This window comes from Eretmochelys imbricata, chromosome 5 (assembly GCF_965152235.1).
Source record: "Eretmochelys imbricata isolate rEreImb1 chromosome 5, rEreImb1.hap1, whole genome shotgun sequence".
NCBI lineage: Eukaryota > Metazoa > Chordata > Testudines > Cheloniidae > Eretmochelys > Eretmochelys imbricata.
The window spans coordinates 133,691,199-133,763,287 of record NC_135576.1 but is presented as its reverse complement, the minus strand read 5'-3'; positions in this window follow the sequence as shown (position 1 = coordinate 133,763,287).

The window sequence follows — 72,089 nt, the reverse complement described above, 5'->3', positions numbered from 1 at the left end:
AACCCACTTCTCCACCTTTGATACATGTTCCTCACTGTAAATTGCCTCATTCAGCAAGCACATAAAGAAAAATACTATGAATTTTGTAAAACAGCTGGGGATGTTCAAGAGCAGAGTATATATAAAATGTGGACATCATAAATGAAACTTGAACTCATATGTAATCGTAATTAATATTTTCATCCTTGTCTAGGGTGTTCAGTATGCATTGGAGTTCTGGTTAATTTGATCTGACTTACATGTTTCCTCTACCCACTATTCTTGCTTCAGGTATTGTCACTTCAGTTTTTTCTTTGCAACTGTATTGTCATAAATCGGGTGAAATAGAAGATAGCCAGCCCATCCTGTTGTGGGGTGTATCCATATTTTGTTGCTGGAATGGCAGAATGTCTAGTTGTCTGAAAGGCTCCCTGAGAGACAAGGTGGGTGAGGTAATCTTTTACTGCACCAACTTTCTGCTGATGAGAGAAACAAGCTTTTGAGCTACACAGAGCTCTTCAGGTCTGAGTAGCTTTCCCAGTGTCACTGCTAAATACAAGATCACACAGTACTTGTTGTAACGGCTTATGCTAAACTAAGGGACCATTCAAGGGGAAGTGGTCTGTTACTACCTCTGTAATCATAGCACAAAAAGCGGATTAGTGGGGTATAAATTGCTGTAATAAACCATAAATCCACTGTCTCTATTCAGTCTATGATTTATTTATTTTTTTAGTGTCTAACAGAGGAATGAATTTAAGCTTCCAGGCTCATCTTTTGAAGGTGGCATGCAGGTTTTCTTTGAGGATGAAGACTGAGAGGTCAGATGTAAAGTGATCGCTTTGTGAACACTCTCCCAACAGTATCAACTTCCTAGACACCACAATCAGCTTCAACAGTAAACCCAGCAGAGAACTATGTACAAAAATCCATTATCACCACACCTATCTTCATAGATCCAGTAAACACAGCAACACCCCCAGGTAAGCACTCTGGGTATGTTGACACAGCAATTTTAAACCTCAGCTCAAGGCAAACCCCCATTGAATCCACCCAGCAATTGTGCTAACCCAGGTTCCCAGGACCCTGCAGGGCTGGAGGGTCCGAGCTTGGGTCAAGCCAGAACCTAGGGCCCAAGTCCTATTGCTTTGCAATGTAGATGTGGCCCTGGCTTGACTTAGGTCCCAGGAGTCAACAGGATGTATCCCAGAGCTCCTTAGGGCAACTTCCTTAGCGTTCTCTAGGCCAACAATCTGCAATGTGCTCTATTGCAAGTGGACCCCCCCCGCCCCCCGCTCCTTCCCTCTTTTGTGAATGGCAGCAGCTCAGATCAGCATTAATCCATTGTCTTCTGTTCACTGATCGGCAAGCACAGTATCAGAGAACCTCCAGGCTTTGCAAATGGAGACTGATCCAATCAAACTTTTTGCAAAGTCAGCTGCTTCCTGGTCACGCAGGCACACACAGATTTTGGTGACTCTGTAGTGTGAGGCTAGTAAAACTGGACTTCAGCAAAAGCACTAGGAATGATGACGAGTACCAGCAGATTGCAGAGCTGCCAGCTTTTTAGCTGACTTTCTGGATAGGTAGTCAGTTCAGGGATCAAATTAAGAGGCTAAAGTGTGAATACAGGAAGACCAGGGATAAAAGTCTCACCTTGGGCAACTCACCAATGACATTACTTTGACTGCCTCCTGTGCCCAGCACAGGGCCAACCATGCTTCATGATGACCTGGTGAGTGCGATGGAGCCCTGCTGGCTCCTGAATCCAGCATGGGGATTGATTTCAGCCAGCAGCAGTCTCGTAGCCTGGATCACGAAGTGACTTTTAATGGAACCAGTCCCAGAGCAGGCTGTGGACCAGGATCAACAGCCAATTCTTGGTCCCTAGTCAAAAGACAGATTTGAGCCCCTCACCCTTGAGGAACAGCCTGCTGCCAACCCTACAGAGAACCTGGTGGAGATAAAAGCTGCCCCAGAGTCTGGTAAGTGTATGATTCTAAATGAAAGTTTATTACAGTAATGGGAGGGATTTCTGCTTTAAGAAAGCAATCAAAAAATGGTAAGACCTGGCTGTATCCAGCATGTAGGTGTCCCCCTCCTACCACATGTCATTTAAAATGGCAACTTGGAATTTTCAAACTTTCATACACAGCCGTAAAGGTTATTTTAACTGTTAAGTCACCCATTTGCTATGGTCCTTTTCCTTTCAGTAATCAGAAATTTGCCACACTGCAATCATGCCTCCTGGGCCTTTGCCTGTAAACAGTAATCTGAATATGTGTTTGGGAAATCGTATTCTATATTTTCAAATCTAGTCCATTTCAGCTAGGGATAATCCATGCAGGGATGGAGTAAAGCAGCAGATTTCAGAGTTTTGCTTGCAGCAGTAACAAGGAAAGCCATGTGTGAGCTAACACAGCATCATGTTAATTCCCACATGGATTCTGACCCAATCCTGGCTGCTGATAGATGCAAACTTTTCCTGAAGCAGGAACTCCAGATCGTTTGTCACATTGCAGGGAAGATCGGATTTTCCAGGCCCCTCCCCCGTACCACTGCCTAGTCCTCTCCACTCGCACAGGTGCTATTTAGTCACTGTGTGTTTAAATACTCCTGCTGCATCCACTGCAGCTTTCCCTTTAGCTGTTTGGAATAACATCTTGCGCCAATCGGGCACCACAAGAATTATTATATCTTCCAAAACATGAAAGGCCTGAAATGACAGAAAAAGCCTTTTGCAGTGAAGGTAGAACACAATCCGTATGGCAATCTGTTATGATTTTTTTATGAAGCAGCGTTAAGGGTTTCATTTTAAATTTACCATTGCCTCTGCATTTCTGTAACTATGACTAACAAGGCTGTGGGGGGACTGAAGGCTCCTTTCACAGCATGTGTAGGTTCACTTCAGAGCCGTTACCCTTTGTCCTTGATATTCCACAGTTATTAATTCTGTGTTCCTCCACAGAGCTAATTTAAACAATGGCAGGTCTGTTCTTGTCCTGTTTCAGGACCCCTATGCCGCCTGGTGTTCTTCAGAGCCTTGGTCGGACCCTCGCAGACCATTCCAAAAGGAAGTGTTCCCATGATGAAGTTATGGTTGCTGCTCGTGAGAGGGCAGACCACCAGGTTCAGTATCAGAAGAGGGGTGACAGACTTGGACAATGGCAGGCTGACAGACAGGTGGAGAAGCTGAGGCTCATTGCCCAGGTGGAGGATAGGGATTCAGTGAGGGAGATGGCACTTGCAAAGCAGCTGCTGGAACGGTGGCTAAGGGAGGAGGGCAGAGCTCCCCAGAGAACTGTTCCAGCAACCGCTCTCTATCATGGCTGCAAGAGCACCAGCCTCTCCTGCCTCTCCCACACCATGGCATGATGCCCCAATAATGTACCCTCAGCCCAGCAGTAGCTTGGACAACTCCATGTCAGGGTGGCCCGTGCATTCCCAACTCATGGGCAGGGCAAGTAAAGGCTGCGCAGCTTGCCTTCTTCCACCCCTCTCTGGTGGAAACCTTTCCCCTCCCATCACTAAGGGCTAAAGAAGGGAAAGGAGAACGTGGGGACATGCAGTGACTGGAGGATTGTGTTGGGTATTATAGCAGGAAATAGTTCTCTTTGGTGGGAGGTGTGGTTTTCTACAGGCAGCTGGCTTACCCAAGGCTGAGAGTGGCTTACTGTTTTAAGACCTGCTTACAAATACAGCATGCTATCTTTTCAAGAAAGCTTAGTGCTATCAGTGCATTGCATCATACAATCCTGGTTTGAGATAATAAAGCTAAAACATGTTAAGGAGTAAATTGAGCATTACAAAGCAAAGACCATTCCTCTCTTTACCTAGCTATAGCCCCCTAACCACAACAAAACTCACTTTTCATCATATCCTCACTTACTGTGCATGGCGATCAAGACCACCCCATCCCAGTACTGCCCCCTCCCAAAATGTTTCCCCCAGCACATTCATACAGTGGCTATTCCCCCTCTTCCATTGGGCCATGCAAGCACCTATTGTGAGAGAACAAAGCATCCCTTATTTCTGCTGTAACCACTTCCCATGGTGGTAGCTGCACGCTCTGGCTTAGGGTACTGATCCAGCCTCCCCTCACTGTCACAGGGCCAGTCAGGGGATAATGGCTCACCTCTGTCTTCACAAAGGGTGTGAAGAGCACAGCAAGCCCCAGTAACGTGGACAGCATTGACCTTGGCCTCCAAATGGGTTTGTAGACAACAATGTATTTCAATCTGCCAAAAGCACATCGAACAACCATTCTACACCAGCTGAGAGTGTAATTAAACTTTTTTGTTTTTGCCGGGGCCCTTGAAATCAGAATACAGTTTCATAAGCCAAGGCTCTGTGTACCATAGGGTTCCCCAGAATAACTGGGGACAGTAACACTGTTCATGTCTGTCATTTGGTGGGAATAGTGTCCGAGCCTGTTCATGAATGTAGCTTGCTGAGTGGTGGAAAACGCTTGCATCATGAACTTGTCCTGTGCAGCCCCCTTTAATGTCCATAAATTTGCCTCTGTGGTCCCCTGGTGCTTGCACAACAATGGCGTAGTGCCCTTTGCAGTTTATATACACGTGTGCTCTTGGAGGAGGGTGAACTAAGGGCACACGAATCCCATCAGTAGCACTCCTGCAGTTAGGAAACCCCATTCTTTTAAAGCCAGCAATCACCTCTGGAATATCTTTAATACCCGCCACCTGAGGGTAACCCACAATCCTGATTTCCTTGGTTACCTCTGCCACCCCTCTACCCACAGTCAACTTTCCAATCCCAAACTGGCAGCAGACCTGTGGCAGTCTGTGGTAGTCAAGTCCAGACAGTTACAGCAACCAGCTTCTGGATGGGCAAAGGTACCTCATGTCTTTATGCTGGAGGGTGGGGGAAAGCTGCTCACAAAGCTCCAAAAATGTTGCTCTCTATCCGTGAAAGCTCTGGACCCACTGCTGGTCACCCCAGGTCTGTGTGGTGATGTGGTCCCATCACTCTGTGCTTGTGGCCCTGTGTCACTCAGCAGTTATGCCAGCTATACTGAGCAGCATCTGTCAGTGAGAATCTGCAACGCCAGAGTATTCAGCCTGAAGAAGAGCTCTGTGTGTCTCAAAACTTGTCTCTCTCACCACCAGAAGTTGGTCCAATGAAAGGTATTACCTCACCCACCTTGTCTCTCTAATATCCTGGGACTGACATGACTACACCACCACTGCATACAAGGCTGCCTGTGTCCTCAGGAGTTTTAAGATCCTGGTTAAAGAAAGCTGGCACACCATTCAAGGAGGAAAAGACACAATCAAAATCCAAATTGCGTCAAGACAGATTAGCGTTGGAGTTGCCCACGCATGATACTAATCAATATGATGAATGTTGAAAGATCATTGGCAATTGTTTATGTTCATGGTGTATGAGTCAAAGGATAAGGATTGAACCTCCACATAATTAATATACAAAGGTCCCAGTTTCCTTCTGTGATTTCTTACCAGTGAAATGTTGCCTCTGTAGGATAAGAATATAAGAATGGCCCTGCTAGGTATGACCAATGATATATCTAGCCCAGTATCTGCCTGCTGACCGCAGCTAGTGCCAGGTGTTTCAGAGGGAATGAACAGAATAGGGCAATTTATCAAGTGATCCATCCCCTGTAAACCAGTCCCAGCTTCTGGCAGTCAGAAGTTATGGGGCACCCAGAGCATGGGGTTGTGTCCCTGACAATCTTGGCTAATAGCCATGTATGGACCTATCCTCCATGAACTTATCTAATTCTTTTTTTAACCCAGTTGTACTTTTGGCCTTTTCAGCATCCCCTGGCAATGAGTTCCACAGATTAACTGTGCATTTATTTGTGTTTTTAAGCCTGCTGCTTTTTAATTTCACTGGGTGACCTCTGGTTCTTGTGTTATGTAAAGGGGTAAAAAACACTTTTTCTTCACATCATTCATGATTTTATAGATCTCCCCATCATATCCCCCCTTAGTCATTTCTTTTCCAAGATGAACAGCCCCAGTCTTTTAATCTTTCCTCATGTGGAAGCTGTTCCATACTTTTAATCATTCTTGCTGCCCTTCTTTGTACCTTTTCCAATTCTAATGTATCTTTTTGGAGAAATGGTGACCAGAACTGCACACAGTATTCAAGGTGTGGTGTACCATGGATTTATATGGTGGCATTCTGATATTTTCTGCCTTTTTTCTCCCTTTCCTAATGGGTCCTAATGTTCTGTTAGCTTTTTTGACTGCCCCTGCACACTGAGCAGATGTTTTCAGACAACTATCTATGCTGACTCCAAGATCTTGAGCGGTAACAGCTAATTTTAGATGTATAGTTGGGGTTTTGGTTTCCAACATGCCTTACTTTGCACTTTTGAACATTGAATTTCACCTGCCGTGTTGTTGCCCAGACACCCAGTTTTGTGAGATCCCTTTGTAACTCTTCGCAGTCTGCTTTGGACTTAACTATCTTGAGTAATCTTGTATCTTCTGCAAACTTTGCCACCGTCTGTTTACCCCTTTTTCCAGATCATTTTATGAATATGTTGAACAGCACTGGTCCCAGTGCAGATCCTTGGGAAACCCCGCTATTTACCTCTCTGCTGTGAAAACTGAGCATTTATTTCCTATCTTTTAACGAGTTACTGATCCATGAGAAGGACCTTCTCTCTTATCCATGACTGCTTACTTTGCTTAAGAGTCTTTGGTGAGGGACCTTGTCAAAAGCTTTCAGAAAAGTCCCAATACTTTATATGGACATGATTAATCTTGTCTATATGTTTGCTTGACCCCATCAAAGAATTAGATTGGTGAGGCATGATTTCCTTTTACAAAAGCCGTGTTGACTCTTTCCCAACAAATTGTGTTCATATATGTGTCTGATAATTCAGTTCTTTACTACAGTTTCAACCAATTTGCCTGGTGCTGAAATTAGGCTTAGAATCAGCCCATTGGTTTGCTCCCAGTAAAATAAGCCCAGTACTAATATAGCAATACACTTATATCACATCTTGCCTTTCATATAACGAGGCAAATATTGGATTTTTATTTGGAAAAAAATGAGCCACAGTCTTCAGTTAAAATATAGGCCCTGATCCTAACATCATTATTTTGCAAGGTGGTGTTTGAGTGTATCTGTATGAACACAGTTTGGGGCAGTTCTGTTAAGGCAAGTCTTAAAACAAGATGCAGAAACACAGCGTATCATATGCACTGTGACTCTCTTAGAAATGACAGCACAGCTCATGTTTGCGGGAGACCCAGATGGATGCAGGATCATTGGACTGTGCAGTCATAAGCACTATGGCACAGATTCTCAAGCATGTTTGGGTGCCTAACTCCCATTGCAATCAATAGGAGTTAGGCACCTAAATACCTTGTGAAGATCTGGGCCTGCGTACTAGTGTTTTCATCCTTCAGGTGGAGTTTTACAACGGCTGACTGGCCTGTGCCTCCCCAGCAGAGCCCACGGCTGAATCTAATCTAATGTTGTTTAAAGATTAGTGTAGACAGCTTCTCCATCAATAGGGAGGCTTTATCTTAGACTTCAGTTGTTTCTTGTTTTTGATATTTCGTTGCTGAATCTGATTGGAGAGTGGGGTGGGGAGTTGAAAGTTTTAGTCCTTCATGATATGCTGGAGTTGTTGGTTGCAGTGTCCCATTAAATCCTTTGATTTCGATAAGCACATATTACAGTTTCCCAGGAAGCAAACATCTACGCTTCTTTAAATCGACCTGCTGATTCAAAAATAGCATCAGAAAAAAACTGGTGTAACTTGGATGAACATTCCAGTTCTTCTGGGAATGACTTGGGCCCACCCCTGACTGCGTGACCTCCATCCGCTGGTGTGACCTTTCATGCTCAGTTTGTGCAAGATCATGCTCCTCAAACTCGCATCCTGCATGCATGATACCATGCACGAAAGCCATGTCTGGTTTTGTCTCAGTACTGGACAGGGGACAAACTATAGACAAAACAGGATGGTCTGGCTTGAAATCAAATGAATGGCATGCGTAGGTGTAACCCGTGCTCCTCGGCAACTTTCCAGCTGAAAGGATTGAAAAATTATGCTGTTAATCCTACGCCCACTGAAATCAATTCCCAAATCTCTATTATTGTCAGTGGGAAGCAGGGATGAGGCCATATGCTTGTGCAATCTGCACCATGGAGAAATGGCTTCTCAATGGCCTATTTGATTTCACACACTCTGGATGGTTGCACATTAAAGGTTCTTACACAACAGGTATTAATGCTAGAGCTGCTTGAACCCCAGTGGAAATGCCAGTGGAAACTGTTCACTGGTTCCACTGGGCCAACTTTTACTGTTGTAAAAATCTAGATCATTAAACACACAAACTAGACCAGTAGTTCTGTTGGGTGACTACTTCCTTTAGATCTGGCCACGAATTTTTCAACTTTTTCTTTTGATTAAAAAACTCTTGTCAGAAGCAATTGCTGGTCAAAAGCAGAAGTAGTAATTCCCCCGAATAGCCAGTAGAGTGGTGGCTGGAGGACTCACCTGGGAGATCCAGGTTCAAGTCCCTGCTTTTTCCTGATGGAGAACTGAGACGGGAAACTGATTTTCCCATATTCCAGGTGAGTGACCTTACCACAGACTTAGTAACCAACCCTGAGCTACTAGAAGCCTCAATAACATCTTTTTCCCGTTCCATCCCTGACATGTCTACTCATTTCACATGGAGCATTTCCTCTCGTTATTATGAAGAATTTATTCTTCTTGACAAAGCTTTGTTATAACATTTGGAAACATTATAATAGCCATGTGCTTGTCTGCCTGAGTACAACAGCTCTGTAACGCTGAAGGCCATTTCTTTGTTTCTTGAGATCAGACATTGAGATTTCAAGCCCATGATCTCCATCCTGTTGTCCGATTGGCAGTGATGGAGCACAGGATGGATGCTGGGGGTGCAGAAATCCTGCATGGAGTCTTGTTGAATCTGACAGAACTTCAAGCTGGTAAAGGACTCTGCTCAGATGATAACACTGTGGCTTTGGCTTTTATCTTTACAATTGGTAGTGGCCAATGTACTGGGGCAGAAATCAGTACCCTCCGCAATAGCTGAGTCTGAGTGGGTTTCACAAACAGTTAGTGCTGTGGGTGCTTGTAGTTTCAAACTTACATTACTCGTCCCATTTCCCACATACACACCCCCAAACTCCCATTGAAATCAAATAGACATTTTACTTGCTAGGGAAAGCAGGGTTAAGTCCCAGTTGTTAATATCTATGACTATTATGTTATGTGAGACTTATATGGATGTTACTTCCTACGTACATTTCATTAAGTGAGAGAATTTATTAACTTCACTGGTTTCTTGGCAAATAGTACGTAAAGTGTTTTAAAAGACTTGTTGTTTCTTTTAATTGGGGGAAAACTGAATTATTATTTTAAGAACATTGGCGCCGAGAGGCCCCAACTAAATATGTGGTCCCATTTGTGTTAGGTGCTGTAGAAACACTTAGTGAAAGAGTCCCCCACAGTCACTGCCCTGAAGAGCTTACAATCTAAATAGACAAACAGGCACAGAGAGGTAAAGTGACTTAGCCCAGTTCACATAGCAGGTCAGTGGCAGAGTGAGAAGAGAATGCAGGTCTACTGACTCCCCATCAGTCTGGGAATGGTCACATAGATTCATAGATATGTAGGTCAGAAGGGACCATTATGATCATCTAGTCTGACCTCCTGCACAACGCAGACCACAGAATTTCACCCTCCACTCCTGCAAAAAACCTCACACCTATATCTGTGCTATTGAAGTCTTCAAATCGTAGTTTAAAGACTTCAAGGAGCAGAGAATCCTCCAGCAAGTGACCCGTGCCCCATGCTACAGAGGAAGGCGAAAAACCTCCAGGCCCTCTTCCAATGTGCCCTGGAGGAAAATTCCTTCCTGACCCCAAATATGGCGATCAGCTAAACCCTGAGCATATGGGCAAGATTCATCAGCCAGATACTACAGAAAATTCTTTCCTGGGTAACTCGGATCCCACCCCATCTAATATCCCATCACAGGCCATTGGGCCTATTTACCATGAATATTTAATTACCAAAACCATGTTATCCCATCATACCATCTCCTCCATAAACTTATCGAGTTTAATCTTGCAGCCAGATAGATCTTTTGCCCCCACTGCTTCCCTTGGAAGGCTGTTCCAAAACTTTACTCCTCTGATGGTTAGAAACCTTCGTCTAATTTCTAGTCTAAATTTCCTGGTGGCCAGTTTATATCCATTTGTTCTTGTGTCCACATTGGTACTGAGCTTAAATAATTCCTCTCCCTCTCCGGTATTTATCCCTCTGATATATTTATAGAGAGCAATCATATCTCCCCTCAACCCTCTTTTAGTTAGGCTAAACAAGCCAAGCACATGTCAACACTGCAGCTGGGAACGAGCCTCCCAGCCCAGGTAGACAGACTGGCACTGGCTTTGCTTGAGCTAGCATACTAAACATAGCAGGGTGGACACTGCAGCACTGGGCACGGCTCATCAAGGTAGCCATCCAAACCCAAGCCCACCTGACTCTGAGCTCAGGTGAGTAGTCCCAGTCACCAGCTGTGCTGCAAAGGACACATTGCTATTGTTAGGGGCAGGGATAGCTCCGTGGTTTAAGTATTAGCCTGCTAAACCCAGGGTTGTGAGTTCAATCCTTGAGGGGGCTGTTTAGGGATATTGGGGAGTGGGCCTGCTTTGAGCAAGGGGTTGGACTAGATGACCTCCTGAGGTCCCTTCGAACCCTGAGATTCTATGACTCTGCTCCCCAGGCTGGGCAGCTCACTCCCAGCTGCAGTGTAGACATACCCAAAGAAGCTAAGTGACATGACCTAGGAAGACTGCAAGGACTTGGACCATATTTATCCAAGTCCTAGGGTAGTGCTTTAACCAATAGTTTATTCTTCCTCTTTGCTGGTGGCACACCATAGGTGGAGTCTTTGCATTCCCCTATACATATAGAATACAGTGCACTGAGTTCTTATCCAAGTAGACACATTCTCAGAAGTCTTTGCATTTCCATTAAAGCTCTTGGGGCCTGATGCAAAGTCCACCAAAGCCAAAGGGAATCTTTCCATTGACTTCAATGTGCTCAGATCAGGCTGCATGGATGCAAAATTTGAGAAACTTTCTCCTGGAGTTTCCGAGCTAAGAAGAGATTGGAAAAGATTTACAGTCTGTAAGTGAATAAGATAATGTTTTAAAAGCTGAACTGGAGTGCTCCCAAAATGCATGTTAAGATGATTGCAGAAAACATTTTTTTTCAAGTAACCCTAGAAGTTATGGTGAACCAACTCCCAATGAAAAGCCGCCTACTGCAAAGAGAACCATACAAGATGTCCCTTGCACCTGCCTTGACTTCAGTGGGGCTCCACCCGGGCACAGGGAAAAGTCTGCTCGTGTTGTTTCCATGAGCATCAGGGATAAGACAACATGGTATGTAAAGAGGGGGGTGAGACTTTCAGAACTGACTGAGTTTAGCCACACAAATCCCATTAAAGTGGCTAAATCCATAAGCCAGCTTTGAAAATGTCAATCAGGCCATTGAGGGTCTCTCAGAGGAGGTGGGATACAGGCCTTAGTGGAACTTTGGCTGGACTTTAAATCTGACTCACTCTTCCAGGCACAGCAACTTTGTCATTTTCGTGGTTTGAGTTTTTAAACACTCTGAGATTTTCTGCAGAAGGCAAATGAAGCTGACCAAAGCCATTAATTATCGTGTAATGTTTTGGGCCAATCCCTCTGCCCTTGCTTGTGTGAGTAGGCCCATCAAGGGCAAGAGGCCATTTGCATGAGTAAGGATTACTAGTGGAAGGAAGAGTTGCAAGAGTTGCAAGCTCAGCAGACTCCTAGCAGAGTCTCATAACCGTGGGGGTAGCAGCACTGGGAACCAAGTCAGTGTCTGTGTTTTGTCCTTTTACAAAATGTTTTTGAATCAATATTTTTAAAATATACTCATTTCAAATTAAGATCATATGAAGGATCTCTTTTTAACCTTTTGTGTGTAATTTTAAGTGAATGAACATTGCTCCATTTATTGCAGTCACTGTGGAAGAAAAGAGAAATAACAACAGCTTAAGTTAAAAAAAACAAAGTAAATAACGGTAAACAATTAAGTTCTAGATCACTTGGGCTCTGGGTAGACCAAGTTGTTGATGAGCATAGTCTGATGGCTGCCATCTTGGTTGACCCTGGGATTGAACTACTGATCTCCAGAACTACAATCAAGAGTCTCAACCGTTTGAGCTAAAGAATCAGCCTCTCATGTTGAGAACTGTAATAAACTCAAATCCTCTGTGACTCAGGCACTTAGGGGAACATAACGGCCCTGACAAGTGAGTTACACATAGCTCGGCCACAGGAAAATGCCTTTATGCATAGTGGGAATCTTGTTAATGCGAATGAATTGGACTGAAATCCTAAACTCATTGAAATAATTGATTTCAATGTGCCTTGGATCAAGCCTTTGGTTCCCTTAGAGGGTGTAAAAATAACTTGACACTACAGCTATGATACAGACTAATCAGCGTGCAATTTAAGTGTCATGCAGCAGCAACAAGGTGCCTTCCAGCATCTGCTTTCAGAGTGGATGGGTAAAGACCTGATTTAAATCCCAGTGAAATTAATGGGGTTGGACCAGGACCTAATAACTTAAGCTCTGATCCTGCAAAGATCTATTCACTTGCTTATCTTTGTGTATTGTGAGGAGTTTAAATGACTTCAAGGGGACTATTTAATGAGCAAAATTAAGCACATGATTAAGTCTCCCCGGGACTGGTTCTTGCAATTGTTAATATATACCCATAGGGCTTGTGGGGTAGGAAAGAGAGCATGGGGAGCTAAAAGTAAGCAATCTATGATTGTGCTATCTATGATTATTATTTATTACCATAGCAGGATTAAACACAGATGCCCACTCATGTTCATCATTCTTAGCCAGTAAGCTTTATGAATATTTCTGTAGCGGCATACAATAATCCCTCCCATCCAGCATTTCATCAATTAGTTTTTATTGAGTTTTACTCAAAGAACAGTGCCACATAACAGTTGAAATTCATTATCCCTAAAATATCCTGAGGGTTTTCAGTTTCATCTAAAAAGATAACACAGTGAGGGAATGATGATAGCACTGCTATAGCTATATTGGTGAGATCTAGCGAGTTACCCAAAGAGCCTCACACTATGAAAAAGCTGAGAGAGCCTCCCGATCTGTATTAAAGATACATGGACTTGTTCTGTGTCATTGCAAACCCATTAGGACATCTTGGCTTTGAGCTTTTCTTGAACTAAAACATTATTGGGTTTGAGTTCCACTTAGGCCAGACTATCACAAAAGCAGGGCTGAGAAGGTGAGAGAGACAAATTGGCCCTAATCCAGCAAAGCACTTAAGTATGTGTTTAAGCACAGGGACAATCCCTCATGAGTTAATGGGACTTCTCAGCTGCTTAAAGTTAGGCATGTGCTTAAATGCTTTGCTGAACTGGGGTCATAAACTTACATTATCCAAATATCACAAAACATCTGAATAACCTGAATATTGGAGAACTGAACATTTGTTTCTATGTGACTTTTGGATGAGAGGAAACGTATCTGAATTTCAGGTCATCTGAAATTTAGTTCATAGATCTGAAAGTGTGTGTCTGTCTGTCTCTCCATTCCATATACTCTATGTCTATTACAAACTGCTGGCAAAGATTTTTGCTTTTCTTTTGATATGGAAACCATCTATCTCTAATGCTTTCTTTCTGCAAGGAAAAAAAATCCCTTCTTTTTTGATTGAATGAACATTGACAAGGTTATTGGCCTAGTGCTGCTCCAGGCCAATGGGAGCTGCTGGAAGCAGCGCAGGCTGAGGGACATACTGGCCGCTGCTTCCAGCAGCCCCCATTGGCCTGGAGCGGCGAACCGCGGCCACTGGGAGCCGCGATCGGCCGAACCTGCGGATGCGGCAGGTAAACAAACCAGTCCGGCCCGCCAGGGGCTTTCCCTGCACAAGCGGCGGAACGAGTTTTGGGAACCAATGGCCTAGTGGATAAGAGGAAGCCGTAGGTGTGATATATCTTGATTTTAGAAAGGTTTCAGAGTGGTAGCCGTGTTAGTCTGTATTAGCAAAAACAACGAGGAGTCCTTGTGGCATCTTAGAGACTAACAAATTTATTTGGGCGTAAGCTTTCGTGGGCTACAGCCCACTTCATCAGATGCATGGAGTGGAAAATAGAGTAAGCAGGTATAAATACACAGCACATGAAAAGATGGGAGTTGCCTTACCAAGTTGGGGTCAGTGCTAACAAGGCCAATTCAGTTAGGGTGAATGTGGCCATTCCCAACAGTTTACAAGAAGGGGTGACTATCAAGACAGTGAAAATTACTTTTTGTAGTGCTAATGAGGCCAATTCAATCAAGGTAGATGTGGCCCATTCCCAGCAGTTGACAAGAAGGGATGAGTATCAACAGAGGGAAAATTATTTTTTGTAGTGACCCAGCAACTCCCAGTCTTTATTCAGGCCTAATTTGATGGTGTCAAGTTTGCAAATTAATTCCAGTATTGCAGTTTCTCATTGAAGTCTGTCTTTGAAGTTTTTTTGTTGAAGAATGGTGACTTTTAAGTCTGTTACTGAGTGTCCAGGGAGATTGAAGTGCTCTCCTAATAGTTTTTGAATGTTACTATTCTTGATGTTTGATTTGTGTCCATTTATTATTTTGTGTGGAGACTGTCTAGTTTGGCCAATGTACATGGCAGAGGGGCATTGCTGGCACATGATGGCATAGATCACATTGGTAGATGTGCAGGTGAACGAGCCCCTGATGGTGTGGCTGATGTGGTTAGGTCATATGATGGTGTCACTTGAACAGATATGCGGACAGAGTTGGCAACGGGGTTTGTTGCAGGGGTTGGTCCCTGGGTTAGTGTTTCTGTTGTGTGGTGTGTAGTTGCTGGTGAGTATTTGCTTCAGGTTCGGGGGCTGTCTGTAATAGAGGACTGGCCTGTCTCCCAAGGTCTGTGAGAGTGAGGGATCTTCCTTCAGGATAGGTTGTAGATCCTTGATGATACGCTGGAGAGGTTTTAGTTGGGGGCTGAAGGTGATGGCTAGTGGTGTTCTGTTATTTACTTTCTTGGGCATGTCCTGTAGTAGATGACATCTGGGTACCCTTATGGCCCTGTCAATCTGTTTTTTCACTTGCCCAGGTGGGTATTGTAGTTGTAAGAATGCCTGATAGAGATCTTGTGGGTGTTTGTCTCTGTCTGAGGGATTGGAGCAAATGGGCTTGGCTGTAGACTATGGATCGTGTGGTGTGGTCAGGGTGAAAGCTGGAGGCATGTAGGTAGGAATAGCGGTCAGTAGGTTTCCGGTATAGGGTGGTGTTTATGTGACCATCACTTATTTGTACTGTAATGTCCAGGAAGTGGATCTCTTGTGTGGACTGGTCCAGGCTGAGGTTGATAGTGGGGTGGAAATTGTTGAAATCCAGGTGGAATTCCTCAAGGGCCTCCTTCCCATGGGTCCAGATGATGAAGATGTCATCAATGTAGCGCAAGTAGAGGAGGGGCGCTAGGGGACGAGAGCTGAGGAAGCGTTGTTCTAAGTCGGCCATACACATGTTGGCGTCCTGTGGGGCCACGCGGGTACCCATCGCAGTGCCGCTGATAGCACTGACCCCCCGACTTGGCGAGGCAACTCCCATCTTTTCATGTGCTGTACATTTATACCTGCCTACTGTATTTTCCACTCCATGCATCTGATGAAGTGGGTTATAGCCCACGAAAGCTTGTGCCCAAATAAATGTGTTAGTCTCTAAGATGCCACAAGGACTCCTCATTGTTTTTACGGATTTTAGAAAGGCTCTTGACACAGTCCCAGCACATTCTCATAAGCAAATTAGGGAAATGTCGTATAGATGAAATTACTACAAGTGGGTTCACAGCTGGTTGAAAGTCCATACTCATAGAGTCATTATCAATGGTTCGCTGTTAGACTGGGAGGGCGTATCTAGTGGGGTCCAGCAGGGGACAGTTCTGGGTCTGGTACTAGTCAACATTTTCATTAATGGCTTGAATAATGGAGTGGAGAGTGTGTTTATAAAATTTTCAGATGACACCAAGCTGGGAGGGATTGCACGCACTTTAGAAGACAGGATCATAATTTGAAACAACCTTGACAAATTGGAGAATTGGTTTGAATTCAACAAGATGATGCTCATTAACAAGTAGTGCAAAGTACCTCACTTAGGAAGGAAAAACCAAGTGCACAGCTACAAAATGGGAAATAACTAGCTGGGTGATGGCTCTGCTGAAAAGGATCTGGGGGGTTATAGTGGATCACAAATTGAATACAAGTCAACAATGTGATGCAGCTATGAAGAATGCTAATATTATTCTAGGGTGTATTAATAGGAGTGTCATATGTAAGACATGAGAGTAATTGTCTCATCTGGGGGCACTGTGTCCAATTCTGTGAATCACACTCTAGCAAAGATGTGGGTGAATCAGAGAGAGGCTGAAGGAGACCACCAAAAATGATAAAGGGTTTAGAAAACCTGACCTATGAGGAAAAATTTTAGAAACCTGGATTGTTTAGTCTTTAGAAAAAAACACTGGGTTGGGGAAGGATTGGGGACTTGATCATAGTTGTTCAGGGCTGTTATAAAGAGGGTAGTGATCTGATCAGTTGTTCTCCATGTCCACTGAATGTAGGTCAAAAAGTAACGGGCTTAATCTGCAAAAAGGGAGATTTAGGTTAAATGTTAGGAAAACCTTTCTAACTATAAAGGTAGTTAAGGCTTCCAAAGGAGGTTGTGGAATCACCATTCCTGGTGGCTTTTAAGAAGAAGATGGACAAACCACCTGTCAGAGAGAGTTTAGGTTTCCTCAAGCCGTGGCTACACTAGCACTTATTTCGGGAAAACTTGTCACTCAGGGGTGTGAAAAAAAACACCCTGTGTGACATAAGTTTTGCCAGCATCAGCGCTGGTGTGCACAGCACTATGCCAGCAGCAGACGTGCTTCCCCAGACATAGCTACCACCATTTGTTAAGCTGGTTTTATTATTTCAATGGGAGATCTCTCTCCCGTCGGCATAAGGCAGCTAGGCGAGAGGCTGTGCAGCTGTAGGCTTGCAAAGGTAGACACGGCCTTAGTCTTGACCCAGCACAGGAGACTGAGCTTGATGACTTTTTGAGGTTCCTTCTAGCGTGACATTTCTGAGTCTATGAAAAACTCATGGGTTTAAATCACAGGAGGGGTAAACAAACAAACAAACCAGCACACTTGAGCTCCAGTCCAGATGTGATACTGGAACAAACTGGGGGGGGGGGGGTCAGTGCTAATGAGGCCAATTCAATGAGGGTGGATGTGGCCCATTCCCAACAGTTGATAAGAAGGGGTGAATATCAACAGAGGGAAAATTACTTTTTGTAGTGCTAACAAGGCCAAGTCAATCAAAGTGGATGTGGCCCATTCCCAGCAGTTGACAAGAAGGTGTGAGTATCAACAGATATCTGTTGATATTCAACAGGCTCTGTGGATATTCACCCCTTCTTGTCAACTGTTGGGAATGGGCCGCATCCACCCTCATTGATTTGGCCTCGTTAGCACTGACCCCCACACTTGGTAAGGCAACTCCCATCTTTTCATGTGCTACCTGCTGTCAAGGTTCCTCCCCCACTCTGAACTCTAGGGTACAGATGTGGGGACCTGCATGAAAAACCTCCTAAGCTTATCTCTACCAGCTTAGGTCAAAACTTCCCCAAGGTACAAAATATTCCACCCGTTGTCCTTGGACTGGCCGCTACCACCACCAAACTAATACTGGTTACTGGGGAAGAGCTGTTTGGACGTGTCCTTCCCCCCAAAATACTTCCCAAAACCTTGCACCCCACTTCCTGGACAAGGTTTGGTAAACAGCCTCACCAATTTGCCTAGGTGACTACAGACCCAGACCTTTGGATCTTAAGAACAATGAATAATCCTCCCAACACTTGCACCCCCCCTTTCCTGGGGAATGTTGGATAAAAAGCCTCACCAATTTGCATAGGTGACCACAGACCCAAACCCTTGGATCTGAGAACAATGAAAAAGCATTCAGTTTCTTACAAGAAGACTTTTAATAAAAATAGAAGTAAATAGAAATGAAGAAATCCCCCCTGTACAATCAGGATGGTAGATATCTTACAGGGTAATTAGATTCAAAAACATAGAGAACCCCTCTAGGCAAAACCTTAAGTTACAAAGAAGATACACAGACAGAAATAGTTATTCTATTCAGCACAGTTCTTTTCTCAGCCATTTAAAGAAATCATAATCTAACACATACCTAGCTAGATTACTTACTAAAAGTTCTAAGACTCCATTCCTGGTCTATCCCCGGCCAAGACCCAGCATACAGACAGACACACAGACCCTTTGTTTCTCTCCCTCCTCCCAGCTTTTGAAAGTATCTTGTCTCCTCATTGGTCATTTTGGTCAGGTGCCAGCGAGGTTACCTTTAGCTTCTTAACCCTTTACAGGTGAGAGGAGCTTTCCCCTGGCCAGGAAGGATTTCAAAGGGGTTTACCCTTCCCTTTATATTTATGACACCTGCCTACTGTATTTTCCTCTCCATGCGACTGATGAAGTGGGTTGTAGCCCACGAAAGCTTACTCCCAACTAAATGTGTTCGTCTCGAAGGTGCCACAAGGACTCCTCGTTGTTTTTGCTGATACAGACTAACACGGCTACCCCTCTGAACCCTGTAACAAACTGGTTAATCTCAAACTGTTTAAATCCCAGTTCACGTGACAAAAACATTAACAAAACTAACACCTCATCTATACCTAAAAGTTAAGTTGACCTACCTACCTTGCTTCGAGCTAGGAAAAGTGTCATGCCCTATGCCATGGAGTTAGATCCCCGTTGCAGGCTGACAGAAGAATTCCCTTCTCTTGCATAGTGTCTGCAATACAGGATAGCTGCAGCACTGCCCCTGTAGTGTAGACGTACCCGATGTGGAGTATGTTCCTGGTGGGAGGGATTTTACTTAGAGCTGTGTGGAATCTGCTGCTTTTAGTTTTCTTTGTTTTTCCACAAAACTTTCAGTTCACTCCGTTTGGGGGATCTTTGAGCTTTGGCTCATTCCACCTCGGACAGCTCTAGCTCCAAACACAAAACTGAACTGCATGGGGGAGGGAAGTCTTGTTGGTTCTGAACAGATGAAATTTGCCTCAACTCTTCTCCACAGAGACCCCCATTCACTCCAGTGGGTGCCAAGCCTCACCCCTTCTTGTGGAGAGTGAGCCCTCTGTTTCCATCCCTCCTCAGGTCTGGCCAGCTGGTCAACTCTGCCCTGCTTCCTTGGGCAGACCAGCAAGGCCTACATGACACTGGGTCCCTGGTAGACAGTCTGCTTGCCACTACTTCTGTCTTCAGCCTGGGAACCTAACAGGCTCTATGGGTCCTGCTGCTGAAATGGCTGTGTCTCCATGATCCTGGAGCTGACTTGCCCCAAGAACAGAGCTTGTGGATAATGCACCTCACTGTGTGAAATACTGCCACCTCAACCACCTTTCTTCTTTCCATAGAAGCAGCACACATCTCCTGCTTTCTTACACGAGGTCTCTTGAGACAGTTCAGAAAAAAGAGGGCTGATATCTTACCAAGGTACCTCTATCAATCACACTTACTCGTCAGTCTAATCCAGCCCTCGAGGTCTGCGCCCCAGATTCTCTAAGGCACACCCCCAAAATCCACAGCCTGGCTTAAGCTTAGAGGTGATAGGGTACATGTTGGGAAACTGGTATGAATTAGCATAAGGGGATTTCTGTCAGTATAAAATGGTATAATTTAGAAGCTAAGGGAGCAGAATGAATGTAACAAGTAACAGGAAAATCAATTATCAAGCCAGGATGGTGTAAGAAAGTGCAAAAAAGCTAGCCCCTTCTTCTCCCTATATTTTAAATCATGATCCCCCATCCTTTTAATGGTTTTTACACTGTTAGACCCACTCACACCGTTTTATGCCCCCATTTATATCTCATAAGCCCAGTACTACATTAGCAACTGTTTCCTGGTGTCGGTATACCAATATACTACATCAGCAAAGCACTTCTAGCATGGATGTGGCTTATACTGGCAAACCATGTATCTGCATCCCTAAATGAAATTAAGTCTACTGGCAAAAGCAGGTTAATGGCACTTACTAGGGGCTCGAGCCAGCACAGCCCTGTCAGTCAGGGATCACACCACCGACTGACATAGCCATGCCAACAGAAACCTGTGATCTAGGCTTGACTTAAGAAATTGGCCCCATCTCCCAATAGCCTGGTCTAAACGCAGTTTTTGGACCAGTATAACTCTGCTAGTTAGGGGTGTGATTTTGTTTTTGTTTATTTCTGAAATGGTTATACTGGCCCAACCCCTTATGTCGATGGAGTTATACTGGCATATAGTTGCTTTGTACTGATGTAGTTTATTCCCCTTCCTAATAAGCTGTACAGATGTAGGCACTTTGGTACCAGGAAGGGGGGTTGAACCCCTTAAACTATATTGGTATGTTTAAAGCAGTAATATTTTTGTGGGTAGCTGGGGCCTAAATCCCAGATTTTTGCATTTGCTGCCCTGGTTTAGCTGAAAGATGTATAAACTTTGTCTGGTGGGACAGCTGCTCTCTGTTGGTCACACATCCAATAAATAACTTTTCCAAGGTCATTGGTAATGATTTATAGTTCCTTAACTGGCTGAGTGTTTCACATGGCAACATAGGCCTAACTTATGGGGCTTGGCTGTTTTGTTCTGAATGGCATTCAGATGCAAAGGTTTGCAGTGTGGACTGGTGGAAGGAACAGGGAGTTAAGTGAGCCAAGCGTGCTAATCCCATCCTCTTCTGCAAAGTAAGGATAATGATGCTCACCCACCTATTGCCCAGGTGCCTGTGAGGATTCATGAGTTAATGTCTGTACAGTGCTTTGAAAATAGATAGCCAGATTTTCAAAAGGGCCAAGCACCACCATCAAAAGGGAGCTGAGTGGGAACTGAGTAATTTTGAAAATCTATCCCACAAAGTGCTGTAAAAATGCTCATTTTAATTATTATTGTTTGCACTTTTTGGACAAAGGCAAGATGTCATCCTGCTGTTACGTAAGTCAGGGGTTTGCTGTAAGTCCCTCAAAAATGTAATGCACGTCGACTGGGAGAGGTGGTAGTGGGGACCTAACAGGCAGGAGGAGCCATTAGCAACCATAGGCAAATTACAAAACCAAACAAAAAAATCCCCAGATGTGTTCTCGCCTCCTTCTACGTGTGAAAAAGGGGGGAATATAATTAATAATACAATAATGAATTTTACATTTACGTAGCATCTTTATTCCAAAGCGTGTTGCTAATTTTAACGAGAGGAGTGCTACAGAAAAGCAGTAACTGCTGGAGAGGAGAGTGGCAGCTACTGATCATATTACTTGCTGCACCAAAATTGGACTGGGAGGAGAAACTTTGACCTGCACACTGGGACAACCTTGTTTCTTTTTTTAAATGGCATGGGCTTAACTCTCCCCTATGTATGAGTTCTGCTCAGCAGAGGGATGGGATGTATGTGGAAAGGATGGGGGGAGAGGGGCGTCAGGGAACTGGTTACAGCTGGCCTGGCATCAGTTAGAACAAAGTCAAGATAGGTACCTTATGTCAATGGATTACTCTCAGGGAGGAGAACACAAAGGGAATTCATGCTGTTGGAGAATTGGTAGAGCAGAGCAGGGCTCCACCACGCTGCTTAACTCCCATGCGTCCCCTCCCCAACAGAGCCTTTATGGTGGGGAAAAAAAAGCATGGCTGACTCAGGAGCTCCTTCTGCTGTGTTTACATCAGGGGGGAGTTGCCTAGTGGATTTCTCTGCTGGCTGAGTAGCACAAAGGGGCTGGAGCAGAAATGAGAATCTGGCTTCCAGGGTTCCTCAGTTTCTCTTTGGAGCAGACAAGAACTCAGTTATTCAGTTCTCATACACTTCTAGGTGATGATGTTCTCAACAAGGGTCTCAATCCCAGGGACTAATTCTGACTTTAGTTATGCACCGTTGTAAATCCAGAGTTACTCTACTGACTTCAAAAAAAGAAAAGGAGGACTTGTGGCACCGTAGAGTCTAACACATTTATTTGAGCATGAGCTTTCGTGAGCTACAGCTCACTTCATCGGATCCACTGCATGCATCCGATGAAGTGAGCTGTAGCTCCCGAAAGCTTATGCTCAAATAAATTGGTTAGTCTCTAAGGTGCCACAAGTCCTCCTGTTCTTTTAATAGAGTGTAAGGATGTTTTAAAACCTGTCTGGAAAGAGTGCCAATAGAGACACTTTTAAAAATGTACTGACACGACTCACAGCATTGGACAGTGGCCCGGAGATTACCAAAGCGACAGCAGCTTGTTCCAATCAAAATGATAACAGCAGTGCAAAAGACAGACTCATGCTGTGTGCGCGCACGTGTGTGTAAAATACACACATGCACACTGGCTTAAGAGCAATAACCACAGTATTAGGAGCATGTTAAATGCAAGACCAATTCTAGTGCAGTGACCAGCCTGACCGCAGACAACAATTCAGAGCAGTATGCTACTTTGAACAACCCTAAATATTCCTTTCTGTTGCCCACTTCCACAAGTGGGACTGACTCTTGTATCCATGGTTGTCTCTTGATTTATACTTAGATTGTAAGCTCTTAGAGGCAGGGACCATATTTTTGTTGTGTTTGTACAGCACCTAGCACAACGGGATCCCGGTCCATGACTAGGCTTCTAGGCGCTATGTATTTATTAAATGCAAATTAATAATTTGTGATCAAATTGCACTATTCAGTAGGAATAGAAACCAGCTGCAATGTTTAAATTTTTTAGATTTCAATCAGCTACAGAACTGCATGCATTTTATTGAAAAATAAAAAATACAAAAGTATTCTGAAAAAAAATTAAAGCCAATCAAATCTGATTTTGTTACTTAAAAAAAAAGAGAAGACACTCCACTGAGTATGTGCTTATGAGCTCTGCTTAGTGAAGGCTTAAAAAGCATGAAAAAATGTTTACTGCCAAAGAAGTCAGGGAATGAAATTAAGGAGTAATATTCTTCTGCAGAAGTGTTCCTTTCCTTTTTAATAAATCTTTGCCATTCTGGTTAGGATGGAATTCCACAGCAGCTGCTTCCCTCTTGCACTTAACTTAAAAAGAAACCTACCCCAAATGGAGCTTTCAACAACCTAGATGAGAAGAACAAGATATTCCAAACAGTCCTTCGAGATGTCACTACTGTCCATCCCCATCATGTGGAAGTTACTCAGATAGTGGTAGGAGGCAGAATAAAATCTTAAGACAGAATACTGAGGTCTCCCCACATAGAATCTTAGATGATTAGGGTTGGAAGAGACCTCATGAGGTCATCTAGTCCAATCCCCTGCTCAAAGCAGGACCAACACCCACTAAATTATCCCAGCCAGGGCTTTGTCAAGCCAGGCCTCAAAAACCTCAAAGGATGGAGATTCCACCACCTCCCTAGGTAACCCATTCCAATGCTTCACCACCCTCCTAGCGAAATAGTGTTTCCTAATATCCAACCTAGACCTCCCCCACTGCAACTTGAGCCCATTGCTCCTCGTTCTGTCATCTGCCACCACTGAGAACAGCCGAGCTCCATTCTCTTTGGAACCCCCTTTCTGGTAGTTGAAGGCTGCTATCAAATCTCCCCTCACTCTTCTCGTATGCGGACTAAATAAGCCCAGTCATGTGCCCCAGCCCCATGATCATTTTCATTGAACTCTGCTGGACTCTCTCCAATTTTTCCTTTCCATAGTGGGGGGCCCAAAACTGGACACAATACTCCAGATGTGGCCTCACCAATGCCAAATAGAGGGGAATAGTCACTTCCCTCAATCTGCTGTCAATCCTCTTACTAATGCAGCCCAATATGCTGTTAGCCTTCTTGGCAACAAGGTCACACTGCTGACTCATATCCAGCTTCTCTTCCACTGTAACCCCTAGGTCCTTTTCCGCAGAACTGCTGCCTAGCCAGTCAGTCCCCAGCCTGTAGCGGTACATGGGATTCTTCCCTCCTAAGTGCAGGACTCTGCACTTGTCCTTGTTAAACCTCATCAGATTTCTTTTGTCCCAATCCTCCAATTTATTTAGGTCATTCTGGACCCTATCTCTACCCTCCAGTTTATCTACCTCTCCCCCAAGCTTAGTGTCATCTGTGAACTTGCTGAGGGTTCAATCCATTCCATCATCCAGATCATTAATAAAGATGTTGAACAAAACCAGCCTCAAGACCAGCCCCAGGACTGACTGCTTGATACCGGCTGCCAACTAGACCTGGAGCCATTGATCACTACAAAAATGAGCCCGACGAGCTAGCCAGCTTTCTATCCACTTTATAGTCCATGCATCCAGCCCATACTTCTTTAACTTGCTGGCAAGAATACTGTGGGAGACCGTATCAAAAGCTTTGCTAAAGTCAAGGAAAAACACGTCCACTGCTTTCCCCTCATCCACAGAGCCCATTATCTCATTATAGAAGGCAATTAGGTTAGTCAGGCATGACTTGCCCTTGGCGAATCCATGGTGACTTTTCCTGATCACTTTCCTCTCCTTGAAGTGCTTCAAAATTGATTCCTTGAGGACCTGCTCCATGATTTTTCCAGGGACTGAGGTGAGGCTGACCGGTCGGTAGTTCCCCAGGTTCTCCTTGTTCCCTTTTTTAAAGATAGGCACTATATTTGCCTTTTTCTAATTGTCTGGGACCTCCCCTGATCACCAGGAGTTTTCAAAGATAATGGCCAATGGCTCTGCAATCACATCAGCCAATTGCCTCAGCACCCTCGGATCCATTAGATCTGGACCTATGGACTTGTGCATGTCCAGATTTCATAAATAGTCCTTAACTTAAGTGTTCTTTCACCACTGAGGGCTGCTCACCTCCTCCCCATACTGTGTTGCCCAGGACAGCAGTCTGGGAGCTGACCTTGTCTGTGAAGACCAAGGCATAAAAGCACTGAGTACTTCAGCTTTTTTCACATCATCTGTCACTAGGTTGCCTCCCCCATTCATTAACGGTCCCACACTTTCCCTGACCTTTGTCTTGTTGCTAACATACCTGTAGAAACCCTTCTTGTTACCCTTCACATCACTTGCTAGCTGTAACTCCAGTTGTGTTTTGGCCTTCCTGATTACACCCCTGCATGCTCGAGCAATATTTAAACAATATTTAACATCTAAAGGGGAATCACCCAGGGTTTTAGGACCTGACTCTCATTTACACTAAGGCCCATTTTTGCAATTTAAATTATATTTTACATTCTTTGTGAATCACCTTTACACTGTCAGAGTGGTGCCCAGAAGCCTTAGTGTAAGTGAGACTCAGATCTCTTAATCTTTCACAGATTATTTAAATTGTAGCAGTCCAGGGGACTGGGTTAGTACCGAGAGACCTTAGTTGCAGTCCTGGCTGTGTTTCTGACCTGCTGTGATTGACTTAGGTAAATCATTTTGCCTTTCTCGATCTCTGGTGCCCCATCTGTACAACTGAGATGATAATTACCGTCCTTTGTTTGGTGTGTTGAGTTCTGTGGATGAAAAGCACATCAAGTTAGCACGCGTACAAGCTAGAATATTTGGACTGGACGTTCTTGGTCCTGCACTGATTGGCTATTTCCTCCAATCTACCCCTGCCTCCCTCAGTCGTTTCACCTTAGCTTCAATCCACAACTGCCCCTCCTTCTCCCTTCCCTCTTCTCACCTGCCCTGTCCCGCTCACCCCCGTGTTCCCTCTCCCTTCCATTGTCTTTCCGTTTAGCTTCTCCCCGCAAAAAACTGTGGCACTAATGTGCGTTATATCCCTCTCCCCATCCTGTTTAGACTGTATCCTGGATCTGTGAGCTGTCTGTGGGAGGGACAGTCTACCGCTCTGTATTTGCACAGCACCGACCACAATGGGACTGAGCCATTAAGTTAGTATCCATGCACTGCCGTAGTAAGTCTGGAGAGAAAAAAATTAATGTTGCCTGTTCAAACCACGCTACGGTGGTTCCCTATTGAAAACACAAAACCAAAACCAACCGAATCTCACTGAGCGAGCAGGGGTTGCTGGGCCCAAAGAGGGCCTGTGCCATGTTCACTGGTGTTCTCCCAAGGAAAGAAGCTTTAGTTTGCGGTTTGGGAGCCACTGCTGACCCCCAAAAATATTAAAATAGTGTCACAGATCATTTCAAAGTTATTTCCATTTCACAGGGTTCATAATGGAAGGACTTTTGAGGGGGGGAGGGGGATTCAAAAATACTTGTGAAATTATTAGGAAAAAATCTGAATTTTCAAAATTCTCCCATTTGTTTCCTAATTTTTGTATGCTATGGGATGCAATAAAATGAATAATATCCAGGGTTTTCTAGGGTTTTTTTCCCCTCCAGTTCCCCCTCCCACACACACTCTGACTTTTCAAATCATCCTCACCTTTGGAAGAGCTGGAAACATGAAAGAAAAAAATAAGCCAGAACGTCATTTATCCTATTTCAGTGGTGAAAAAGGATGGGGGGGCGGAACCAAAAACTTGACATTTTGTAAATATTTCCAAAATCAAAACAATTAATTTCATCTTGAAACGAAAACTTTCAGAATTTCCCATAGACACCTTTAATGCAAAATGAAATGTTTGCATGGAAAAATTGCATTTGCCATGAAACTCCAATTTCTGGCAGGGAAATTTTTCAGCTGAAAAATGTTGACAAGCTCTGCTGAGGGGTCCAGTGGAGAAGCTACCAGGGGATGTGTGGAATAACAACATGGCCCACTGTCCCAGCTGCATTCCCTCTTGCTGGCCACTACTGCTCACTTTTACAGCAGTGTACCTTAAGTCAGTGTAGACCAGCATAGATCTGAGGTGAGGCCTTCGTCTATTCTTCCTCCTCTTCGGTTACACAGGACCTGATGTCCTTGAGCAATGTTGCAATGATTGAAACATATAATCCAGCTATTTTTTTAATCCAGGTGATTAAAATCCTGAGCCTGATCTTTACCCCAAACCCAGAAGACACACTGTTAAATGCAGCAGGTAGGACATTGTTTGTCCCTTTGAAAAAGTGAAGCTGATGCTATTTCCTGTTTCGAAAGGCCCTGAGTTTGTTAGCCTTGCAGCGCTTCCTGCTCTTTGTAGTGCTGCTTGTAGGAGTCATACTGGTTGACTTTAAGAAAACAATCTGTGTAGGAAGGTATGAAACAAATGAGGAGAAACGTGCCCTCATTTCTGAAATCATATAGTACAATTCACTGGGTGAAGGTATGACTGATAAAGAGGGTTGTTGACCGCAGATGTGTGTACTTACTCAACTGGTTCACCTGGCTGGAAGGGGAATGCCCCTCCACCTTCTAGAAATAGCCAGATCCCTTCCTTTATTGCTAAATAATAATTTTAAAAACCTAGTAAAGTGTGTATGTGTGTATATATGTGTGTATACACAGATAGCATAGGCTGAGTCATTCAGCTAGCTAGCCAAGAAGAACTCACCCCAAAATGAAATGTAGTTACTACTTAGAACTTCATTGTTCTCAACTAAATCAAAATAGGAGGTAAGTTCTGAGAAGTTTGGGGTGAAAGCATCAATTATTTGAGTTTTAATGTAGGAGCATGTTAGCCTTTGTTGAAACTTGATTGTGAAGGGATGTTTCCTACAAATACCATCTGACTATCTAGTGAGGAGCAAATATCAGAAGTTTGGTAGTTCAGTATGGATATGCCTCCAAGAACTGTTAAATTTGCTTTTTGATCTGAAGTTTATCCAGACTCAGAGGGTTAGCTGGCTGAAAAATAGGAGAAATATTTTTTGGAATTTTTTCCTTCCTTTGTCAAAATTTCAATTGGCTCTAGATCTAGTCAACAAACAATGGAAATCTTCACAAATATTTGGTGTAAATTTATTTCCCCTTTTTTTGTAATTTCAAAATTTTGAATGTTAAATGGACATCAACATTTTTAAATTTAAAAAAAATTGACCAGTTCTACTCAGAACAAACCTATTGCTCCAGAACGGGAGGTTGAAAATCTCATGATGTGTTCTTGCTAGATTTTACTACTTCTGCTTCTCGTTCAATCTGAAATCAAGATGTGGAGATGCTGAAATAATGGGTGAAGGAGAAGAAAAGTTAACTACAGCGGCTCAAGAAACCAGAATTTTTCCCAGAGAATATTCTGTGGGGAAAAATTCCCCTTCAGAAGTTTTTTTCATTGGAAAATTTTAGTTTCTGTGGGACATTTCAAAATAAAATGAAAAAATCATTTGTTTGAAATTTCAACATGAAATTAATTGAATTGTTTTTATTGTCCCCATTTTCTCTCACTTTTTAAACTTTGTCCAACTTATTCCAGCTGGAAAAAGTGTGAAAACAAACACAAAATGTCCTCCATTTTTTCATACTTTTTGATTCCTCTCACTTTTTCCACGGGGGAAGGGGAGAGGGAGGAGAAGAGGGTGGTGAGTAATGGAATGAATTAAAAGAAAGTAAAAGGGGGGAAACAAACTGTAAACAACCAAACTGAAATGGAAAAGAAAATGTTACTGTTTCTAAAAGTCAAAAACAAACATTTTCATTTCATTTAGAAATACCAGTTCAAAATGAAACATTTCATTTTAAAATGTGGGTTAAAAAAAAATAGTACATTTTGATTTTTCCTGATAAAATAAAATTGAAAAAATAACCTCAAAATCAATGTTTTTACCACAGAGAATTTTGATGTAGATAAAAATCACACTTTCTGATGGGGAAAATTTTTCAGTTGAGATAATTGGCCTGCTCCATAGGAAAAGTGGGGAAAGTCAAAGATTGGCTGTTATGGTGTTTGAACTACTTTGCCAGTGCATACTGATAACTCACATCCCATTATTTCTTACAATAGTCCATTGTTTCTTGTTCTCCTTATAAAAAGATCCAGTTCATAGCACCTTCCGCCTGTTGAAGCGCTGATTTGCAAATGTGTAGGGCAACAGGGGCACCTGATTGTGAAGTGGTAAGTTGGTAATGTGGGAAACTCAGAGCTAGGTGGAGATAGAGAGAAAACAGGGACAAAACCCAGCTACATACAGGTGCATGAAAAATGCTCTGAGTTGTTCTGTCATTCTCATAATAGATTGAACAAATACAGGTCTCAGTTTTGTTCCCATTGAAGTCAATGGAGGAAGTTCCACTGATTGCAGGGGGAGCTGTATTTTATACTTGAGAGACTGCGGCTCCCGGGCATTACAGCAATAATAACAATTAATAAAGCTTTGCAGATGTATAAAGCAGCTAAGCATGGCAGATATTGGCTGCTGGCATATCTCTCTTATCAAGTCATGTAGGGAACAGTAAACATCCTACTGAGATAGATGCCTACATTGGGTATGGTGTGAATCATAGTACAAAGGTCAAGTTAGATTTTTCTTATTTGACTGATACGATAAAATAATCTAGTGCAATTCAGCTCATGCTTTGTTAATGCAGGGTTAATTTTTTGTGCTGCGTCCTTTTGTTGATGCTGTACATGAACAAGCCTCCCCTGCCCCCCCCATGCACACACAAAAGTGCAGAAATGAATTGATCATAAAATTAATACTTGCAGTGTTGTTGTAGCCGTGTTGGTCCCAGGATATGAGAGAGACAAGATGGGTGTGGTAATATCTTTTATTGAACCAACTTCTGTTTGTGAAAGAGACGAGCTTTTGACCTCCACCGACTTGAAGAAGAATTCTGTGAAGCTTGAGGAAGCTCGTCCCTTTCACCAACAGAAGTCAGGCCAATAAAAGATATTACCTCACCCATCTTGTCTCTCTCATAAAAATAATAGACAGAAGTGTGCTGAGCATACAGAAATGAACTGTGAGGTCTTTGTTTTCTGTGTACGACACTTTTCAAGTTGGAAGATCTCTGCCAGTCTGCAGAGACAGCAGCCTGTTGTCTTCAAAGTGATTTTGGATTTACACGATTATTTGTAAGAGTAGAGTGTTTCTGTTTTACTCTGTGACAGTTCACTGGGGGTATTTGATATCTGATTATCAATGAGGTGATGGGGATTTATAATTGATCGTGTAAGTCACATGGTATTGGATACTGTCCCTATCCCCTGACTAGAAACAAACAAGCCTAACTGATGTCTACAGAGGTCAGTGGATGGACTCCCGTTTGCTTCATTGGGGTCTGGATGAGGCTCACAAGGAGGAGGGCTTGAAGAAACCACTGAGGTGTTGAATCTCTCAGGGAGGGTGTTGGTAAAGGATGAGCGGGACTTGGAAACTTTAGAAAATGTTAAACCTGTTCCTTTCTGGGCCATACAGGCCTTTGCCTGAACCATCATTCCTAGAAAAATGAGTTGGCTTGAAGATTTATGAGCTGGGTACAGACTTGAAATTAAATTTCCTCTCATCACATGCACACAAATGAATTGTGTGTGGTCCTGATGGAGAAAGGTGTGGTCATATCCTCATCTGACTCATCTAATTGCCTCTGCACCAGGGCTTTGATGAGGGGTTGTGGGAAGCTTACTGTGTCAAGCAGGGTCCCATCCCAGATAAATCAAACTACAACCAGTACGCACTGCTTTGAGTGAGACTGGATTGCTCAAACGATCACAGGGAATGAATGCTATCGAGGGCCAAATTCATTTCAAATCTGGGCAAATATACGTATGTGTGTACTCATGTACTGATCACGCAGTCCAGGTCATGTCAGAACACTATTTGCGGTATCGCAGATTAATCTATGATTGTGCTTGCATTTCACAGAGAAAATATGCTGGAGGTCCTGATTCAGCAAAGCACTTAAGCACATGCTTAACTTTAAGCTTCTGGGATGGTCTCATTAGACTTCTCATACCCTTGATTGCTTTGCTGAATGGAAGTCCAAGACTCTATAGGTAATTTCTACTGAAATCAAAGAGTTCCATATGCATCCACTAGAATAAATAGCAAAAGGGAATGAATGGCTTACTGATCTAATAAACTGGTATAATACAGGGAATTACAGGTTTCAGAGTAGCAGCCATGTTAGTCTGTATTCGCAAAAAGAAAAGGAGTAGTTGTGGCACCTTACAGACTAACCAATTTATTTGAGCATGAGCTTTCGTGAGCTTATGCTCAAATAAATTGGTTAGTCTCTAAGGTGCCACAAGTCCTCCTTTTCTTTTTACAGGGAATTAGTGGATTATTCCCAAAATGGAGGAAATACACTACACCTCATACAGTGGATGCTTCCAGGGAACTTTGAAGCTCAGATTCTCAGCTGGTGTTAAAACGGGCACTGCTCCATTCATATCAATTATTTGAATGGAGCAATGTCACTTTACACCAGCTTGGAATCTGGCCCGAAGTTCAGTAGTGCAGCTTATTGTGTTGCGATCTCTTGCAATGAGATGTTGAAAAACACGGTACTGTCTCCTCTGTGTGGAGATTAAAGATCCCATGGAAATTTCAGAAGAATGCTCTCCTTATTCAGATGATGTCTATATTGTGTGCTAGAGGACCATATGTCTAATAACTTTCATTCCAGAAACAGCTGCATTTTAGTGCTGTGTGAAGTGATTCCTGTACACGTATAAAGAGTTTTGAGATTCTCTGCAATGAAAGGTGCTATATAAAAGCAAATGATTATTATTAGGAAGTAGGGTACTGAGTCTCTGACTTGATTCCCAACAACTTGACCTTCATTGACACAGCACCCCTTTGACATCATGACTTTGATCACTGGTTATTATCTGGGTATTATTAGTTGTGACTAATTTGTCCACTTTCCTTCAGTGGAATTTTTAACGTGAGCTGTTCTCATAGAGGTTGCATGACACTGCATGCCTGGCTCAATGAGGTTAAATAAAGCTTTATGTTATGACTCAAGTGCTTGCAAACCATCTTTGGCACTTAATATTTTAAATAATCCTTTTTTATTAGAACTGCTTTTCATAAGCAAATAAGCATGGCAATTTGCCAAGCTGCAGGAATTGTTTTTAGAGCCTACCTTACTTGTTGGACTTCAGATTGGGTTGGGAACTGCAATCATCATAATTATGATTGAAGTGAAATTCCAGATCTGGATGTACCAGTAGGTAAATGAATAATAGCCATAAACTGTACCTTGTACAGTCTCGCTGTGGGCTGTGGTGGTGAGAAAACAAAGACAAAGTGGAAGTAAACAAAAGCAGGAGTGTAATTAAAGTCATTACTGAATTTAAATAAAAAATATTTCATGGGGCTTCGGGCCTCATCCAAATTCCAGTGAAGTTAATGGGAGTCTTTCTACTGATTTCCGGGCCCTAAACCCCGTGGACCTTAGAGATTCTGAGCATTGCAGTTATTTTAAAATGAAACCATTTAGGTTAGAGTTCTTTTAAAAGGGAGATGAGAGGAAATAAGAAATAGATGATTAAAGTCCTTGTTCCCCCCCCCAAAAAGGAGAAAGGTGAGAACTTGAAAATCCAGCGACATGTAATGTTGAATGCTAAATTTTCAAAAGAAATTTTTAGGCCAGATCCTCAGCGGGTGTAATCAGTGTGTCAAAGTCTGACTTTGACAAGTCTAACTAACTTCAGTAGAACTATGCTGATTTTCTCCACTGACGATCTGGCTGCTGATCGTTGAGATTGTGTGTTTGTTAGAGCTGTTCACTTTCCTAGCACAAAACGATTCACATGACACTTTAATTTTTTCCATGGGGATGGATACCCTGTGACAACTTGAAGCCTGGCTTGACTTCACCAGAAATCCGCCCACATGGAACAAATTGCAGGATCCAGGCCATAGTTACATTCTAGGGACCTTGATATGTATGGTTATTAATAACCCATCTCTGTCATCCTTGTGTATCAACATGAAAATAATTTTTAAAAATTACATTTAAAAAGTACATCTACTGAATGAGAGCAGATGCTTCGTAGAACTCCAGGTGCCTTATCCAAAGCCCACTGAAATCAATGAGATGCTTTTCATTGACTTACTTCCCTAGGAGCTGGATCAGGGCCAAGGACAGGACCTGCAGACTGGAGAAAGGATAAATTCCCAGATGAGATTAATTTAGCCACTGAGGGCTGACTCCCATTCCCACTGAAGTCTATGGGAGAGCCCCACTCATGCAGGATCAAGTCCAAAAGGGAGAAAGGCTAGAATCGGGGGGTGGGGGGAGGAGTGTTATTTTGTCTGCCTCTCTCAGGGAGTCTTTTGCACCCTGTTAAGGAAGCTCAAACTTCATAGGCGGGCTCGCTATCCTGGTGTTATAAAAGCAGCACAAGATTAGGTAACAGATAATTACAGCCCACTATTTGCATACACTGTAATAAATAGGGTAGCTGAGTGTAGCAAAATCAGACTTTGAAGTCATCTACCCCAGGGCTCCCATGATCTGGCTCCAGAACTGCTCCGACCCATGGGGACTGCCCTGCTGTCAGGATCCTGAGTTTCCAGGGTCTATCTAATCAGGTCTCCAAGGGCTTGCAGGCTCCCTGCTGCAGAGCCATCCGGGAAACCCTGGGGGCTCTAGTGGCTTCCAGACTCCCTGCTGTGTAGTGGGGAGCCTGAAGGTCTTGGGCTGGGTTTCCAGCGTCTCCAGTTTCAGGATAGTTTGCCATGTGGACTCCACCAGGGAGGATACCTCTAGGCAGCTGGCTCAGGGACAGCTGCTGAGCAGCCCCTGGAAGTCCTGGCCCTGGCTGTGTGAAATTGACATGATTCTTGTCAGTTTCAGAATCTTCCCTGCCTGGGGAACTTCAGATAAATTGGTTTAATTACAAATCTGGGAACAAAATCTAAAAATTTCCCTCAAAGCAGAAATTCTGCATTTTAGACCATTCTACCTTTGGGCAGCACTTCCAGTTAAAGTGCGTGGACTGGGTCTATCTGTAAGGAGAGGGAGTCAAATGGTGGTAATCCCAAGGTGTCCAGTGAGAAAGATGTTACAAATGGTGAGAGATAAAGGTGACTAGAAATTACCACTATTGGGCTATTCCTGTTCACAGTTACAGGGACTGTCTAAAGAAACACTAACAAAAGGAAACTTTTTAAGCATCCCGGCAAGAATTAACAGTCAGAAATTGGACTTTACTCCTGTAAAACAGGTTATGTGTAGTCATCTGACTGCTGTATAGTTTTTCACCCAGTGTGTACAGTAAATCCCCGAGAACACTAAAAGTCAAGCCATAAAGAATAAAACACATTCATCATTGCTATTTACTCACTGCTGAGTGCTGGTGGGCTCTTCTAACACTGCGCCCCTATACCAGAAGCCTGAGCGGAGTCAGTTTGAGCTGTCCTGGGAGAGTCTCTGAGTCAAAGGAGAACTTCCAAATGTGTGGAAAGCAGAGGAAAGGCTGTCACCTCATTTGACATTGTCTTGAGGTTTGTTTTTAAAGGCCCCTTTTTTAAAAAAAACCAAACCCTGTTTTCCTCACACTAACAGATCTTTTCTGTTTGTTTGTCTTACTTTTGTTGCTCTTGGGAGGCTTCTTAGGTCTTAAATTCTGGTATTTTATGGGAAAGCTTGAAGCTGAGAATCCTGGCTACCTGCAGTGGCAAAGCAGAGCTAGATCATCTAGCTCACTCTCCATCTGCAGAGAAAATTGTTCCTTGTCTCTGATAGAAAAGGGTCATTTTTGGCTTCTCTTTTCACCCACACACATTGGGTCTGATTGTATCCTCCTGTGAAATCTACTAAAAAACCCCCACTATTGTAAGCCCCAGTCATTCCCCACACAATGCAGTATAACTACGGCAAGCACCACTGCCTGATTCTCATTTACACTCTCACTTCCATGCCCACTTTTAAGGTAGAATCAGGCCAATAATGATCCATGATATCAAAGGATAAGAGCAACCATCCTGCGCTAAACCAATGGTCCATCCAGCCCAGTTTCAAAAGGATTTATGAGAACAGGGCAATTATTGAGTGATCTACACCCTGTTGTCCAGTCCCAGCTTCTGACAGTCGGGGGTTTAGGGACACCCAGACTGGGGGATAGGAGGGGACAGAGAGCTGATCTGTTTACCTTATTTTTTTCATACATTCCCTTTTGAAAATATGAGCTGATTCTGCTCCCTTGGAATCATCGCAAAATGCCCAGACTCAGTGGTCCTGATTTTCAAAGGTGACTTCTACCTTCATTTCCCATAGAGGGTGGGATGCCCAGCACCTGCGAAAACCAAGTTTAGCAGGGGCACGACACAAGACTTAGGGGGAATCACTTCTAGAACCACTTACTATACTCACTGGTTGGGGAACCAATCTCCACAAAGTGCTAGAAAGGCAAGGAGCTATGCAATGTAAATCAGAACCCCTGCAGTCCTCCTCTGGTCATAAGCGCTGCTCAGGCCAGGCCTTGTACCCAGGCAGAGCCCTGCTGACGTCACTGGAGTCTATAGAACACTCCCAGAGAAGGCTTTGGGAGCCTTGCCTGAGTAAGGACTGCAGGATGTCTTGTTTATGTTTTCCTGAAATGTTCACAACTTTTCTTTCCTCGCTGAAGCCGAAAGAACGAGGACCCAATCCTGCTCACCTCAGTCACAAGTTGTCCCGATGAGCCCGACTCTGCATTACTCCAGTGTCACCTGGCACAGTGTGAAGGGTCTGTGTTTCACTGAAGTGAAGAACCCTTAAATGTAAATGCAATTCAGGCCCCTTTTAAAGGCCTCTTTGAACTGCCAGAGTATGGGTCGGGTTAGCAGCTCCATCTGAAGCCTCTCGAGCAGCTGTTTTAAGCCAAGTTGCCATGTCTTTGCTGCTGTTTTAACGTGAGTTAGATAACCCGAGTTAAGAACACACCTGCCCGCCACTGGCCAGTGGAGACAATTCCTCAGGGTAAAAGAGAAGCGGGCGCTACCATTCCGGTTTGGAATTGTCTTACACCCCCTTTGCACTGGTCTGGTGCCTCTGGAAGGGACAGTGTAACACAGCCTCACGTCCATTGACTTTACTGGGACTGCTGTCATGGCTAAGGGAGGAGGGTTTGGCTCAGGGGGTTAAACTAGCTGCAGAACCTCCTAAGCCTGCTTTTTGTCTCTAGAACTAGCTGTGCATTTAAATACAATTTGCTGACATGGTACTGAATTGTACGTCAATGCACCTGCTGACTGTTGTGAAACGAATGCTATGCAACCTTTGTGTGATGCAAATAACCGAAACAGCATGAAGCCCAGAGGCAGCTTCAGATGAGAAACCCATCACAGCAAACCTAGGAACATGTGGCAAAATTACGGCCTGGTTTTATTTTCTTGTTTATGGAAATCCTTCTTGGAGGATAACGCTGACCCTTGAAGCATGTATTTCTCCCAATGTTGGGGCTCTTCTTTTGAAGTTGAAGAGGGTAAAGTCCCTGTACATACGTTCAACCCAGAAGCCAATGATCGGCTTTGGCCCCAGGGTAACTCCTGTGGTAGGAAGAATGAGTCTTACAAAATCCCCCATGCAAGATGACCTACAGTCATTCAGATGGGGGTGGCAAGAGAATGAGCGTTAACCCACGCTAATGAGCAACCTGTCATCAGCTTAATACTTTTTTAGTGCTGCTATAGCGACTGACCACAGATCATCACTCAATAAGGAGAGTGCACTAAGTGCCTACCTCCTTCTCTTAAAGTGACGCTGGAAAACCAGTCGCAGTCCCCTCCCGCCCCCCACCAGCCCCAATGAGTGCCCCCTGCTGATGAGCTCAGTAATGAGTCAGAGGCCTGAAGACGCTGAGGAAGATGACTGCGCCACTTGCCCTGGAGTCATGTCTGAAAATTCTAACGCAATCTCTCCTGCTTATTGACACTGCTTATACGAATGTCTTGCTTGTTTGGGAGCTGATCTAGCATCTGATGATGTCACTTGAAAACCAGTCATGTTAAAAGATTGAAATCCAAATTATTGCCTTATGGAGAAGGTGGCAAATGGGGAGAAGTGTAGGAAAGTGGTTGTATATAGGACAATATACTTGAGAGTGTTTTTCCTCTCTGATTTCCATGGGTTTGGTTTTGTACTGGGGCAGGAGGGTGCTATCCCTTGTGGAGAATTACAGTACGATGGTGCTGAGGCCATCCACAAAGAAATAAAGTGAACTGAATGCATCTGCAGCAGGAATTTGTCTGCTGTTGCCCTGCCAGTGACCTTATTCCTGACCTGGATTAGATCTCAGTTTACTGGAATGAGATCTGACTCAATATGTGCAGTAGTCTGCTAACTTCATTTACATCCTCTTCCATGAAGAGAACAACCATGGTACTGATTTACGCCATCATGGTCTTGTGGCTAAGGCACAGGATGGAGAGGTAGGAGAGTTATGTTCTATTTTCAGTCTTGGCACAAGCTTCAGGTATAACCTTGGGCAAAACTGGTCCCTTAACTGGAATAAATGAGTCTATGAACATCTCTGTGCCTCAGCTTCCACATCTGCCACTTAGTGCTTGTACTCAGACCCGGGGGTAAAGGGCTATAGGGAAAGGCACAGTGAAGTTATGAGGTAACTACTGTGCTTAAACGAATAATGACATTTACCTCTAGCAGAAGAGCTTCATTCGAGAATAATACATTTTGGTGGATGAAGACATTTGGTAGACAAAATTACTGCCCATGATCCTGCACACCCTTCCCCACCCAAACAGTCCTGTCTTGTGGATGTAGTCTAACTGATTTCACTGGGAAATGCTTGTACATGGACTTGCAGTGCTGGGCTTCTGACTTTGAAATGAAAATAAGAAATTACACTGGGCAATCCCTTTTTCCTAATCAATATGCCAGAAGTGAGGGATGGTTATTTAATAACTCATACAGATCACATGCAATGTTAGAACCTGACCCTGCAAACCATTCTGCTGAGTTGTATTTACTCACCTGAGTTCTCCTATTGCGATAAATGGTAATACCTGCATGAATAAAGACTCCTTGTATGCATAAGGGTATGCAACAACATCTGGGCCCTAGTGAGTAGCACTTCAAGATAACCGTGATGTGATCTCTGCTTTGCTAAATAAAATTGACATTTATTTTTGCTTATGCGATTTGGAAGGCTAGCTGGATAAACATTAAACTTTATCAAATCTCAAACAGCAATGACTGCCAAACCAAAGAGGATTGTGCGACTTCATCATTGCTTTTTCCCCCACCATGGAGGATAGGAGGAGCAATATATTGTTGGGAATTCTAATAGTATATAGCTACAGTCTACAGCTATTAAATAAAGGCCGGTCCTAACCCTGTAACATTTGCAGGCATCACATACCCACTTTCGCTCCGTGCTCGGTGGAAAAGGGGCACAGCGTTCAACAAAAATAGTGATCTGGGGCTTGTGCCAAAGCAATGGGAGTTGGCATTTCTTAAAGGGCTCTGCAAGTTACTTGGGGAAATCTTGGGAATGAATTGCATTGTAAATGGCTCCAGAGAAAGGCACATCCAGGAAAATATATATATGGCATTATTTTTCCATTGAATAACTCCTTTTATTGGCTTAAAAAAAGCACTGTACAAAGTAACATGATGCACAGTAAGGGCAAAGTTGCTGCTAAAGCTAGCAGTGTAAAATCTAAGCCTCCTGGACAGGATTTAAGGAAAAGATGGAGAGGAATATTAAATTGCATTTATTAAGGCTCAGACACTCTGCTTCCTTCCCCAGACCTGAAGAAGGGCTCTGTGTCACTTACAGTCTTGTACCTTCCACCAACTGAAGTTGGTCCAGTGAGAGTTATTACCTCACCAGCCTTGTCTCTCTCATATCCTGGGAGCAACACAGCTGTACAACAACACCGTAAGCAATTTACTAACTCCGCTTTGATAAACTTAGGGCCATATCTTCCCCCTCATGGGCTACTCCCATGTAAGGGGAAAGAGACCCATAAAAATGCCTTCATATGTTTCCATCAGCGGCTTTTGGAGCATTGCATTTGCCTCCTGCATCCTCTCTGGAAGCAGACGGGTGTTTGGCCCCACAAACAAGTAACGTCTCTAAGCTGACACACAGAGTCAGGCAACCTGGTTCAGTTCCCAGCTCTACCTAGCCCCGTATTGTGTGACTGTGTGCAAGTCACTTCACTTCCCTTTTCCCCCTCCCACTAGAGCTGGTCAGAATTTTCTTTTGGAACAGTTTTCTGCCAGAAAGGGCTGGTTTGATGAAATAGAAATGTTTCACAGGACTGTATCCATTCGCTGAAATTTTCAACAGGAAAAGATTTAACTTCAGCTTTATTGCTTTGACCTTCTAGAAACTAAATGCTTTGATAAGGTCATCTTGAAGTTTCTGAAATGAAATATTCCTGATTTGGCTGGTCTGGCAGTAAATGTTGACTGTTCGTTCCAATTCAGGACAAAAGGAAATTGCAAAATGTCAGAATTAGCTATGGAACAGAAATTCTGTGTTCCACCTGGCTTCTGGCTTCCATCCTTCGTCTTGTGCGTTGAGCCCTGAGGGACTGCCTTTCACGATGGGGTTGCACCAAAGCTGGTTGCAATCTTTTCATCACAACATACATATTTAAAGAAAAAATGGCTTTTCAACTGAAATGGAAGTTTTCAAAGAAAATTTTCATTTGTTACAATTTTCCATTTTTTTCAGTGAAAAACTGAAAACTGATTTTTTTTCTGTAAGAGTCGGATTTTCAGTAAAAATTGTGATTTGGGTAATTCTACATTGCCCTTCTTAAGCTACCTACAGTAATTTTAAATAGGATTCGGGAAGGGTGTCCAGCCTTTCCAGCCCAAGAGCCAAATGCACTATTTCAGAAAAATGACCAATGGCCCCTTGACCTTTTAATCGTTTCCCTTTGTTCTGGCAGAGCCAGCTGGGCTTCCGTCCTGCTGTCTTGGAGCTCACACAGGAAAACAGCAATGGAGTAGTCAGATCTACTTTCCCCTCCCTTTCTTTTCCTTTCCCTGGCAAGGAAGCTGACGGCTGGTGTGGGGACTGCTGAGCAGTGGCAGTCTCAGGGCAGGCAAGGGACATGAGCTGCATCAAGTACTCCCATCACCCGCCAGAGCTGCTCCTGGGACTACACTTGGAGAAACTGCACCTTGTAATAAAGGGTGTGTTTACACTGCAATTAGGCACCCGCGACCGGCCCATGCTAGCCGACTTGCACTTGTGGGACTTGAACTTAGGGGCTGCTTAATTGCAGTGTAGATATTTGGGCTTGGGCTGCAGCCCGGGCTCTAGGGTCCTGCAAGGTGAGTCACTTAAACAGCCCGCGAGCCCACGTCAGCTGTCACAGGCCAGCCGTGGGTGTCTAACTGCTGGGTAGTGATTCCTAATGAGTTTGTTTCTAACAGTTCCATTGCAGGGCTTAGCTCAGGAAACACTTTTTCAATTTGTTATCAAATACCAATTTTCTTCTTAAGAGTCACTCCCCTGCCCTTGGGCTACAATTTAGTGCCTTGAAGATGACAAGTGACCTCTGAGCCACTGGTTGTATATCACTGGGATATAGTATTCTTCACTTCCTGTCCTAAACAAGTATGCAGTACTCTTTAACGTTGATGTTTCATCCAGAAGTGCCTACATTTAAGCAATGGTGAAGTTATCTAGCTATCTATATCGAGAGTTAATGTGGATTAGCTCTAGATGGATATTATCAGGAAAATCACTTGATAAAATGATTTGGGATCCAAGAGCTATATTTATGCAAGTTATCATATGTGCTAGCAGGAACATTCACCAGGCTAGGAAATGACAGTGTGGTTTTACGGTTAATGAAGAAGCGATTAGCAAATGTCTCATCCTGGTTTATTAATCCACAGAATATTTTTTTCCTAAAAGAAAATGCTGTCATCATCTTGAACTCAGATCATGTTTCAAAACAGTTCCCTAGTGGAACTGAAAAGCCCCACCGCATTTGTCATCAGTGCAATGCCTGAGCCCTGCCCCACGCCACCCCCCATAACAGACTTTCAGTCTATGTTTAGCTTTATGGGGCTTCAGCTTACATGTAAACAGGGAAACTTCAGAGGCTATTTAAAGACCACTGTAATTTTAATCTCACTCCCACCTGCTTTCGAACAGTGCTATCCCATTAACTTCAGTGGAGTTACTCCTGATTTGCACTGAGGTAAGTGATATCAGAATCAAGCCCCCTGATTTGGTCCTGTCCCTGGAGTGATAGTAAAATTAAGAAGCCAGGCATGCGCCTACATATTCAGAAATCAGAATGCAATTAATCATCCCATGCAACTGTCAGTGGGATTTCAGCATTTCAACACTTGCATGCCCTGGGTGCCTGACAGCAGTTCCCACCCAGGTCAGTTTCTGAGGCAGACTGACTGACATCTGTGATGGGTGATCCACAGTCGTACCTCCTCAAGCCCACACGGACTGGGATCTTTGGAAAACATGATGAGCCACAGCTTGCTTTTATCACACCAGAGTTTCCTGTCTAGTCGTCTACATGTCAGCATGATCTGCGTGCACACGCCCAGCCACTTCACACATGGCACAGCAACTGCCAGTCCCTAACCCCCCATCACTGGGAGTTGGGGTAGGGAGGAGCGAAAAAGAATTAATGAAGATAATGGGTTGTACTTAAAGGGAACTGGTTTAAAAACAAAGTGAAATCCACTATGAATCCTTCAAAAGAAACAGCAGTTCTGCAATATCTTAGTTATTTAACACTAAGTGACGTGCTACTGTCATTCTCTATAACGTTCTGCTACAGTGAGCTGGCTCTGTTTTTGTGGTTACCATGGTCCTCTGCCAGATTTAGCCTTTTCACCCAACAAAAGCAGACAGCCTTTACCAATATGCTAAGTGAAAACAAAAAATAAGGGGAAGCTTTTCAAAGGCAGAAATGGGAGTTAGATGCCCTGCTTCCCTTTGTGCCATTTTCAATCTCCCTCTAAAATAGTATCATTAAAATGATGTTTGTAATCTGCGTGACATTGGCAAGTGAAGTCTACACTCCAGAGGATATGGTCCCCAGGGCATTTCACTGTTCCAGTCTAAGGAACAGATGGTTGGAAAATAGAATTTTGGTTCCCCCAACATATTCAGGTTTTGGAAATTGTTTTTGTTTCACATTGGGACAAAACTGAGATCTTTTGAATTTTTTTTGCAAAAAGGGCAAGGGGGAGAAAGAGATACTGTCACCTTAAAATAGCAAATAGCCCAGGCATATAAGCTCTCACATGGAATGTGGGAAACCCAGAGTCATGTCCATGCTTGCTTGCTCTCTCTACCTGGACCTAAGAAACCTTCATGATGACAGTTGTGTCAAAACCAGTACCTTTATGTAACAAGTTATGGCTCCAAGGAGCAGCATTTTCTAACGGAAAAGTGTTTCATCAGAATTTCCCAACCAGCTCTAGCCGCAGCCTCTGCTGCTGCAAATCAGCGTCGCTCCACTGAATCCAATGGAACTAGGCTGTGGCACAAAACAGTCGGCATAATTTTCGCAGAATAGCTTTCTGGTGTGCTTGAGGTACAGATGTAGAAGGCATGAAAAGATGACACAATAAGGTAGCGAGAAAGAGAAGAGAATTTAGCAGCAGATTTGCTGTCTGCTGCAATCTTTGCAACTATACTGTAAGCAGGCCAGATCCTCAGCTGGTATAAATCAGCATAGCTCCGTAAGTTTTAATACATCTACACTAGTTTACACCAGAGGAGGATCTGGTCCTTTAAAAAAAAAAGTCAGGACAGATGAAAAGTGCTGCACTACCAACCATATTCGCCAGCACGACAAGCATAGTAGAGAGTACCAGTGTCAACTTTCTCACACAGCTACTCCAGCACACTTCAGCATTGACCTGTCTCCTCTCTGGGGCTCCATGATCAATCAGGTCCTGATGTAGTTTTGAAGTCAGTGGGACTATTCATGTGCTTAAATTTAACCAAGTGCTAAAGTACTTCTCTAGGTGTGGCCTTTGGTGCTTCTCCTTTTTGCTGGTGCAAGGCTGCTAATTAGTTGTAGCTGTGGTGGTAGTTTTGTGATGTGGAATTTTTTCCACCAGGAACTTACTAAAGTAAGATGACAAACTCAAGCAACCATCAGCTGGTAACAACTATCAGTCCTTACTGTACCAGTAAATCCTGATGAAAGGCCTATAATGTAGAATCAACCTCCTGAACCATCAGAGTCCCTTTGCAAGACTATGGGACAAAATTCTATTCTGTACAAATTAGTAATTATGTACCACAGCAAAGTCTAAGATATTGAGTATCAAGCTCCATTTTTCATGGCCATTTGTTGACCTGGTTTATTCCAGCTATGGGTGCTGTTTGAAGTCCTAGAACTAATCATTTACCACTTATGTCTAATAAAGTTTAACTGGTTACTGCACTCTCACACCACACATAACACACACACCAAATTCATTGTTATTATGGTGCAAATGTTATACTTGAAGTTTCTTGGAGAATTGAAGCTACTACTGCTAGATTTCAGAGTAGCAGCCGTGTTAGTCTATATCCGTAAAAAGAACAGGAGGACTTGTGGCACCTTAGAGACTAACAAATTTATTAGAGCATAAGCTTTTGTGAGCTACAGCTCACTTCATCGGATGCGTACAATGGAAGATATAGTGGGGAGATTTTATATACACAGAGAACATGAAACAATGGGTGTATCCAGTTTGCAAATTAATTTCAATTCAGCAGTCTCTCGTTGGAGTCTGTTTCTGAAGTTTTTTGTTGAAGAATTGCCACTTTTAGGTCTGTAATCAAGTGACCAAAAAGATTGAAGTGTTCTCCAACTGGTAGGTCTACAACCTATCCTGAAGGATGACCCATCATCTCACAGATCTTGGGAGACAGGTGAGTCCTTGCTTACAGACAGCCCCCCAACCTGAAGCAAATACTCACCAGCAACCACACACCACACAACAAAAACACTAACCCAGGAACCTATCCTTGCAACAAAGCCCGTTGCCAACTGTGTCTACATATCTATTCAGGGGACACCATCAAAGGGCCTAATCACATCAGCCACACTATCAGAGGCTCGTTCACCTGCACATCTACCAATGTGATATATGTCATCATGTGCCAGCAATGCCCCTCTGCCATGTACATTGGCCAAACTGGACAGTCTCTATGTAAAAGAATAAATGGACACAAATCAGATGTCAAGAATTATAATATTCAAAAACCAGTCAGAGAACACTTCAATCTCTTTGGTCACTTGATTACAGACCTAAAAGTAGCAATTCTTCAACAAAAAAACTTCAGAAACAGACTCCAACGAGAGACTGCTGAACTGGAATTAATTTGCAAACTGGATACAATTAACTTACGCTTGAATAAAGACTGGGAGTGGATGTGTCATTACAGAAAGTAAAACTATTTCCCCTTGTTTATTTCCCCTCCTACTGTTCTTGTAAAGTGCTGGAAATGGCCCACCTTGATTATCACTACAAAAGGTTTCCCCCCAGCCCTCCCACTCTCCTGCTGGTAATAGCTCACCTTTCCTCATCACTCTTGTTACAGTGTGTATGGTAACACCCATTGTTTCATGTTCTCTGTGTATATAAAATCTCCCCACTATATTTTCCACTGTATGCATCCGATGAAGTGAGCTGTAGCTCACGAAAGCTTATCCTCTAATAAATTTGTTAGTATCTAAGGTGCCATAAGTACTCCTTTTCTTTTTACTACTACTAGAGTAAGTCTAAAGGGATGTACACTTTAAAGATATTCCATCCAATGTGTCCTTGGCAAGACTGGTAATAGGCAACACAACTGCCTTTGGAAGAAAGCTTTAAATACACCTCGAACAGAAACACTATAGCTATCATAAATATAAAGGGAAGAGTAAATACCTTTAAAATCCCTCCTGGCCAGAGGAAAAACCCTTTCACCTGTAAAGGGTTAAGAAGCTAGGATAACCTTGCTGGCACCTGACCAAAATGACCAATGAGGAGACAAGATATTTTCAAAGCTGGAGGGGGGGAGAAACAAAGGCTCTCTCTGTCTGTGTGATGCTTTTGCAGGGAACAGAACAGGAATAGAGTCTTAGAATTTAGTAAGTAATCTAGCTAGATATGCATTAGATTCTGTTTTGTGTAAATGGCTGATAAAATAGCTGTGCTGAATGGAATGTATATTCCCGTTGTTGTGTCTTTTTGTAACTTAAGGTTTTGCCTAGAGGGATTCTCTAGGTTTTGAATCTGATTACCCTGTAAGGTATTTACCATCCTGATTTTATAGAGGTGATTCTTTTACTTTTTCTTCTATTAAAATTCTTCTTTTAAGAACCGGATTGCTTTTTCATTGTTCTTAAGATCCAAGGGTTTGGGTCTGTGTTCATCTGTACAAATTGGTGAGGATTTTTATCAAGCTTTCCCCAGGAAAGGGGGTGTAGGGTTTGGGGAGGATTTTGGGGGGAAAGACGTTTCCAAGTGGGCTCTTTCCCGGTTATATATCTGTTAGACGCTTGGTGGTGGCAGCGATAAAGTCCAAGGGCAAAAGGTAAAATAGTTTGTACCTTGGGGAAGTTTTAACCTAAGCTGGTAAAAATAAGCTTAGGGGGGTTTCATGCAGGTCCCCACATCTGTACCCTAGAGTTCAGAGTGGGGAAGGAACCTTGACAATAGCGCTAAAGTAAACATTACTTCAGTACACATTGAAAATGTGTTCCTTTAGCCGAGGTGATTTTGATGGGTCTCTGGGCCAGCTCCCCAACTGATGTAAAATAGCATAGGTCCATTAACTTTATTGGAGTTAAGCCTATTTATACTAGCTGAGGATCTGGCCTAGCAGAAACAAATACTCCTTTAAAAATACATTGCTACGCAGTTTCCATCTAAAAATGTGGAATTTTGTGATTACTTGAAGTGTGTTACTATTATTATTTATTATTACAGTTATTATTATTATTGTGTTATGGGAGTTCCTAGAGGTCCCCATTGTGCTAGGTGCATGCAGGGAACAATCGTTCATGCCCCAAAAGCGTGAAGTCAGGATCCAGTAGGTGGAGAAAACAAACAAACAAACAGGTATGAGGTTTGGGAGAGAGGGTGGGATGACTTTAATAGGCTCCTCTCTCAGCCCTGCTGTGTGCCTGCATGGGGCACTAGGGTGGCAGAATGAGACCCCTTACTCCCCTGAGTGGGCTACCCACATGGTGGTAACAGGGAATGTTACTCACATGGTGGGGAGCTGCTGTTGAGCTGCTCTAGCCCCTTCTGCCCAGGAGGGTGGTGAGTGAGCCTTGTCCTTGACCCCCTGACCCCCTTGTCCCTGACCCCTGCCAGCACACAGTCCCAGTCTGGTTCCTAATCGACTCCTGGAACAGCAAAGCTATGTGCTGCCCCTGACTTGCTGCCCAATATGGCCATGTATCTGCATGAACTAGATGAGTGCACAATTTGTGGGCATAATAAACCAATCGGATGCAGTGATCTTGCAACAATGGCATTGTGGAGTAATTATATCTAAGCATTAGATAAATACATATTAGATGTAAATAGAATAACATGAGGAAAATGTCTTTTACAATGTGACCTATTTTAAGCTAGGAGTTATGAGTAGTATGAGAGAGGCTTGTGGAAGCAGTTGTAATGCTTAGTTAAATGAAAACAGAATCTCGTTAATGACAGTGACCTTTTAATATACTGACTCATGATGACTGTAATGCTCAGTTCCTGAGATATCCTTTCCAAGTAATTCTGTTGGAACTGTGCTATTCATCAGAGGTGTCAGATGGAGAAACAGAGATGGGTCAAATGTAGCTGGAAAAATTCAGCTGTTGTTGTATAACTAGAGGCCTTTAGGTGAAATAGGTGTTTAGCAACCTGAACAGCTCTGGACATTGACTGAAAGCTGATGCAACTTTCTTATTCTTTTAAAGAATACTTGACAGTCAGTATCCAGGGAGAACACGATATCACAACTACTGATCAGCCTACTGTTGTCATATATTCTGTTGGGATTTTCAGAGGGCACCAAAAGAGCTAGGGGCCAAATTTTCTTAAGTGCCCAAGGCCAGCTGCTGATGTGCTCAGTACAACTGGGGCCAAAGTTTGCGAAGTGCTTAGCACCCAGCAGCACCCATTATGATGCTATCTGGCCAGATATCCCTGCCTCACTCAGTGCATAGGACAGCCAATGCTCAGAGAATGAATCAGGGTTGTGTAGTTAAAGAACCTATTGTCTGTAGGACCCCTCATTCATTGCAGAAGATAGAAAGTGTGCAGCGAATAAGGCAAGGGATTGCAGGAAGACAAAGCATGGTCTCATAGTTAAACATTGAATGCCACTCTGCATAGTTGGATTCTGTCCCTCCCTCTGCCACAGAGTTTCTGTGTGATTCTGGGCAAATCACATAAAACAAAACATTCACTATTATCCATGAATTGTGTGGTCCTCATTTTCTGGGGACTGTGAAACACCTGGAGCCCGATTTATATTAGTGCTGAAAATTAACAATTGCAACTGAAGTCAATGAGAGCTGTGCTTTGAACAAATAAAAGCCAGGGGCACCTCATATTGCATGTCCAAAATTAGTGGACACTTTTGACATGAAAGTCTCTGTCCTCCCCAACTGTAAGGTGGGAATAATAACCACCTCACAGGGGACCAGGAAGAGAAATTAATTCATGTCTGTGAAGTACTTATGCAACAGTGATGAGTGCCATAGAAACCACCCAGAGGGAAATATATAATTCTGCATTCAGTGCAGGGTTCGACTAGTGTGCAGTAAATCTGACATAGAGCCAGACATTGAAAAATGATGATAACAGACAATATTGCATAGCTGCTTATTCAGTGAGCACCATGCATTTTGTGCACTGAATGAGCCAGGGATCTTGTGGAAAAACTACTATGTGATGATATGATTAAAGACTGTCTCATATCATGTACACCCAAGGGAGCTAGATTAAGGTTGAACCAGCAATCTTTTAGTGTTATTTTAATGTAGTTTAGTGTGTAATTTCCGAGGTTTTTAAAACAAGAGGATTAAATAATAGAAATTCCATCCTTTGGCACCATATTGACATATTGACCATATTGACAGGAACAGTCAACATGGATTCACCAAGGGCAAGTTATGCCTGATCAACCTGATTGCCTTCTATCATGAGATAACTGGCTTTGTGGATATGGGGAAAGTGGTGGATGTGATATATCTTGACTTTAGCAAAGCTTCTGTTATGGTCTCCCACAGTATTTTTGCCAGCAAGTTAAAAAAGTATGGATTGGGTGAATGGACTATAAGGTGGACAGAAAGCTGGCTAAATTGTCAGGCTCAATGGGTAGTCATCAATGGCTAGATGTCTAGTGGTCAGCTGCTATCCAGCAGAGTGCCCCAGGGGTTGGTCCTGGGGCCAGTTTTGTTCAACATCTTTATTAGTGATCTGGATGAGGGGATTAATTGCACCCTCAGCAAATTCGCAGATGACACTAAGCTGGGGGGAGAGGTAAATATGATGGAGGGTAGGGATAGGGCCCAGAGTGACTGAGACAAATTGGAGGATTGGGCCAAAAGAAATCTGATGAGGTTCAACAAGGACAAGTGCAGAGTCCTGCACTTAGGAAGGAAGAATCCCATGCACTGCCAGAGGCTGGGGACTGACTGGCTCGGCAGCAGTTCTGCAGAAAAGGACCTAGGGGTTACAGTGGACGAGAAGCTGGATATGAGTCAAAAGAGTGCCCTTGTTGCCAAGAAGACCAATGGCATTTTGGGCTGTATAAGTAGGGGCATCGTCAGCAGATCGAGGGACGTGATCATTCCCCTCTATTCAACATTGGTGCAGCCACACCTGGAGTACTGCGTCCAGTTTTGGGCCCCACACTACAGAAAGGATGTGGAGAAATTGGAGGGAGTCCAAAGGAGGGCAACGAAAATGATTAGGGCCCTGGGGCACATGACTTATGAGGAGAGGCTGAGGGAACTGGGATTATTTAGTCTGCTGAAGAGAAGAATGAGGGGGGATTTGATAGCAGCCTTCAATTACCTGAAGGGGGGTTCCAAAAAGGATGGAGCTCGGCTGTTCTCAGGGGTGGCAGATGACAGAACGAGGAGCAGTGGTCTCTAGTTGCAGTGTGGGAGGTCTAGGTTGGATATTAGGAAACACTATTTCACTGGGAGGGTGGTGAAGCACTGGAATGGGTTACCTAGGCAGGTGTTGGAATCTCCATCCCTAGAGGTTTTTAAGGCCCGGCTTGACAAAGCCCTGTCTGGGATGATTTAGTGGGTGTTGGTCCTGCTTTGAGCAGGGGGTTGGACTAGATGACCTCCTGAGGTCCCTTCCAACCCTGATCTTCTAGGATTCTATGATATTGACATGAGCATGAGCAGGGTTAGAACCTTTAGCTCCACCACACAAACCTCTGCTACCGTAGATAATGGAGTAACTGCCGGCCGCAGTAGGTTGTCCTCCACTCGGTGGGCTAGCACTAGCGGGGGGATGAGACACACACTTTGACAGTGGGTTTCACAGATATTTGATGGCAGCAGAGGAAGTGGGTTTGGTTCCAGATTCTGGAAGGGAATGTACTCTAGTGAGCACGGATCCTTCTGGACCTGTCTCATCCAAGCTTGATACCTTCTCCCATCCCTCCTCCCAGTCCTCTTTCAGCCATGTCTCAAGTCTTCCTCCGCAGTCCCAGTTACCACCTGCCATGTCCCCTCTTGGCCCCATTTCCCAGTCCCCCACCTTCCCCTGGCTCCTCATCTGTAACAAACACCCCTTGGCATTTTCCCAGCTCTTCATCCCAATCTCCCTCCTGTCCTCTGACTCCTTGTTCCAGTCTCCCTCGTGCCAGCCCGCCAAGCCCTGCTCCTCACCCCTCTGCATTCCAGTTAGGCTGTTCCTCATTCTCTTCCACACTGCCTGGGCGCCAGCAAAAGGAACCTCCAGAGCACAGGAAAGACACGTTCCCTGCTCTCAGTTCTGGTGCTAGGTATGGCATCAGTCCACAATAGCCAGGAGGAACAATTGCTGGGAAAGTCCTTCTCAGCCCTTCCAACACTGTGAAGAAGCACGCTCAGTGCAGACATAATTCTTGGAAACGTTAGCCTCCAAACTCTAACAAGTCTGAATTGAGCATGTGCAAACTTGGATTGTCAGAGGCTCATAACTTGGGTCAAATTTGTGTAATGTTTTAAAAGGATGGCAAATAACACATACCTGGCACCAGGACAATCCTCCTGACAAACTTTCAGTCCCCATTCCAAAGGCAGACACTTGGCACAGAAAATTTCAGCCTAAAAAGGCTAGTTTGGAAAAGTTATAAACAACTGAAAACGTGTGCCACCTACATTCCCCAACCCTACATTGAACTCCATGTGACTCAAGCCCCTGGGGCTGAGCTTGGGTCCATTTACAAGGAGCTCGGTGCAGGCCTGGAGCTCTAGTGAGCAAAACACGCAGCAGAACACCAAATAACTATGGAAGTGTCATTGCAAACATTTCATGCACGTGATGGGCAGTCCTAGAGGTCCAGCTACAGCTCCTGCTAATCCTTCCCCACATCTAAATCCATGCATGGGTTTATTTATCCTTGTGGAGGTAACTTTTTGGAGGGTGGCTGTAGAGAACACACACAGCTATGCACTTACCTCTTGCAGCAAATTGCTCTATCATTTGCATTTCATGGGTGTGATTCCCAGTTACACTTGTGTTGTCACATTCATCAATGTGGAAATTATTCTGATCTAGTAGCATTTGACACCCACTGGGGTAAATGAATACATGAGATACAGAAGACTCCAGCCCCACTGTGTTTATCAGTTCATGTTTGACACACTACAGAGAAAATCCATGCAAACAAGAAAACTATATAGAGAAGAAATCTGATATCTTCATGCCAGGTTGCTATCATTGGGTACATCTACATAGCAAAATAAAATAAAAAATCCTGCAGCACTGAGTCTCTGAGTCTGGGTCAACAGAGTTGGGCTCATGCTACGTGGCTAAAAATATCAGTGTAGATTGTCTGGCTCAGGCGCCATCCCTAGCCTAAGTCTACACTGCTATTTGTAGCCATGTAGTGTGAGCCCTGTGAGCCTAAGAACCAGGGCTCTGAGATGGTTCGCTACACTTTGGAGTGTAGATGTACCCATTGAAACAGCACTCAGGACATGATCCAATGCCCATTAAAGTCAATGGCAAAACTCCCTCTGATTTCAGTGGTCTGTAGATGAGTTCCTTATAGAGTAATGAAATCCCAAGAGACACCCTGTACAGATGGCCTGGATAGCATGAGCTGATTAGCAATTTGGTTTCAATTTCCCTGTTAGGCAATGGTTTAATAAAGGCTGTTTTTGAAAAGGGTATTTCATAATAACTGGAGGATGTTATGCTAGTGGGTATACTTTCAGAGGCAAAAACAGCTCCAGAGGCATCGGCTGATCAAACTATTTGGCTCATTGGACAGTGCTGCAAACCAAAACAAATAGACCCAGCCTTCAAGCAGCAGTGATAGTCTTGTAATTAGTTCATACATTTTCATAATAAAATAACACAGGCAAACCCAGCAAATACTCCCCACCTCCCTATGTGAAGACACATGTCAGCTTTCACAGCAAATTACCTTCCAGGATAGGGTTGCTTTCTCTGTGTGACAAAGTGGCATAAGTGTGCATAACACGGAGACTTCCCACTCACCTATATTAGGTTGGGTCACAATGTGGCCTTGCCCTGTGCAAGGTGTGGGACAAGACATGGAACTTTTCCCTCTTTATCTTGGGCCCCAGAGCCAGGCACAATGCGGATGGAAAACACAGGGAGGGTCCCCTGTCTCCTTATGCTCCTGTGGTACCAGATTAAATGTGGGAAGAGATTACTTCAGTGGAGGTCTGTTGATTTACACCAGCTGGGGATCTGGCCCTTTGACTGTAACCTTTCTTTGTTCTCTCTCTGTAGAGAGAGCTAGCGCAATGGAGGGCTGATTCTGGATTGGTGTTCCTAGGCACTAAAATAAATAATAAGATCAGGGTTTAAGAAAGGCTTGTCAAGGTTGCAGGACCTGCCTATTAGCTTTACATTTTGAGAAACAGAGACATTTCATAGAACTCTTCAGTTATTGTATCCAAAAATATAGATGAAAAACTCTTTATCTTTACAGGATAAAGGGTGGGTGTGTTTGTTGGAGAACAGGTCTCATGCAGCGCTCAAATCGGTTTGATATACTGTGTCCTGTGCAGTAGATGTTATACAGGTTCCTTTCTCTTTTATGTTTTATTGAGTATTTATGTTCCTTTCTATGCTTCTGGGGGAAATTGAAGCTTTTGGATGCTCCAGACACCCACCCTCATTCTGAAAATTGTCACATCTGTGAGTGGGAGGAAAAAACGTATTTAAAGGGCTAAGAATGTTAAACTGGGAAATAAGTCTTTTTTAAGAATAAACTGGAATGGATTAACACAAAGCTGCAGACATTTCTTCGCTTAGATTCTGGGTCTTTCCAGAAATAGGCAGCAGGTTTAAAATAAACATAAGGAAATACTACTTCACACAATGCACAGTGAACCTCTGGAACTCATTGCCAGAAGATGTTATGAAGGCCAAAAGTGTAATGGCATTCCAAAAAAAACCCAACCCCCAAAAAACCAATTAGGTAAATTCATAGAGGATAGGTTCATCAATGGCGATAAGTAAGGTTAAGATTTTGTCATGATTATTTTAAGTAAAAGCCACGGATAGGTCGTGGGAAATAAACAAAAATTCAAAGAAGGTCACGACCTGTCTGTGACTTTTACTAAAAATTAAATGGGGGGCTGACTTACGGATGGGGAGGACTAGCAGCTCCAGCCCCCCACTGCCTATGGTGGCAGCTGACAGCTCCGGGGCTCCTGCCATCCGCAGCAGCAACTTGAAGCTCCAGGGCCAGCGGCTCAAAGCTGTGGGACCACCATCACCCCCAGCGGCTGGGAGCAGCGGAGCCCCTAGCACCCCTAGGGTACAGGCCTAAAGCAGAAAATGTCATGAAGGTCTCTGAAGGTCACAGAGTCTGTGATCTCAGTGACAAAATCTTATCTTTAGCTGTAAGACAAGATGGGTCAGGGATGCAAACCCATACTCTGGTTGCCCCTAAACCTCCACCTCCCAGCAGCTGGGACTGGATGACAGGGGATGGATCACTCGATAATTGCCCTGTTCTGTTCATTCCCTCTGAAGCATCTGGCACTGGCCACTGTCAGAAGACAGGATACTGGGCTAGATGGACCATTGGTCTGACCCAGCATGGCCGTTCTTACACGCTTAATTATGGCTTAGATCCAACTCCTATTGAAGTCAATGGTATTATCCCCATTGACTTTAATTGGATTTGAATAAGTCCTATATGAACAAAACCTCCCTCCAATCTACTAAAAATGCCTTGTGGAACAACTAGAGTTCCAAACAGAATTGTCCGCTTTCATAGAAAGGACTTCCATCCATAGAGCAAGGTAGTAAACGCTGGTAAGCATTTGTGTTTGGGCATCCATTTTGGCTGATGAAGACTAAGCTAAGAACCTCCTGTGTGACCAACGATAAAGTAATATCATAGCTACAGTTTTTATGCCTTAAAAAGACATTTTAAATATTGGCTTCCTGTTGTCAGTGAAGCCACATGGATTTTACCGGTTTTGTTCAGGCAAAAAAAGGATGCGGTTAGGACATGAACCTAGGGGAGATCTGGGTTCAGTTCCTAGCTCGGCCACAGACTTGACACTGGGCAGGTCACTCAGTCTCTCTGTGCCTCAATTCCTCATCAATATACAGGAAATACAAACACTTCCCTACCTCCCAGGGTTGCTCTCAGGATAAACAGGTTAACGACTGTGTGGTGTTCAGATACTACAGTGATGAAGGCATACAAGAACCTGAGATAACAAGCTTTTTTCTATTATTTTTTCACTGAAATATTACAAGGCCATCATGTTGTATTGTTTGCTGCACATTATCTATTTTCATAATGCAGAGTAAAGGATGGGCATGGATGTCTTGACCAATTATCATCACCACAGCTGGTGGGATTTAAAAAAGAAACATTTTCCCATCATTTAACTGAAAAGTTTTCTCAGCTTTTTCCAATACCCCCCACCCCCAATTATGAAATGTTTGTAAATTCCATAAAATATTGACCTACTAAACAGCTGGTTGAAAATGTTGTCAGAATTCACTGAAATACTGACAACCTTTGTTTCCTTGTTTGTGTGTAGGGCAGGGAGGTGACAGAGTTTTTCTGAATTTTGAAATTTCATTAAAATTAACAAATAGGCAAATCCTAATCCTGTGTGGGCTGATAAGTATCTTAATGGTGATGGGTGTATTTTGCCTGACACAATATGAACTGTCCCACAATGAAAAGGGAGACCCAATATTTATCAATGACCAGATCAAACTTTTGTTCAGCAGCCCCAGCGTAGGGTGAAGGCCAGCTGCGCTGCACCAAAGCCCCGGGCAGGAACTGGGGCTCACAAAGCAGGCAGGGAGTTGGGGCAGCTCTGCAGAAAAAGATGGTGGAAAGCATTAACTTCCCTGGGCAAATTTCCTGCGGCTGACAGCAGTGGGGCTCCCCTCTGAGGATTCACAGGCGGTTTGTCATGTGGGGCAGAGAGGGCTACACTAGTGCGTCTCCCCTGACAGCTCCTCCTGCTCCCCTGGTCTACTTCAAAGTGCCCCCTCTTTACTTACACTCCTCTGCCTCGGGCAGTTCCTCCAGCCAAATCCAACCCACAGCAAGTTCTCATGTTCTCTGTGTCCCATATCCATAATGACCCCACCCACAGACCCACTCCCCTCTCTCTCCCTCCCCCCCGCGGTGTCCTCATTCCCCCATAGTCCTGTGTCCATGCTGACCACCCCCAGCCACAAACCCATTCCGCCTCAGGTCCTCTTACCCCCTCCCCACATATCCTCTCTCACAACATAATTCCTCACAAGTATTCACAAAGCCTTGAAAAAACATTAAACAGGCATGTTCTACTCTGTGTTATCAATACAGATCTGTTCTCACCTGTCCCCTTTCCCTGCCCCCAGCACGGCTACACAAGCCAAAAACCTGTAGGTCCAACTTCTGCTCTGATCCTTTTATAAGGTTGCTATTTTACACGTAGTATTTACTTTGCTGACAATAAAAATAGTTACATGCAGCTACTTCCTCATTACAAGCCAGTTCCTGCTTCTAATGAGGTCAGAGTGAGTTCTGCCATAGACTTCATTGTGAGATGGATTGGATCCTGTGTGTGTGTGTGTTGGGGGCGAGGGAGGAATTCACAGTTGCTGTGTGAAGGAGTCCCTTCAGACTCATTTGAACATATGGACTCACCAGAAATCAACATGTAAATGGAGCTAAGGCACCCCAAATAAGCATTGTATCCCTTACTCTCAAATGAACTGGAACGAAGTGTAAGGTGTAAATTAAGCTAGCAGGTGGCCCATATTTCTTATACCCTCTGGCTAGTTGCTTTCCTTGCTCCCTTCCTCCTTTCTAACCCTTTGTTGTGTTCATTATTCCAACTCAGGCACCCTTAGAGTCTAATTCTGATCTCAGGGACAATACAGAAATCCAGAATTATTCAGTAACTAAAGTCAAAATCTGGTCCTCACACTCATTTAAATTCAGTGAGCCCATTTCAAAAGTGACCCACAGAGTGCGCATGTAGGGTTCATCTGTGGCTGCAACCCAAATTTATTTGCAAATAAAATATCAAATTTTAAGCTCAGATGTTGGTCCTTTATCTTCTTAACTGTCTCTGGATGGCCTTAAAGTTGAGCAGTTGTACCTTCTTACATGATACATGCATTGAGGCACTGTGAAAATATACCAGTCATTGAAGGTATTCGTTCCTGGATTCAACAAAACTCTCATTATTATATGTATACTTCCCAGAGTGGTGTTTTGATTATGAAAGTGAATTTGCTGTTGATGAAAGTGAGCGACCAGTGCATTGGCTTGCCACAGAGGTTGTGCAGCTAGGGTCTGTGCAAGTTATTCTCTCTGCTGTGTGCATATCAATACTTACTTTGCAAGGTGAATTCTAAAGAGCTTGAATTCATACCATCAAGTGCTGTTATCACACTGACAGGGTCCTAAGGGGCCTGATTTTCACAGGTTTAGAGCAGTCAGTCCCAGTTGCCATTGTGAGTGCTCAGCAAGTCTGAAAAATCAGGTCGAAGTTACTGAGACATTCACCTTCAGTGGCAGTTTATGACATTTTTGATCTTTACTGGCTCATAATGTTGGGTGTGTTACTTGTATAAGAGCAGAAAGATGGGATTGTGATAAATACCCTGGTCTCATAGGTGTGGGAACTAAGGGTGCGGGGGGTGCTCCTGCACCCCCTGGCTCAAAGTGGTTTCCATGATAGATTGCATTTACAGTTTGGCTCAATGGCTCTCAGCTGCCCCACTATACAAGTTGTTCCAGCATTCCTGCCTGGTCTAGGACTAATGTAATCTGCATTCAATTTCCAGCTAAGCCATAGACTTCTTGTGTGAGCTTTAAGTCACTTAGGGTAAAATTTTTAAAGCATCTAAGGGTATATCGACACTGCAATAAAACACCCAAGGTTAGTCCGTGTTCGCTGACTTGGGCTGCACGGTATAAAATTTCAGCATAGATGTTCAGGCCTGGGCTGGAGCCCAAGCACAGGGACACTCTCCCAGAGGTGGGAATACAACTCTTCTAAAAGATATGTTCTCACCTAGCTCTGACAGGAATTATTTCACGGAAGTCCTATGGCCTGTGTTACACAGGAAGTCAGACTAGATGATCACAAAAGTCCCTACTGGATTTAGAAGCTATGACTCTGGGTGTAACAGGATGGACTGTACTTTTAAGAGCCAGGAGGCCTGGGGCCACTCCTGCTCCATCTGTACAGAGCTTATGGGGGAATAGGGGCAGGAATCATAAGCACACTCCTTATCAGCATAGCTGGGAGCACCTTGCAGAAGAGCACCAGAAGACTGTGGAGGATAGAAGTTGCCTACTCTCACTGGTCAGTGAGCTTGAAGGAGAGTGACGACATTGACAAACACAGATGCCCTCTGCCTAGCTACAAGGCAGAAAACAGGTAAACTGGGTACAAAGCATACAGGCTGGGTACATCAGACTGTAGAACTTGCCCTGGGCCAAGCAAGGTTCTAGGCAGGGGAGGTATGTAGTCAGGTGGCTTGCCTCATTAAGGGCTGGGGCCAGCCAGACCTGTGCAATTAGCCTTCCCCTGATACCCCTGTGTGGAGTGTTGGACTTCAGAGGGAGAAAGCTCAGCAGGTGGGGGCTGGCTGGGGAGGAGAGAAGACAAGCTGCTCCTATGGGAACCAAGAAGCCTGGCTTGAGCTAGGGACTGTCTGAAGGCCACAACTTGCCAGAGGCCCTTGGAAGGAGGGTAGATCTGGCTGGATGATCAGGTTGATTGCCAGTGGGGCCTGCATCCAAGGAAGGGGCTGAAGGCTGAGCGCAGCAGTGGCTGAAATTTCTTGTTTTGGTGCTGTTTTTGGACTTGGACTAAGGTACTTCATTATCCCTGAAGGAGTGAGAATAAAGATTTGCTGGAGAACCAAGTCACTACCCCAGCCCAAAGGGGCCCTAAGGAAGAGAATGTGATAGAGAGACTGCAACACCAGAGTCACTCGAGACAGTGAGTCTTGTATACATGATCTACTCCCATTTCAGTCCCCTAGGCCCCGAACCACACTGCCTCTTGGGTAATGTTTACTGAGGCCTTGTAGATCCCATAAGCCATTGGCATATCGAGTATGTTTTGTTATGATTACATGTGCCACAGTCAGAAATATGCAGACCTAGGTCCCACATTTGTGGCAATGTACAATCCAGTGTATGGTAGCAAATGGGCGTTCCTTCTGTGGCTGTTTCCCATGGTAAGCCCTGGTATCATATGTTTAATGCTATGTGAACAATAAGGCAATGAATGTCCTATGATTTCACCTAGAGTTCCAGCAGAGCTTCAGACATGTGCTGTCCCCTTTGTGAGTCAAACTATGAGCATTTCTGAACATGACGGTGTGTTTTTTTCTCATCCCAAAGCTTCTTTACAGACATGAGGAGCACAGTGTTGCTATTCATTCCTGTCCATTAAGCCCAGCCTGGTCATGTCCCTGCATCTGATGCCCACCATCTAGTCAGTGGTTGGCCTCTAGGTCGGATTGACCTTGGTTGCATTTACATTATTTTCTTTGGCATCCTGTCATCTGTTTGTCTTCTACAGTGTCCCCACCATCATAATGTATTTGATTATTTTGATTTAGATACAACAAATCAGGAGAAAGATCTTGGAGTCATCGTGGATAGTTCTCTGAAGACGTCCACGCAGTGTGCAGCAGCAGTCAAAAAAGCAAACGGGATGCTGGGAATCATTAAAAAAGGGACAGAGAATAAGACGGAGAATATCTTATTGCCCTTCTATAAATCCATGGTACGCCCACATCTTGAATACTGCGCACAGATGTGGTCCCCTCATCTCAAAAAGGATATACAGGCATTAGAAAAGGTTCAGAAAAGGGCAACTAAAATGATTAGGGGGTTTGGAACGGGTCCCATATGAGGAGAGATTAAAGAGGCTAGGACTTTTCCGCTTGGAAAAGAGGAGACTCAGGGGGGAGATGATAGAGGTCTATAAAATCATAAGTGGTGTGGAGAAAGTGAATAAGGAAATGTTATTTACTTGTTCCCAAAATATAAGAACTAGGGGCCACCAAATGAAATTAATAGGTAGCAGGTTTAAAAGAAATAAAAGGAAGTTCTTTGTCAGTCAGCGCACAGTCCACCTGTGGAACTCCTTGCCTGAGGAGGTTGTGAAGGCTAGGACTGTAACAGGGTTTAAAAGAGAACTGGATAAATTCATGGAGGTTAAGTCCATTAATGGCTATTAGCCAGGATGGGTAAGGAATGGTGTCCCTAGCCTCTGTTTGTCAGAGGGTGGAGATGGATGGCAGCAGAGAGATCACTTGATCATTACCTGTTAGGTTCACTCCCTCTGGGGCACCTGGCATTGGCCACTGTCGGTAGACAGGATATGGGGCTGGACGGACCTTTCATCTGACCCAGTCTGGCCGTTCTTATGATTGTAGTCAATCCTGTACTCTGACCTCACATCCTACTCTCCTAACTTCCTCATACGTCTTAAAATCATTCCACTTCATCTGCCAAAGAACTCTCTTCTCTACTGCCTCCAGCCTTCTGATGTCTATCTCATTTAATGCAGCTGCTTCCAGACCACAGAGCAATACTATTAGTATACTGGTCTGATCCATTTTCACTCTGGTAACCAAATCTAATGTTTTCATCAGTTCCTAATTTTGTCAACTTCTGCTCAGCACTTACGGCTAAGGCACATCTCCTTTTGAGATCTTCCTCCTTTAAAGGATTAATGGAGAGAGTGTTGAAATGTAGTAGTGGTGAAGTTGTAGAACAAGTAGACTATTATGTGTACCTAGGAAGTTTGATTATTACTAATGCTTTAAGGATGACTGTCCGGGTGAGATGAATTCCAGTACAGACTGATTGATTGTAACATGTTGTTGCAGCTGCATTTGGTTTATTATTATATTTACATCATACGCACACAGAGAAAAGTTAGTATTTTCATGTGTTTTATTTCTTTGTGGAAAGTTGCAATGTAACACTACTTTTAGTCTTAGAGTCCAGAATGATAACAGATAGTAACCAAAACCACACAGAGTAAAAGCAGGCTGCTCTCTAAAAAAAACGATAGGTACAAGTCATTCCCTCCTTGTTCTAGGTTGGCTCTTTCCAAACTAACTCTCATTGCGGGCTTCCTTAAAGAGTTACCTAGCCTGCAAACAGGATCAGGAAGCCCCACCCCCTTTAAAGTAATATTTTGTCATTCCAACAGAGTCCTCAATATGCCTCAGCAAATTTGTAGGTATAACGTATTCTGCAAAGAACATGATATAAATAGTTTGGGGGATTTTTATTTCGATGGAGAGTTGGGTGGAATTGAATCTTCTGTTTTGTGAGAAATTCCATGAGTTCAAAAAAATTGTTCTGGAACAGAATGAAAACAAAAAATTTCAAAACTTCCCCTGAAACAAAATTCTGAAGGGGAAAAAATGTATATAATATAATTTTTTCCCCTTCAGATTATTGTGAATATATATTGGGTCAGTCAAACATTTTATTTCAATAAAACTGAAATCTCCTTCCAATTCTGACATTTTCAGTTGTTTTCTAAAATGTTACTGTAACAGGGTCAGTCACCTCCATGGGCAGAGGTCACTCTGTGGTACCCAAACTCTCTCCCCTCTTCAAAACTGCATACAAGCTTCCCTCGGGGTTAACATGAGCCCTGTCTGGGGCTGGTTTAATAACAGAACAAAAAGAATCCTCAAGATCTTAAAACCATCACCACAACACAAAAGTTCATACTTAGCTCCGATGGCTTCTATCACAACTATAGCTTTTCTTCTGCCCCCATCCGTTCTCTCAGCCAGTCCTCCCAACTCTTCTTAGCTGGAGCCCAGCTGTCTGATTAGGATTAGCGTTGCCCACAACAGCTTCCTGCTCACTGATCTCGGCCTTCAACCTCCCCTGATGACAAGAGCTTTTCTCACTCCCTGACCCTCTCTCTGCAGCTTCCTGCTGTCCTTTATTGTGGAATCACCTGATCCAACCCAGGTGAGCTTCTTTAGTAATCAAGGTTGGCTAGCCCCAGGCCCTCCAGCGTCTAAGGGAAAATCACCTTGTTATAGTCACAATAGAAAACGAAAGCAATTTCAAATTTAAAAGTCATTTTGAAATGACAAATTGAAACATTCTATTCCAAAAAAGTAAAAACGGGACATTTTGACCTTATCAAAATGTGTTTTTCTCTTTCCCCCTGAAACAAAATTTCTTCAAAATTGACACATTTCCACAAAATCTTTTGCTTTTGACAAATCAGCATTTTCCAATGGTAAAACATACCATTGGAAAATTCCTGACCAGCTCTATTTAAATTGCAGAAGGGTCAGCTCACCCTTTCATCCTTTGGAGTAGGGTGAGGGATTTCCAAAAGTCATCTTACAAAAATTGATATCGTGTCTGGAATTCACCAACATTAAAGAATCCCACAGCACAGCAACAGTTTGACCTGATAATATGGTCATTGCAGATTCAGCTTTACTGTATCTACATAGTTTTTAAGATAAGAAAACTTCCCTTTGCCCAATACCAAAAAGGATCAGCTCGACAGGTAATACACCTCTGTGGAGTGGGTATATCGGATGAGTTCATTGAGGAGCATATACATTTCAGCTTTTTACTGGCATCATTCCACCTCCTTTATCCTCCTCCTTTTCTGCTGCATGGCAGCTATTATCTCTTCAGAGTACTGCATTAAAGAGAGGTAAGAGTCTCCAGCTCTGGTTCCTTCTGGCCTGTATAGATGTAGAAATGAAATAGACTGCTGGCCAGATTCTGCTCTGATTTGCACCAGTTTAAATTTGGAGTAGCTCTGTTAAAGTTATTTTGGCTTAATTGCTCTACTATTTACTGCTGAAGAGTTACTCTTTTTTACGCTAGTGTAACCGAGATCAGAATCTGGCCCTATGAGTGTGTGTGCGCATTTGTGCTTCTTCGGGAACAGAGTTTTTACACAGAGATAAGGCCAGATTCCAATTTTAGTATCTTCAAAGTATACCAGAAATAATGCCTTTGACTTCAGTGGGGTAACACTGTGTTTACGCCAGTCTAACTGAGATCAGAATCAAGCCCATAGAAAGAAAATCCAAGGGGTATTTTAGGATGGCTCTGTCTCTTATGAGTCCCCGTACTGACTTTTTGAGAAAGTGGAGATCAGACTCAGAGGATAAGTCTTACCCTGCAGCTGGGAGTGAGTCTCCCAGCACGGGTAAGTGGACTCATGCTCAGCCTCTCCGTCCAAGCTCAGATCCAGAGGATCGGGTCAGCTGCAGAGCCTTAGCTGCCCCAAGCCACAACATTCACACTCCTATTTTTAGCATGCTAGATCAAGCTCAGCTAGCGCAGCTCTGTCGGGGAGGTGGACTCCCTGCTGCAGTGTATCCCCAGAGTGGAGAAGTAAACATACCCACACATATACACACCCACACCTCCCCAGTTGAGAGACTGTCCATGGAATTCCAAACGTCTGGTCTAGATTATGGCATTGGCCTTATTGAAATAATTATCTAAAATATCTCTTCACTTTCTCTTTCCCTCCTCTTTTCTGTTCGCTGCACCACCCTGTTCCCAGCTGCAAGACTGACTTTAAAATGCTTCTGGAACTCCTCCTCTCCATGGGCATTTGGTACATAGGAAAACATCTTTATTCTATCTTAAAGAAACACTCTCAACGTCTATAGAGTAACTCTTGAGTCTCTCATAAAAACTGAAATTTGTTCAGGGGGAGGGATAGCTCAGTGGTTTTAGCATTAGCCTGCCAAGCCCAGGCTTGTGAGTTCAATCCTTGAGGGAGCCACTTATGGATCTGGGACAAAAATTGGGGATTGGTCCTGCTTTAAGCAGCGGGGTTGGATTAAATGATCTTCTGAGGTCCCTTCCAACCTTGAGATTCTATTATTCATTTCTGTCCCTTCTCTTAGTTGTTTTTAGTTTTGGAACAAGCAAACAAACCAAGTAACATATTATTTCTGGACTTTCCAATCTACCTTCCAACAGAACAGCAGGTAGGTCAACATGCAAGTGTGATGGGGATTGAATCAGGGACCTCCAAAGCTAAAAGGCATGAGTCTTTACAGATTGAGCTAAAGAGCTTTCTTAAAGGAGTCACCTGTAACAGACTTGTATCCTCTGAGTGGCAATGGCGAGTCACACAAGCACACATATGTATTATGTAGAGCACAAACATCAAGCAGCTGCCAACAGCTCATGACACCCCTGAAGTCTTGGGTAGGACTGCTAGCCATTAATGGCATCCTTGGAGCTTCTTTGGGGGTTGGGATGAACTATGTTGTTCTGAAAAGGCTAGTGACAGAGTTGGAAAATGATTAACCAACCCTGAAAATGTCCAGAGGTGAATTTGGGCCACGGTGAGAAATGCCCTCAAAGCCCTCATTGGAGACAGGTTAGACATCTGGTGAGAGCTAATGTCTCATTATGTTGTCAGAGGAAAGTGTGCTCTCACATATTGAACATATGACCTGTATCCTGAGTTCCAATTCTGGCTCTGATTCTGAGTTTCTCTGTTTTCTTGGGTAAGTCATTCAACCAACTCTACCTCAGCTTTCCTGCGTGTAAAACAAAGATGATAATGTTTATTAGTTATCTCAAAGTGGTGTTGTGAGGATTAACTAGTTGATATTTGTAAAGGACTGTGGAGATGAAAAGGGGCTCAGGGGGTGGGTTGGAAGGAATCAGACCAAATACTTTGTGTTTGTGGCAAGGAAGTTTATCTGAATGTTTTATGCTGCACTTCTGCATTTTCCATCAGAGGATCTCAAAGCGCTTTTCACACATTACTAAATTAGGCTTCATAACTATTGTGTCAGGTCAGTAAGTGTTATCTTCTATTTACAGAGTCAGAAATTGTGTCCAATATCATATAGTGCATACCGAGCAGATCCTAGAATAAACCCCAGATCACTTTACTCTCCTTGACACTAATCACTAGACAATATTTCTTGAAGCACGACTGACTTGTGGACCTGATGAGGAGGACAATCCTTTCTGTTGATTATCACAGGACAGTACGGGTTCGTGAGGTGGCTGGATGGCTAGACATTTGAGACAAGAAAACATCTTGTTTATGCATATTATGCTGCAATATAATGATGCAGCACAACTATCATGATACGATATAGCATAATATCATGGATGGAAGACCCAGAGCTGTGGAAAACCTTTGTAATGAAACCAGAAACATGGTGAAACTTCACTGGTTTCGGTTTCTGTATAAACCAAAATCTGATTCCTTGTGACTTTAGTGTGGGAAAAATTAGGCCTCTGGTTTTTCTCCAATAGGTTTCCAAAGTTCATGATCTCGAGCTTCGTTTTCAGCCACTCTGGCTCAAGTTATGATTTCAAGGGAAACTAAACCAAACAGTGGTTGTGAATGGCTTGCACACGAAAACAGGCAAACTAGGTTTTGCTTTGAATTTTTACTCAAGTGAATTGAAACCAGGAAAATGATTCACATAGACTCAAAGACTAGAGAGAAAAGAGCTTTTAAGTTATTTGTTCCATCCACTGCAGGACTGTTCTTCTGAACCTCTAGGTCTGAAATGAGTGGGTCAGATACCAAGCTAACGTAAATCAGCACAGTTTAAATACAATTACACATACAAGGACCCTGTGAAATTGGAATTGTGAAGAATGTATTGGGAATTCTTCATTCAAATTGCATTTCCCCATTTCTTGTACTGTATTCTGCCTGTGTCTGTCTTTTTTTTAAAGAAATAAATAAAATAGGAGAATATATTTTTATTGTGATTCTTTTTTTAATACTCAAGAATTAGTTTGATTTTGTGCAGCCCAACATTTAGTGCACAGATTAAAATGCAGCTGGTTTATGTTGCTGATGATGATGACAATGATTTAGATTGTGACAGAACACACACTTTGCTGAGTGCTTTCCAAACATAGAGGAAAATTACTTAGGGCTGGATCCTACTCCCCGATTCCTGTGGCCTCCTATGGGATCAGGTTTGAGCCTGTCTGTTGTAAATTTCTTTGGGGGAAGGACCATCTTTTTCTTAGATATGTATCGCAGTGCCTAGCACAGTAATTGCCCAATCCCTGGATGGAACTTCTAAACACCAGAACAGTACAAATAATTATTTAGATTGTACTATATTTGAGGAAGGGACTGTCTTTCTTCTTTGTTTGTACAATACATGGTCCAGGTGCTGGTGCTGGACTAGGGCACCCAGATACTATCACAATCCAAATAATTAATAAACACATAGTCCTCGGTCTGAATATGATACAACCTAAGCACAGAGCACAATATAGTTGTTCTATAGTTAGCAAAATGTGTATGTAATAGAAAGAGCTAGGCTTAGAAACCAGAGTTCGGTGGAAAAGGGTAAGCATAGAAAAGGAATAAAATAAATACATAAATGTAACCTATTTGTTTTGCTCAAATTTTTATTTAAATTTGCTATGGGGAAAATACACTCTCATATTTTTAAAAATTTTGTCCCACTGGAAAAATGCAGGGAAAATAACAAAGTGAAAGAAAGAGGGCTTTTATTTCAAATTCAAGATTTTTCATCTCAAAATTTTTCATCAAAATTTAAGATGATAATGAAATCAATCATGAAACATTGGAAATTGGTTTCAAATTAAAATTGCAACCAGCTTTATAAGAAGCTTTCTTTTGGTATGTTTAAATGAGAATGAGCAAAATTTCTCCCCTCGTCAGTCAAAACTTGGGGGCTAATCCATACAGTTCTATGCCAATGCCAGTTCTAACATAGAATCAGAGAATATCAGGGTTGGAAGGGACCTCAGGAGGTCATCTAGTCCAACCCCCTGCTCAAAGCAGGACCAAGCCCCAACTAAAACATCCCAGCCAGGGCTTTGTCAAGTCTGACCTTAAAAACATCTAAGGAAGGAGATTCCACCACCTCCCTAGGTAACGCATTCCAGTGTTTCACCACCCTCCTAGTGAAAAAGTTTTTCCTAATATCCAACCTAGACCTCCCGCACTGCAACTTAAGATCATTGCTTCTCGTTCTGTCATCAGCTACCATTGAGAACAGCCAAGCTCCATCCTCTTTGGAACCCCACTTCAGGTAGTTGAAAGCTGCTATCAAATCTCCCTTCACTCTTCTCTTCTGCAGACTAAATAATCCCAGTTCCCTCAGCCTCTCCTCGTAAGTCATGTGCCCCAGCCCCCTAATCGTTTTTGTTGCCCTCTGCTGGACTCTCTCCAATTTGTCTAAATCCTTTCTGTAGTGGGGGGCCCAAAACTGGACGCAGTACTCTAGGTTTGTTAGTCTCTAAGGTGCCACAAGTATTCCTTTTCTTTTTGTGAATACAGACTAACACGGCTGCTACTCTGAATACTCCAGGTGTGGCCTCCCCAGTGCTGAATAGTGGGGAATAATCGCTTCCTTCTATCTGCTGGCAACGTTCCTACTAATACAGCTCAAAATGCCATTGGTCTTCTTGGCAACAAGGGCACACTGTTGACTCATATCCAGCTTCTCGTCCACTGTAATCCCCAGGTCCTTTTGTGCAGAACTGCTGCTTAGCCAGTCTGTCCCCAGCCTGTAGCGGTGCATGGGAATCTTCCTTCCTAAGTGCAGGACTCTGCACTTGTCCTTGCTGAACCCCATCAGATTTCTTTTGGCCCAATCTTCCAATTTGTCTAGGTCACTCTGGACCCTATCTCTACCCTCCAGTGTATCTACCTCTCCCCCCAGCTTAGTGTCATCTGCGAACTTGCTGAGGGTGCAATTCGTCCCATCATCCAGATCATTAATGAAGATGTTGAACAAAACTGGCCCCAGGACCGACCGCAGGGGCACTCTGCTTGATACTGGCTGCCAACTAGACATGTAGCCATTGATCACTACCCATTGAGCCTGACGATCTAGCCAGCTTTCTATCCATCTCATAGTCCATTCATCCAAGCCATACTTTTTTAGCTTGCTTGCAAGAATACTGTGGGAGACAGTATCAAAAACTTTCCTAATGTCAAGATATATCAAGTCCACCACTTTCCCCATATCCACAGAGCCAGTTATCTCATCATAGAAAACAATCAGGTTGGTCAGGCATGACTTGCCCTTGGTGACTCTGTATTGACTGTTCCTGATCACTTCCCTCTCCTCCAAGTGCTTCAAAATGGATTCCTTGAGGACCTGCTCCATGATTTTTCCAGGGACTGAGGTGAGGCTGACTATTCTGCAGTTCCCTGGATTCTCCTTCTTCCCTCTTTTAAGGACAGGTACTGTATTTACCTTTTTCCAATCATCTGGGACCTCCCCAGATAGCCACAAGTTTTCAAACATAATGGCCAATGGATCTGCAATCACATCAGCCAGCTCCCCTCAGAACCCTCGAATGCATTGCACCTGGCCCCATGGACTTGTACATGTCCCACTTTTCTAAATAGTCCTTAACCTGTTCTTTCACCACTGAGGGCTGGTCACCTCCTCACCATACTGTGCTGCCCAGTGCAGCAGTCTGGGAGCTGACCTCGTCTGTGAAGACCTAGGCAAAAAAAGCATTGAGTACTTCAGCTTTTTCCACATCCTCTATCACTAGGTTGCCTCCCCCATTCAGTGAGGGTCCCACACTTTCTTTGACTTTCTTCTTGTTGCTAACATACCTGTAGAAACCCTTCTTGTTACCCTTCACATCCCTTGCTAGCTGCAACTCCAGTTGGGTTTTGGCCTTTCTGATTACACCCCTGCATGCTCGAGCAATATTTTTATACTCCTCCCTAGTCATCTGTCCGAGTTTCCACTTCTTGTAAGCTTCCTTTCTGTGTTTAAGCTCACCGGAGATTTTTCTGTAAAGCCAAGCTGGTTGCCTGCATATTTGCTGCCATACAGCATGAGAGGAGGGAAACCATTAACATAACCTGCAAGGATCGCTGAAACCAATAGCTGCGTCAGAGGTTAGATCTTCTTTTGTTTCTAAAAAATAATAATAAAAAAGTTCTCTTTATTATATTGCTGTAATAAAATGAGTGAGTAAACACAGATGGACTGAGCTGTTGACCTACAGCTTAGCCCCAAGGGAGCAAAGTTTCAATGTAAACAAGCACACAACCCAGTTGAGCTGCTGCGTGTTCAATTTAAGAAATTTAAGAAAGATACAATGGTGTCAGGAAACTGAGAATAGTTTGTCTTGTACTGTCTTATTTCTCATGGATCACTGGGATGAAGGCATTATTTTTCTTCTGATGCTACTACAGTAATTGCTAAAGGCATTATAATTATCATCGGTATTATTATTAATCATCATTAATGATCTGGAGGATGGCGAGGACCGAACCCTCAACAAGTTTACAGATGACACTAAACTGGGAGGAGTGGTAGATACGCTGGAGGGTAGGGATAGGATACAGAGGGACCTAGACAAATTAGAGGATTGGGCCAAAAGAAATCTGATGAGGTTCAACAAGGACAAGTGCAGAGTCCTGCACTTAGGATGGAAGAATCCCATACACTGCTAGGGACTGAATGGCTCGGCAGCAGTTCTACAGAAAAGGACCTAGGGGTTATAGTGGACAAGAAGCTGGATATGAGTCAACAGTGTGCCCTTGTTGCCAAGAAGGCTAATGGCATTTTGGGCTGTATAAGTAGGGGCATTGCCAGCAGATTGAGGGATGTGATTGTTCCCCTCTATTCAACATTAGTGAGGGCTTATCTGGAGTACTGTGTCCAGTTTTGGGCCCCACACTACAAGAAGGATGTGGAAAAACTTGAAAGCATCCAGTGGAGGGCAGCAAAAATGATAAGGGGACTGGAACACATGACTTATGAGGAAAGGCTGAGGGAACTGGGATTGTTTAGTCTGCAGAAGAGAAGAATGAGGGGGGATTTGATAGCTGCTTTCAACTACCTGAAAGGGGGTTCCAAAGAGGATGGATCTAGACTGTTCTCAGTGGTAGCAGATGACAGAACAAGGAGTAATGGTCTCAAGTTGCAGTGGGGGAGGTTTAGGTTGGATATTAGGAAAAACTTTTTCACTAGGAAGGTGGTGAAGCACTGGAATGCATTACCTACAGAGGTGGTGGAATCTCCTTCCTTAGAGATTTTTAAGGTCAGGCTTGACAAAGCCTTGGCTGGGATAATTTAGTTGGGGATTGGTCCTGATTTGAGCAGGGGGTTGGACTAGATGACCTCCTGAGGTCCTTCCAACCCTGACATTCTATTATTCTATGATTCTATGATCATCATCACCATCATCATCCTCCAAAGAGGTTGCACAGAAAAGTGATTAGTAAACAATTGACATGTGTCTCTCAGGAGGTGTAGTTAGAATTTTCCTTACCAAGACAATAAATGGACAGTTATTTGGTTACTAGATGGCGTCTCAAGGTGCAAATGGAATGAGATGTTTAAGCATGAGGATTCTTTTGCAAATTGTGACATTTTGTTCGCATGAATTTTTTTTAATAGGTATAACCCAGATGGATTTCTTTGCTTCTGTACCTATGTTAGCTACTTATGTGTCCCACATTACAATAGTATCTGAGCACCCACCAGTCTTTATTGCATCTATCCTCATAGGCATGCCTGTGAGGATGGGAAGTTAAGCCTATTTTATGAATTGGGACTTCAGATGAACCAAAAGTATGTCTACACTGTAATGTAACCGCAGGTTTGTGGGACTCGAGCTCGGTATTTGTAAGCCCGCTCTTGAGCACCCACACTGAATATTGATCCTATGTTTAGAACGTCTGGCCCTGGGTCTCACACTGGCCCTCATGCATCCAAAGTGCACTGCACAGACCCGAGTCAAGCCAGCATACCCCAGGCTTCCTAGGTGCTCTCCCCAGCTGTAGCTGCTCTACCCATTTCTTTGTGGTGCACTGTGAGAATGTGTGCAGGACTGCCCTTCCTGCAGCACTTTACAGAAAGTGGCTGCAGCTTGCCAGCACATCCTACCAAGCCATCTTTCAGATCTGCATGCTCCCGGCAACCAGAGTCAGCAACACAGAAAGTCACCATTTGAAAAACTTGTCCTGCTTGAGCTTTCACTCTTGTGGCAGGAAATGAGCAGAGCACCCATGAGATGCTGCTGGAGTTTCTGACCTACTGAAGGCACCTGTTGGAGGAAGAAGGAGATGGCAGACTGGAACTGGCTGCTCATAACTTTCAGTATGCTGCTGATGCCCCCTACGTAGACGGGTGCTTCTGGAGCAGGCCACAAGCACAAACTGGAGGGATCACACAGTTTTGAGGACCTGGGGTGACCAGCGGTGGGTCCAGAACTTTCACATGAAGAAAGCAACATTTCAGAAGATTGGAGAGAAGCTTGCCCCCACCCTCCGGTGTCAGGACACGTGCACGGGGTCAGCCATGCCAGTCCAGGAGTGGGTTGCTATAACCATCTGGAAGCTGCCTACCCCAGACTGATACAGATCTGTTACTAACCAGCTTAGTGTTGGCAAGCTAAGTGTGGGGATCGCGGGGGAGAAAGTGTCTGAGGAAATCAGGCATGTGATTTACCCAAAGGCAGTGGGCATAAGCAATAACCCCGAAGTAATTGCTGGTTTTGAGGGAGTGGGGTTGCCTAACTCTGCTGGGACCACTCATGGGACTCATGTGCCCATAATTTGCCCCCCACGAGGAACAATAGTACATAAACTGCAAAGAGTACTACTCCATTGCTATGCAGGCCCCAGCTAACCACAGAGCCCGATTTTTGGACGCCAACATGGGCTGCACTGGGAAAGTTCATGTTGCCAGGCCTTTCTGCAGAGAGGGAGACTACTTTCATGGACAGGCTGGACACAATTCCCACCACATGACATTGTCATAAATGGAGTAACTGTCCCCACTGTTATTCTCTAGGGCAGTGGTTCCCAAACTTATTCCACCGCTTGTGCAGGGAAAGCCCCTGGCGGGCCGGGCCGGTCTGTTTACCTGCCGCGTCCGCAGGTTTGGCCGATCGCGGCTCCCAGGGGCCGCGGTTCACTGCTCCAGGCCAATGGGAGCTGCTGGAAGGGGGGGCCAAGGGGCTTTCCCTGCACAAGCAGCAGAACAAGTTTGGGAACCGCTGCTCTAGGGAATCCCTTTAGCCTTGGCTTATGAAACCGTACCCTGATCTCCAAGGCCCTGGGCAAAGGGGGTTTAATTGTACTCTCAGCAGTGATAGAATGGGGGCTGAATGTGGATTTGGCAGATTGGAATCCCATCGGCGCTGTTTACAGAACCGTTTGGATTCCAGTGTCATCAGTGCTGTCTGCATTATTGTGGCCTGATGTGCTCTTCACAATCTTTTTGAATCCAAAGGTGAGCCATTTGCTCGAGGTGACCTATGACAGTAACAGACTGCTGAACTGATACCCAGCTAGTAAGCACATCTGGAGCAGGATGCGGACTGGCAACAGAAATCAGGGATGCCTTGTTCACCCATGTGACAGAGTGCAGGGCAACAGCAGCTGGGCCAGCCTCGATCCCTGGATCACCACTTACATTGTCCTGAGGGGCAAACCTGTGCCTGATTAATAGATTGGGGATGGGATGGAGAGTGCTACAAGGTTAATTAATCCATTTGGCCAGAAAACAGAAAAGGCACAGGAAGAAAGTGCTCAGGGGGAAAGAGAGAGAGACTGGCAGGCTTTTAAGAGTCAGAGCCGGGAGAGAGCTCTCAGGTGGAAAACACCTTCTGTCTTGCCTCTGCTTGGCTGAGTGAGCTAAGTGGGTGCTATTGTAAATATAGAGCTACACCTGTTTGGAAGGGTGGTAGGGAGAACACTGTCAACAAATTGCACAAGCAGGTCTCCAAGTAGTCTGCAGCTTGAAAAGAAAGAGCAGTGGGACAGCACCCTGTCACAGCCCAGATGACGGACTCCCATGGACTAATGAACAAGGGAGAATGGTACATTTAAGTACAGCAGTGTTAACTGTAAATTAAGTACTATTGCTCTATGCTACAGATGGGAGGTGAGCGTCATAAATTTTTAATTATGGATGAGATAACTACTTATGCAGTGGGGCGGGGAACAATCATTGGTGTGACATGAACTGTGGACGTTCAGCATGGATTGATCGGAAAAGATATACTGAGAACTTGTGTGTTGATACGGCTTCCCCGCTGTGCCTTATCATGTCTTTATCTTTAGCCTTTCAAATACACATATTATATGATGTGATGCAGGGATGGTAATAAACTTTTAAAATTAAATAAAAGCCTTTATTTGTTAACATGGCTGCATTACAAAAAAAACCCCCAACATTAAAGAATTGTCAGGCAGGCCAACTGCCATTAAAACACCCAAACCAGTAATAAAATAAAGTGTGCAACACAATGAACAGTGAAACCCGTGCAAACAAATAAGTCCCCTATTTCTGATTACCCCTGGCCCTCCAATCTCCTTTTTCTCTCCATCATGTTTAACATGCACTTGGCATTGCTATGGGGCACAGCAAGGGGTGCCTTTGCCCTGTATAACTAGCGTTCCGTCCTGGTTACGTGGGCCACCAGCCAGTGCATTCCTGGTCTGCAGAACATGGCACCATGGAGGGGACACCGGACATGGTGAGAGTTGAGCTGGAGCTTGAGCTCTTGTGGCCATTAGCACAAGCAGCCTTTCAAGCAGGTCTTTCTGCTGCACTCTCTCTTCCTCCCTTTAGCAAAGTTCCTGCTCCAGAAACT